At 40.9% G+C, this 72,089-nt stretch overlaps 2 protein-coding genes across 3 annotated transcripts; both read right to left on the bottom strand.

Moving 5' to 3' along the window:
- Positions 1–20,508: 20,508 nt before the first annotated feature.
- Positions 20,509–45,178, bottom strand: LOC123181731 (anaphase-promoting complex subunit 1). The gene is made up of 37 exons (XM_044594055.1): positions 44,783–45,178; positions 44,090–44,153; positions 43,577–43,661; positions 43,212–43,483; positions 42,784–42,889; positions 42,550–42,707; positions 40,758–40,945; positions 40,619–40,688; positions 39,175–39,345; positions 35,454–35,941; positions 34,302–34,761; positions 33,899–34,228; positions 32,793–32,876; positions 32,149–32,241; positions 31,965–32,024; positions 31,039–31,137; positions 30,730–30,870; positions 30,356–30,436; positions 29,617–29,688; positions 29,179–29,250; positions 28,981–29,074; positions 28,814–28,896; positions 27,528–27,584; positions 27,359–27,436; positions 27,125–27,246; positions 26,859–27,019; positions 25,447–25,523; positions 25,261–25,374; positions 25,041–25,142; positions 24,270–24,410; positions 23,999–24,172; positions 22,965–23,028; positions 22,742–22,887; positions 22,520–22,668; positions 22,307–22,385; positions 22,116–22,214; positions 20,509–21,136 (listed from the first exon to the last, which is right to left on the bottom strand). The coding sequence occupies exons 1-37, from the start codon at positions 45,034–45,036 to the stop codon at positions 20,756–20,758; spliced, it is 5,469 nt and encodes a 1,822-aa protein (XP_044449990.1). The 5' UTR covers positions 45,037–45,178; the 3' UTR covers positions 20,509–20,755.
- Positions 45,179–46,862: 1,684 nt separating this feature from the next.
- LOC123181730 (probable AMP deaminase) lies at positions 46,863–55,460 on the bottom strand. Of its 2 annotated transcripts, none has more exons than XM_044594054.1 (19): positions 54,958–55,460; positions 54,280–54,461; positions 53,381–53,570; positions 52,735–52,913; positions 52,599–52,650; positions 52,385–52,506; positions 52,103–52,282; positions 51,933–52,000; positions 51,707–51,849; positions 50,480–50,541; positions 50,265–50,378; positions 49,583–49,723; positions 48,538–48,690; positions 48,412–48,465; positions 48,223–48,333; positions 47,896–48,069; positions 47,630–47,710; positions 47,351–47,449; positions 46,863–47,244 (listed from the first exon to the last, which is right to left on the bottom strand). In XM_044594054.1, exons 1-19 carry the CDS (start codon positions 55,376–55,378, stop codon positions 47,176–47,178), a joined length of 2,595 nt encoding a protein of 864 aa, XP_044449989.1. In that variant the 5' UTR covers positions 55,379–55,460; the 3' UTR covers positions 46,863–47,175. The 2 variants fall into 2 exon arrangements, with proteins under 2 accessions (XP_044449989.1, XP_044449988.1); XM_044594053.1 differs by having other exon boundaries at positions 52,385–52,512; positions 54,958–55,459.
- Positions 55,461–72,089: the final 16,629 nt, after the last annotated feature.

Here is a 72,089-nt window from a genome sequence, read left to right as displayed (position 1 = left end):
CGGCTGATTCTGCATGCCGCCACTCGGCCAATCCGAGAGGGAGAGACAAGAAGGATGGGGCATGTGGAGGTTGTGTGTTACGAGAGAGAGAGGGGGGGATCATGTTGCAGCCATCTCCAGGTAAAGAGGTGATGGACACATCACCCCAAGTGACAAAATCCTTTTGATCTGTACACACATCTTCATTCAAAATCTTATAGTCCTTCAGTTCATCCCTCCTGCTTTCATGTCAAGTAGGCTCATGTATTAGAAATCACATAGTTTAATTTGAAAGTGTTTCTCGGTTTAATTCGAATGCTATTGATTCGATGTGGTAGTTTTGTTTTCTTATGCAAGGGAATTGTTATTGTTGTTGCCTCGTTATTTACTTGGGACATGCCATACATTGGTTTAATTATGGGTTCGTTCTTGCAGATGTGCAAAAATCAAACTGATGATGTTGTTTTAGCCAGTGAGAAGCCCACCTGCAACGTCAAGATTCTTGCTTAGTTGTTTGCTTGGAACATGCCATACATTGGTTTAATTCTAGGTTCGTTCTTGCGGATGTGCAAAAGTCGAACCGATTAGCCGGGAGAACCCCTCCTGTAACGTCACGATTTAGTTTGCATTTTATATATTGATCTTATGCCATATCCATGTACTTACATAATTTCTTCTCTCTGCAGCAAATGCATGCGCCTCATTGGTTCTTGTGAATTGCAAGTTAGGGCCTGCACAAGTAAATTTGTACATATTTATTTAGATTGCAAAGGCAACAAGACTATTGAACTTTTGTACTTCTAATCGGCACCTCACCATAGTAGTGTTTATACTTCTTTCTCAGTCAACATAGGTATTTTTTGGATGATACTGTTGGGGAACGTAGTAATTTCAAAAAAAATCCTACGACCATGCAAGATCTATCTAGGTGATGCATAGCAACGAGCGTGAGAGTGTGTTCACGTACCCTCGTAGACCGAAAGCGGAAGCATTATATCAACGCGGTTGATGTAGTCATACGTCTTCACGATCCGACCGATCCTAGCACCGAACGTACGGCACCTCCGTGTTCAGCACACGTTCAGCTCGATGACGTCCCTCGTACTCTTGATCCAGTTGAGGCTGAGGGAGAGTTCCGTCAGCACGACAGCGTGGCGACGGTGATGATGAAGTCACCGGCGTAGGGCTACGCCTAAGCACTACGACGATATGACCGAGGTGTGTAACTATGGAGGGGGGCACCGCACACGGCTAAGACAAATCTTGAGTGCCTTTGGGGTGCCCCCTGCCCACGTATATAAAGGAGGGAGGAGGAGGAGGCCGGCCTAGGAGGGGCGCGCCTATAGGGGGAGTACAACTAGGATTCCCAATCCTAGATGGAGTCCCCTTCCTTTTCCAAGAGGGGAGAGAGGGAAGGAGTAGGAGAGGGAGAAGGAAAGAGAGGGGGGCGCCGCCCCCTCCCTAGTCCAATTCGGACTTGCCATGGGGGGCGCGTGGCCACCCCTTGAGGCCCTTCTCTCCTTTCCCGTATGGCCCATTAAGGCCCACTACTTCCCCCGGCGAATTCCCGTAACTCTTCGGTACTCCGAAAAATACCCGAATCACTCGAAACCTTTCCGATGTCCGAATATAGCCTTCCAATATATCGATCTTTACCTCTCGACCATTTCGAAACTCCTCGTCATGTCTGTGATCTCATCTGGGACTCCGAACAACCTTTGGTACATCAAATCACATAACTCATAATACAAATCGTCATCGAACGTTAAGCGTGCGGACCCTGCGGGTTCGAGAACTATGTAGACATGACCGAGACACATCTCCGGTCAATAACCAATAGCGGAACATGGATGCTCATATTGGCTCCTACATATTCTACGAAGATCTTTATCGGTCAAACCGCATAACAACATACGTTGTTCCCTTTGTCATCGGTATGTTACTTGCCCGAGATTCGATTGTCAGTATCCTCATACCTAGTTCAATCTCGTTACCGGCAAGTCTCTTTACTCGTTCCATAATGCATCATCCCGCAACTAACTCATTAGTCACAATGCTTGCAAGGCTTATAGTGATGTGCATTACCGAGAGGGCCCAGAGATACCTCTCTGATACACTGAGTGACAAATCCTAATCTCGATCTATGCCAACCCAACAAACACCTTCGGAGACATCTGTAGAGCATCTTTATAATCACCCAGTTACGTTGTGATGTTTGATAGCACACAAGGTGTTCCTCCGGTATTCGGGAGTTGCATAATCTCATAGTTAGAGGAACATGTATAAGTCATGAAGAAAGCAATAGCAATAAAACTAAACGATCATTATGCCAAGCTAACGGATGGGTCTTGTCCATCACATCATTCTCCTAATGATGTGACCCCGTTCATCAAATGACAACACATGTCTATGGTTAGGAAACATGACCATCTTTGATAAACAAGCTAGTCAAGTAGAGGCATACTAGGGACACTCTGTTTTGTCTATGTATTCACACATGTACTAAGTTTCTGGTTAATACAATTCTAGCATGAATAATAAACATTTATCATGAAATAAGGAAATAAATAATAACTTTATTATTGCCTCTAGGGCATATTTCCTTCAGTCTGCCACTTGCACTAGAGTCAATAATCTAGTTCACATCGCTATGTGATTTAACACCAATAGTTCACATCACCATGTGATTAACACCCATAGTTCACATCGCCATGTGACCAACACTCAAAGTGTTTACTAGAGTCAGTAATCTAGTTCATATCGCCATGTGATTAACACCCAAAGAGTACTAAGGTGTGATCATGTTTTGCTTGTGAGAGAAGTTTAGTCAACGGGTCTGCCAAATTCAGATCCGTATGTATTTTCCAAATTTCTATGTCTACAATGCTCTCCACGGAGCTACTTTAACTAATTGCTCCCACTTTCAATATGTATCCGGATTCTGACTTAGAGTCATCCAGATCGGTGTTAAAGCTTCCATTGACGTAACTCTTTACGATGAACTCTTTATCACCTCCATAACCGAGAAATATATCCTTATTCCACTAAGGATAATTTTGACCACTGTCCAGTGATCTACTCCTAGATCACTATTGTACCCTCTTGCCAAACTCATGGTGAGGTACACAATAGGTCTGGTACACAGCATAGCATACTTTATAGAACCTATGACTGAGGCATAGGGAATGACTTTTCATTCTCTTTCTATTTTCTATCGTGGTCGGGTTTTGAGTCTTTACTCAACTTCACACCTTGCAACACAGGTAAGAACTCCTTCTTTGGCTATTCCATTTTGAACTACTTCAAAATCTTGTCAAGGTATGTACTCATTGAAAAAAAATCTTATCAAACGTCTTGATCTATCTCTATAGATCTTGATGCTCAATATGTAAGCAGCTTCACCGAGGTCTTTCTTTGAAAAACTCCTTTCAAACACTCCTTTATGCTTTCCAGAAAATACTACATCATTTCCGATAAACAATATGTCATTCACATATACTTACCAGAAAGGCTATAGTGCTCCCACTCATTTTTTGTAAATACAGGCTTCACCGCAAGTCTGTATAAACTATATGCTTGGATCAACTCATCAAAGCGTATATTCCAACTCCGAGATGCTTGCACCAGTCCATAGATGGATCACTGGAGCTTGCACACTTTGTTAGCACCTTTAGGATCGACAAAACCTCTTGGTTGCATCATATACAACTCTTCTTTAAGAAATCCATTTAAGGAATGCAGTTTTGACATCCATTTGCCAGATTTCATAAATGTGGCAATTGCTAACATGATTCGGACAGACTACAGCATCGCTACGAGTGAGAAAAACTCATCGTATTCAACACCTTGAACTTGTCAAAAACCTTTTTCCGACAAGTCTAGCTTTGTAGATAGTAACACTACTATCAGCGTCCGTCTTCCTCTTGAAGATCCATTTATTCTCTATGGCTTGCCGATCATCGGGCAAGTCCACCAAAGTCCATACTTCGTTCTCATACATGGATCCCATCTCAGATTTCATGGCTTCGAGCCATTTCGCGGAATCTGGGCTCATCATCGCTTCCTCATAGTTTGTAGGTTCATCATGGTCTAGTAACATGACTTCCAGAACCGGATTACCGTACCACTCTGGTGCGGAACATACTCTGATTATCATCATTAACTTCCTCAAATTGGTGTAGGCATCACTGGAACTTGATCTGAAGTTTCATGATCATCATCATTAACTTCCTCACTAATTGGTGTAGGCATCACTGGAACTTGATCTGAAGTTTCGTGATCATCATCATTAACTTCCTCACTAATTGGTGTAGGCATCACTGGAACTGATTTCTGTGATGAACTACTTTCCAATTCGGGAGAAGATACAATTACCTCATCAAGTTCTACTTTCCCCCACTCACTTCTTTCGAGAGAAACTTCTTCTCTAGAAAGGATCCATTCTTAGCAACAAAGATCTTGCCTTCGGATCTGTGATAGAAGGTGTACCCAATACTTTCTTTTGAGTATCCTATGAAGAAGCATTTCTCCGATTTGGGTTCGAGCTTATCAGATTGAAACATTTTCACATAAGCATCGCAACCCCAAACTTTAAGAAATGACAGCTTAGGTTTCTTGCTAAACCACAGTTCATATTGTGTCGTCTCAACGGATTTAGATGGTGCCCTATTTAATGTGAATGCAGCTATCTCCAATGCATAACCCCAAAACGATAGTGGTAAATCGGTAAGAGACATCATAGATCGCACCATATCTAATAAAGTACGGTTACGACGTTCGGACACACCATTATGCTGTGGTGTTCCAGGTGGCATGAGTTTGTGAAACTATTCCACATTGTTTTAACTGAAGGCCAAACTCGTAACTCAAATATTCGCCTCTGCGATCAGATCATAGAAATTTTAATTTCTTGTTACGATGATTCTCCACTTCACTCTAAAATTATTTGAACTTTTCAAATGTTTCAGACTTGTGTTTCATCAAGTAGATATACCCATATCTGCTCAAATCATCTGTGAAGGTCAGAAAATAACGATACCCGCCGCGAGTCTCAACACTCATCAGACCGCATATATCGGTATGTATTATTTCAAATAAATCAGTGGCTTGCTCCATTGTTCCGGAGAACGGAGTATTAGTCATCTTGCCCATGAGGCATGGTTCGCAAGCATCAAATGATTCATAATCAAGTGATTCCAAAAGTCCATCGGCATGGAGTTTCTTCATGTGCCTTACACCAATATGACCTAAACGGCAGTGCCACAAGTATGTTGCACTATCATTATCAACTTTGCATATTTTGGCATCAATATTATGAATATGTGTATCACTACGATCGAGATTCAATAAACCATTTATATTGAGTGTATGACCATAGAAGGTTTTATTCATGTAAATAGAACAACAATTATTCTTTGACTTAAATGAATAACCGTATTGCAATAAACATGATCCAATCATATTCATGCTCAACGCAAACACCAAATAACATTTATTTTAGGTTCAACACTAATCCCGAAGGTAAAGGGAGTGTGTGATGGTGATCTTATCCTTGGAATCACTTCCAACACACATCATCACCTTGCCCTTAACTAGTCTCTGTTTTTGTTTTGCAACTCCCGTTTTGAGTTACTGCTCTTAGCAACTGAACCAGTATCAAATACCGAGGGGTTGCTATAAACACTAGTAAAGTACACATCAATAACATGTATATCAAATATACCTTTGTTCACTTTGCCATCCTTCTTATCCGCCAAGTATCTAGGGCAGTTCCACTCCCAGTGACCATTTCCTTTGCAGTAGAAGCACTTAGTTTCAGGCTTGGGTTTAGCTTTGGGTTTCTTCACGGGAGTGGCAACTTGCTTGTCAGTCTTCTTGAAGTTCCCTTTCTTTTCCTTGCCCTTTTTTACTTGAAACTAGTGGTCTTGTCAACCATCAACACTTGATGCTTTTCTTGATTTCTACCTTCGCCGATTTTAGCATCGCGAAGAGCTCGGGGAATTGTTTCGTCATCCCTTGCATATTATAGTTCATCACGAAGTTCCAGTAACTTGGTGATAGTGACTAGAGAACTCTGTCAATCACTATCTTATCTGAAAGATTAACTCCCACTTGATTCAAGTGATTGTAGTACTCGGACATTCTGAGCACATGCTCACTGGTTGAGCTATTCTCCTCCATCTTGTAGGCAAAAAAATACTTGTCAGAGGTCTCATACCTCTCGACTCGGGCATGAATCTGAAATACCAATTTCAACTCTTGGAACATCTCATATGCTCCATGGCGTTTCAAAACATTTTTGAAGTCCCGGTACTAAGCCGTAAAGCATGGCGCACTAAACTATCAAGTAGCCATCATACCGAGCTTGCCAAACGTTCATAACGTCTGCATCTGCTCCTGCAATAGGTCCGTCACCAAGCGGTGCATCAAGGACATAATTCTTCTGTGCAGCAATGAGGATAATCGACCTAGTCCGCATTATTGCTACTATCATCTTTCAACATAGTTTTTCTCTAGGAACATATCAAAAGTAAAACAGGGAAGCTATATGCGAGCAATTGATCTACAACATAGATATGCAAATACTATCAGGACTAAGTTCATGATAAATTTAAGTTCAATTAATCATATTACTTAAGAACTCCCACTTAGATAGACATCCCTCTAGTCATCTAAATGATTACGTGATCCATATCAACTAAACCATGTCCGATCATCACGTGAGATGGAGTAACTTTCAATGGTGAACATCACTATGTTGATCATATCTACTATATGATTCACGCTCGACCTTTCGGTCTCAGTCTTCCGAGGCCATATCTGCATATGCTAGGCTCGTCAAGTTTAACCCGAGTATTCTGCGTGTGCAAAACTGGCTTGCACCCGTTGTATGTGAACGTAGAGCTTATCACACCCGATCACGTGGTGTCTCAGCACGAAGAACTGTCGCAACGGTGCATACTCAGGGAGAACACTTATACCTTGAAATTTTAGTAAGGGATCATCTCATAATGCTACCGTCGTACTAAGCAAAATAAGATGCATAAAAATAAACATCACATGAAATCAAAATATGTGACATGATATGGCCATCATCATCTTGTGCCTTTGATCCCCATCTCCAAAGTACTGTCATGATCTCCATCGTCACCGGCATGACACCATGATCTCCATCATTGATACGTCTCCAACGTATCTATAATTTTTTATTGTTCCATGCTATATTATATTCTGTTTTGGATGTTTAATGGGCTTTATTATACACTTTTAAATTATTTTTGGGATAACCTATTAACCGGAGGCCCAGCCCGAATGCTGTTTTTTTGCCTATTTCAGTGTTTCGCAGAAAAAGAATATCAAACGGAGTCCAAACGGAATGAAACCTTCAGGAATGTGATTTTCGGAACAAACGTGATCCAGAGGACTTGGAGTCTACGTAAAGAAATCATCGAGGAGAGCATGAGGCAGGGGGGCGCGCCTACCCCCCAGGCGCGCCCTCCACCCTCATGGGGCCCACGTTGCTCCCCCGACGTACTTCTTCCTCCTATATATACCCATGTACCCTAAAAACATCAGATACGGAGCCAAAACCCTATTTCCACCGCCGCAACCTTCTGTACCCGTGAGATCCCATCTTGGGGCCTTTTTCCGGCGCTCCGCCGGAGGGGGCATTGATCACGGAGGGCTTCTACATCAACACCATAACCTCTCCGATGATGTGTGAGTAGTTTACCTCAGACCTTCGGGTCCATAGTTATTAGCTAGATGGCTTCTTCTCTCTCTTTGGATCTCAATACAAAGTTCTCCTCGATTCTCTTGGAGATCTATTTGATGTAATCTTCTTTTGCGGTGTGTTTGTCGAGATCCGATGAATTGTGGGTTTATGATCAAGTTTATCTATGAACAATATTTGAATCTCCTCTGAATTTTTTTATGTATGATTGGTTATCTTTGCAAGTCTCTTCGAATTATCAGTTTGGTTTGGCCTACTAGATTGATCTTTCTTGCAATGGGAGAAGTGCTTAGCTTTGGGTTCAATCTTGTGGTGCTCGATCCCAGTGACAGAAAGGGAAACGACACGTATTGTATTGTTGCCATCGAGGATAAAAAGATGGGGGTTATATCATATTGCATGAGTTTATCCCTCTACATCATGTCATCTTACTTAAAGCATTACTCCGTTCTTATGAACTTAATACTCTAGATGCATGCTGGATAGCGGTTGATGTGTGGAGTAATAGTAGTAGATGCAGGCAGGAGTTGGTCTACTTGTCACGGACGTGATGCCTATATACATGATCATACCTAGATATTCTCATAACTATGCTCAATTCTATCAATTGCTCGACAGTAATTTGTTCACCCACCGTAATACTTATGCTCTTGAGAGAAGCCACTAGTGAAACCTATGGCCCCCGGGTCTATTTTCCATCATATTAATCTTCCAACACTTAGCTATTTCTATTGCCGTTTATTTTACTTTGCATCTTTATTTCTCTTTATCATAAAAATACCAAAAAAATATTATCTTATCATATCTATCAGATCTCACTCTCGTAAGTGACCGTGAAGGGATTGACAACCCCTTTATCGCGTTGGTTGCGAGGTTCTTATTTGTTTGTGTAGGTGCGTGGGACTCGAGCATGATCTCCTACTGGATTGATACCTTGGTTCTCAAAAACTGAGGGAAATACTTACGCTACTTTACTGCATCACCCTTTCCTCTTCAAGGGAAAACCAATGCAGTGCTCAAGAGGTAGCAAGAAGGATTTCTGGCGCCGTTGCCGGGGAGATTCGCGCCAAGTCAAGTCAAGACATACCAAGTACCCATCACAAACTCTTATCCCTCGCATTACATTATTTGCCATTTGCCTCTCGTTTTCCTCTCCCCCACTTCACCCTTGCCATTTTATTCACCCTCTCTTTTCCGTTCGCCTCTTTTTCGCTTGCTTCTTGTTTGCTCGTGTGTTGGATTGCTTGCTTGTCACGATGGCTCAAGATAATACTAAATTGTGTGACTTTACCAATACCAACAACAATGATTTTCTTAGCACTCCGATTGCTCCTCTTACCGATGCTGAATCTTGTGAAATTAATGCTGCTTTGTTGAATCTTGTCATGAAAGATCAATTCGCCGGCCTTCCTAGTGAAGATGCCGCTACCCATCTGAATAGCTTCGTTGATTTGTGTGATATGCAAAAGAGGAAAGATGTGGACAATGATATTGTTAAATTGAAGATATTTCCTTTTTCTCTTAGAGATCGTGCTAAAGTTTGGTTTTCGTCTTTGCCTAAAAATAGTATTGATTCATGGAATAAGTGCAAAGATGCTTTTATCTCTAAGTATTTTCCTCCCGCTAAGATCATCTCTCTTAGAAACGATATCATGAATTTTAAGCAACTTGATCATGAACATGTTGCACAAGCTTGGGAGAGGATGAAGTTAATGATACGTAACTGCCCTACACATGGTTTGAATCTTTGGATGATTATACAAAAAAATTATGCCGGATTGAATTTTGCTTCTAGAAATCATTTAGATTCGGCCGCGGGAGGCACTTTTATGGAAATCACTTTAGGAGAAGCTACCAAACTCCTAGATAATATTATGGTTAATTATTCTCAATGGCACACCGAAAGATCTACTAATAAAAAGGTGCATGTGATAGAAGAGATTAATGTTTTAAGTGGAAAGATGGATGAACTTATGAAATTATTTGCTACTAAAAGTGTTTCTTCTGATCCTAATGATATGCCTTTGTCTACTTTGATTGAGAATAATAATGAATCTATGGATGTGAATTTTGTTGGTAGGAATAATTTTGGTAACAACGCGTATAGAGGAAACTTTAATCCTAGGCCGTTCCCTAGTAATTCCTCTAATAATTATGGTAATTCCTATAACAATTCTTATGGAAATTTTAATAAGATGCCCTCTGAATTTGAGACTAGTGTTAAGGAGTTTATGAATTCACAAAAGAATTTCAATGCTTTGCTTGAAGAAAAATTGCTTAAGGTTGATGAATTGGCTAGGAACGTTGATAGAATTTCTCTTGATGTTGATTCTTTGAAACTTAGATCTATTCCACCTAAGCATGATATCAATGAGTCTCTCAAAGCCATGAGAATTTCCATTGATGAGTGCAAAGAAAGAACCGCTAGGATGCGTGCTAAGAAAGATTGCTTTGTGAAAGCGTGTTCTTCTAGTTTCTATGAAAATAAAGATGAAGATCTAAAAGTTATTGATGTGACCCCTATTAAATCTTTGTTTTGCAATATGAATCTTGATAATGATGGGACTGAATATGAGCCACCTTTACCTAGAAGGCGTTCCAAAAATTCGGAGTTTTTAGATCTTGATGCAAAAATTGTTAAAATGCGATTGAAGAAGTCAAAACTTTAGATATCAATGAACCCACTATCTTGGATTTCAAGGAATTTAATTATGATAATTGCTCTTTGATAGATTGTATTTCCTTGTTGCAATCTGTGCTAAATTCTCCTCATGCTTATAGCCAAAATAAAGCTTTTACTAAACATATCGTTGATGCTTTGATGCAATCTTATGAAGAAAAACTTGAGTTGGAAGTTTCTATCCCTAGAAAACTCTATGATGAGTGGGAACCTACTATTAAAATTAAAATTAAAGATCATGAATGTTATGCTTTGTGTGATTTGGGTGCTAGTGTTTCCACGGTTCCAAAAACTTTGTGTGATTTGCTAGGTTTCCGTGAATTTGATGATTGTTCTTTAAACTTGCACCTCGCGGATTCCACTATCAAAAAACCTATGGGAAGAATTAATGATGTTCTTATTGTTGCAAATAGAAACTATGTGCCCGTAGATTTCATTGTTCTTGATATAGATTGCAATCCTTCATGTCCTATTATTCTTCGTAGACCTTTCCTTAGAACGACTGGTGCAATTATTGATATGAAGGAAGGGAATATTAGATTCCAATTTCTGTTAAGGAAAGGCATGGAACACTTCCCTAGAAAGAATATTAAATTACCTTATGAATCTATTATGAGAGCCACTTATGGATTGCCTACCAAAGATGGCAATACCTAGATCTATCCTTGCTTTTATGCCTAGCTAGGGGCGTTAAACGGTAGCACTTGTTGGGAGGCAACCCAATTTTATTTTAGTTTTTTGCTTTTTGCTTCTGTTTAGGAATAAATATTTGATATAGCCTCTGGTTAGATTTGTTTTTATGTTTTAATTAGTGTTTGTGCCAAGTTAAACCTATAGGATCTTCTTGGATGATAGTTATTTGATCTTGCTGAAAATTCCAGAAACTTTCTGTTCACGAAAACAATTGTTAAAAATCACAAGAATGTGATAAAATACTGATTCCAATTTCAGTAGATCAATAAACAAATTTTCTAGGTCGTCCTATTTTGGCTGAATTTTTTGAGTTCCAGAAGTTTGCGTTAGTTACATATTACTACAGACTGTTCTTTTTTTGACAGAATCTGTTTTTCGTGTGTTGTTTGCTTATTTTGATGAATCTATGGCTAGTAAAAGAGTTTATAAACCATAGAGAAGTTGTAATACAGTAGGTTTAACACCAATATAAATAAAGAATGATTTCATTACAGTACCTTGAAGTGGTGTTTTATTTTCTTTCGCTAACGGAGCTCACGAGATTTTCTGTTAAGTTTTGTGTTGTGAAGTTTTTCAAGTTTTGGGTAAAAGATTTGATTGATGATGGAACAAGGAGTAGCAAGAGCCTAAGCTTGGGGATGCCCATGGCACCCCAAGATAATCTAAGGACACCAAAAAGCCAAAGCTTGGGGATGCCCCAGAAGGCATCCCCTCTTTCGTCTTCGTCCATCGGTAACTTTACTTGGAGCTATATTTTTATTCACCACATGATATGTGTTTTGCTTGGAGCGTCTTGTATAATTTGAGTATTTGCTTTTTAGTTTACCACAATCATCATTGCTGTACACACCTTTTGAGAGAGACACACATGATTCGGAATTTATTACAATACTCTATGCGCTTCACTTATATCTTTTGAGCTATATAGTTTTTGCTCTAGTGCTTCACTTATATCTTTTAGAGCAAGGTGGTGGATTTGTTTTATAGAAACTATTGTTATCTCATGCTTCACTTATATTATTTTGAGAGTCCTACAAAACAGCATGGTAATTTGCTTTAATTATGATAGGCATCCAAGATTAGTAAAAAAATCTTATGAGTGTGTTGAATACTATGAGAAGTTTGATGCTTGATAATTGTTTTGAGATATGAAGATGGTGATATTAGAGTCATGCTAGTTGAGTAGTTGTGAATTTGATAAATACTTGTGTTAAAGTTTGTGATTCCCGTAGCATGCACGTATGGTGAACCGTTATGTGATGAAGTCGGAGCATGATTTATTTATTGATTGTCTTCCTTATGAGTGGCGGTCGGGGACGAGCGATGGTCTTTTCCTACCAATCTATCCCCCTAGGAGCATGCGCGTAATACTTTGCTTTGATAACTTGTAGATTTTTGCAACAAGTATATGAGTTCTTTATGACTAATGTTGAGTCCATGGATTATACGCACTCTCATCCTTCCACCATTGCTAGCCTCTCTAATACCGCGCACTTTTCGCCGGTATCATACACCCACCATATACCTTCCTCAAAACAGCCACCATACCTACCTATCATGGCATTTCCATAGCCATTCCGAGATATATTACCATGCAACTTACCACCGTTTCGTTTACTATGACATGCTTCATCATTGTCATATTGCTTTGCATGATCATGTAGTTGACATCGTATTTGTGGCAAAGCCACCGTTCATAATTTTTTCATACATGTCACTCTTGATTCATTGCATATCCCGGTACACCGCCGGAGGCATCTACATAGAGTCATATTTTGTTCCAAGTTTTGAGTTGTAATTCTTGAGTTGTAAAGAAAATAAAAGTGTGATGATCATCATTATTAGAGCATTGTCCCAAGTGAGGAAAGGATGATGGAGACTATGATTCCCCCACAAGTCGGGATGAGACTCCGGAAAAGAGAAAAAAAAGAGGTCATAAAAAAAAGAGAAAAGGCCCAAATAAAAAAATGAGAGAAAAAGAGAGAAGGGACAATGCTACTATACTTTTACCACACTTGTGCTTCAAAGTAGCACCATGATCTTCTTGATAGAGAGTCTCCTATGATATCACTTTCATATACTAGTGGGAATTTTTCATTATAGAACTTGGCTTGTATATTCCAATGATGGGCTTCCTCAAAATGCCCTAGGTCTTCTTGAGCAAGCGAGTTGGATGCACACCCACTTAGTTTCTTTTGTTGACCTTTCATATACTTATAGCTCTAGTGCATCCGTTGCATGGCAATCCCTACTCACTCACATTGATATCTATTAATGGGCATCTCCATAGCCCGTTGATACGCCTAGTTGATGTGAGACTATCTTCTCCTTTTTGTCTTCTCCACAACCACCATTCTATTCCACATATAGTGCTATGTCCATGGCTCACGCTCATGTATTGCGTGAAGATTGAAAAAGTTTGAGAACACCAAAATTATGAAACAATTGCTTGGCTTGTCATCGGGCTTGTGCATGATTAAATACTTTGTGTGATGAAGATAGAGCATAGCCAGACTATATGATTTTGTAGGGATAACTTTCTTTGGCCATGTTATTTTGAGAAGACATAATTGCTTAGTTAGTATGCTTGAAGTATTATTATTTTTATGTCAATATTAGACTTTTGTCTTGAATCTTTCGGATCTGAAGATTCATACCACAATTAAGAGAATTACATTGAAAATTATGCCAAGTAGCATTCCACATCAAAAATTCTGTTTTTATCATTTACCTACTCGAGGACGAGCAAAATTAAGCTTGGGGATGCTTGATACGTCTCCAACGTATCTATAATTTTTTATTGTTCCATGCTATATTATATTCTATTTTGGATGTTTAATGGGCTTTATTATACACTTTTATATTATTTTTGGGACTAACCTATTAACCGGAGGCCCAGCCCGAATTGCTGTTTTTTTGCCTATTTCAGTGTTTCGCAGAAAAAGAATATCAAACGGAGTCCAAACGGAATGAAACCTTCGGGAACGTGATTTTCGGAACAAACATGATCCAGAGGACTTGGAGTCTACGCAAATAAATCAACGAGGAGAGCACGAGGCGTGGGGGCGCGCCTACCCCCCCCCCCCCAGGCGCGCCCTCTACCCTCGTGGGGCCCACCGTTCCTCCAGCGAGATACTTCTTCCTCCTATATATACCCATGTACCCTGAAAACATCAAATACGGAGCCAAAACCCTATTTCCACCGCCGCAACCTTCTATACCCGTGAGATCCCATCTTGGGGCCTTTTTCCGGCGCTCGCCGGGGGGGCATTGATCACGGAGGGCTTCTACATCAACACCATAGCCTCTCCGATGATGTGTGAGTAGTTTACCTCAGACCTTCGGGTCCATAGTTATTAGCTAGATGGCTTCTTCTCTCTCTTTGGATCTCAATACAAAGTTCTCCTCGATTCTCTTGGAGATCTATTCGATGTAATCTTCTTTTGCGGTGTGTTTGTCGAGATCCGATGAATTGTGGGTTTATGATCAAGTTTATCTATGAACAATATTTGAATCTCCTCTGAATTCTTTTATGTATGATTGGTTATCTTTGCAAGTCTCTTCGAATTATCAGTTTGGTTTGGCCTACTAGATTGATCTTTCTTGCAATGGGAAAAGTGCTTAGCTTTGGCTACAATCTTGCGGTGCTCGATCCCAGTGACAGAAAGGGAAACGACACGTATTGTATTGTTGCCATCGAGGATAAAAAGATGGGGGTTATATCATATTGCATGAGTTTATCCCTCTACATCATGTCATCTTACTTAAAGCATTACTCCGTTCTTATGAACTTAATACTCTAGATGCATGCTGGATAGCGGTCGATGTGTGGAGTAATAGTAGTAGATGCAGGCAGGAGTTGGTCTACTTGTCACGGACGTGATGCCTATATACATGATCATACCTAGATATTCTCATAACTATGCTCAATTCTATCAATTGCTCGACAGTAATTTGTTCACCCACCGTAATACTTATGCTCTTGAGAGAAGCCACTAGTGAAACCTATGGCCCCCGGGTCTATTTTCCATCATATTAATCTTCCAACACTTAGCTATTTCTATTGCCGTTTATTTTACTTTGCATCTTTATTTCTCTTTATCATAAAAATACCAAAAAAATATTATCTTATCATATCTATCAGATCTCACTCTCGTAAGTGACCGTGAAGGGATTGACAACCCCTTTATCGCGTTGGTTGCGAGGTTCTTATTTGTTTGTGTAGGTGCGTGGGACTCGAGCATGATCTCCTACTGGATTGATACTTTGGTTCTCAAAAACTGAGGGAAATACTTACGCTACTTTACTGCATCACCCTTTCCTCTTCAAGGGAAAACCAACGCAGTGCTCAAGAGGTAGCAATCATCTTGATCTTTATCAACGTGTCGTCACATGGTCGTCTCGCCAACTATTGCTTTTGTAACTATTCCTATCACTAGCGATAAAGTAAAGCAATTATATGACGCTTGCATCTTATGCAATAAAGAGACAACCATAAGGCTCCTGCCAGTTGCTGATAACTTTAACAAAACATGATCATCTCATACAACAATTTATATCTCATCACGTCTTGACCATATCACATCACAACATGCCCTGCAAAAACAAGTTAGACGTCCTCTACTTTGTTGTTGCAAGTTTTACATGGCTGCTACGAGCTTCTAGCAAGAACCGTTCTTACCTACGCATCAAAACCACAACGATTTTTCGTCAAGTGTGCTGTTTTAACCTTCAACAAGGACCGGGCATAGTCAAACTCGATTCAACTAAAGCTGGAGAAATAGACGCCCACTAGCCACCTGTGTGCGAAGCACGTCGGTAGAACCAATCTCATGAACGCGGTCATGTAATGTCGGTCTGGGCCGCTTCATCCAACAATACTGCCGAATCAAAGTAAGACATGGCTGGTAAGCAGTATGACTATTATCGCCCACAACTCTTTGTGTTCTACTCGTGCATATAACATCTACGCATAGACCTGGCTCGGATGCCACTGTTGGGGAACGCAGTAATTTCAAAACAATTCCTACGACCATGCAAGATCTATCTAGGTGATGCATAGCAACGAGCGGGAGAGTGTGTCCACGTACCCTCGTAGACCGAAAGCGGAAGCGTTATATCAACGCGGTTGATGTAGTCGTACGTCTTCACGATCTGGCCGATCCTAGCACCGAACGTATGGCACCTCCGTGTTCAGCACACGTTCAGCTCGATGACGTCCCTCGTACTCTTAATCTAGTTGAGGCCGAGGGATAGTTCCGTCAGCACGACGGCGTGGCGACGGTGATGATGAAGTTACCGGCACAGGGCTTCGCCTAAGCACTACGACGATATGACCGAGGTGTGTAACTGTGGAGGGGGGCACCGCACATGGCTAAGAGAAATCTTGAGTGCCTTTGGGGTGCCCCCTGCCCACGTATATAAAGGAGGGAGGAGGAGGAGGCCGGCCTAGGAGGGGCGCGCCTATAGGGGGAGTCCAGCTAGGATTCCCAATCCTAGATGGAGTCCCCTTCCTTTTCCAAGAGGGGAGAGAGGGAAGGAGTAGGAGAGGGAGAAGGAAAGAGAGGGGGGCGCCGCCCCCTCCCTAGTCAAATTTGGACTTGCCATGGGAGGGCGCGCGGACACCCCTTGAGGCCCTTCTCTCCTTTCCCGTATGGCCCATTAAGGCCCACTACTTCCCCCGGCGAATTCCCGTAACTCTCCGGTACTCCAAAAAATACCCGAATCACTCGGAACCTTTCCGATGTCTGAATATAGCCTTTCAATATATCGATCTTTACCTCTCGACCATTTTGAGACTCCTCGTCATGTCTGTGATCTCATCCGGGACTCCGAACAACCTTCGTTACATCAAATCACATAACTCATAAAACAAATCGTCATCGAATGTTAAGCGTGTGGACCCTACGGGTTCAAGAACTATGTAGACATGACCGAGACACATCTCCGGTCAATAACCAATAGCGGAACCTGGATGCTCATATTGGCTCCTACATACGTTGTTCCCTTTGTCATCGGTATGTTATTTGCCCGAGATTCGATCGTCGGTATCCTCATACCTAGTTCAATCTCATTACTGGCAAGTCTCTTTACTCGTTCCGTAATGCATCATCCCGCAACTAACTCATTAGTCACAATGCTTGCAAGGCTTATAGTGATGTGCATTACCGAGAGGGCCCAGAGATACCTCTCCGATACACAGAGTGACAAATCCTAATCTCGATCCATGCCAACCCAACAAACACCTTCGAAGACATCTGTAGAGCATTTTTATAATCACCCAGTTACGTTGTGATGTTTGATAGCACATAAGGTGTTCCTCCGGTATTCGGGAGTTGCATAATCTCATAGTCAGAGGAACATGTATAAGTCATGAAGAAAGCAATAGCAATAAAACTAAACGATCATTATGCCAAGCTAACGGATGGGTCTTGTCCATCACATCATTCTCCTAATGATGTGATCCCGTTCATCAAATGACAACACATGTCTATGGTTAGGAAACATGACCATCTTTGATAAGCAAGCTAGTCAAGTAGAGGCATAGTAGGGACACTCTGTTTTGTCTATGTATTCACACATGTACTAAGTTTCCGGTTAATACAATTCTAGCATGAATAATAAACATTTATCATGAAATAAGGAAATAAATAATAACTTTATTATTTCCTCTACGGCATATTTCCTTCAGATACTAATGAGATGATCTTAGCAATAGCTCTTCGAGAGATAATGAAGTATTCGTTGTTTTCTTAAGTATGTTGTGTGCCACGTATTAGCTGAATGTGGTGGTGAAGATGAAGAGACGCATTGCACCCTTCTACAGCAAAAAGTATCCTTTTTATAATAACATCCAACAAAAGAATGGAAGAATACGGTATAATTACTCTCCCTTCCTCTTCCTTTTACTACTATATAGCTTGAATTGTATAAGCCCTTTAGTACAATATTTGTATTTGTCTTGGTGTGCTTTCTGTTTGCCAAACATGTCCTGGTCAGATCTAGAGAACAAATTGGCAAATTTCCTTTTGCAGTGAAATTCTAATATCATATTTTAACCAATGGCGGTCATGCACACAGCTGCATTCACTAACTATAGGTCAGCAAGAGTTCATATTTCTCTCATCTTGGATAGAATATTGTCAATGCGATATTTTTGTGTCCCTTTACTTTAATATAATTGCGCAATGAAAATTCTAATGAGGAACCAATTTACAATGGTGACCCGGTCTTTATACATCCTGACACTACTGGTACAATTTTTTGAACATCCTAAAATATTTTGTTGCCAGTAGACTTTTTGGAGTCCATAGATGAAGGCCAGCAAGCGCTCATAAGTTTTTTGTTTGTTCTATATTGTAGTTTCGTGATCTGGAATCAATTATTGTTTACCTTATAACTAGCACTTAGTATGCAACTAACCTCTAATCTCTTATTTGGTGTAGGTTAGCATCCTTTCATGTAATGCTACTCATGCCTTTGGTTTCACTGGTTCAATTTTCGGGGCTTGAAGTTAGATCAAAGCAAAGAAGGAATACCAGCTTGAATTGAAACACAATACCGGCGAAAGAGTAGATGCATATTGCATTGACATTTAGATCTTCCCATTTATGTCGCTAGCTAAGTTGGACTAATTATTGCAATTGTCCTTTTTTTTTCTTCCTTTATGTCACATCTCCTCTTGAAGTATAAGATGATGAGCTAACATCATGTTCATCTATGAACTATGTATGACTTCCATGTCTTCCACTAACCAGATATAAAACTGTAGAAGAATGAATGAAGTTGCTTCACTTGGAAAGACTAAATACACAATTTTGGTTATGTTTTCTCACAGTTGATCAACTTATTTTTTGCTCGGCTCCCATCCTGTAGCATTTTGATGAATACACAATACTATTCCTCAGATGATAGTGGAGTCCATATCTTAAAGAGATACTTAGAATTTAACTCATGAAAAGTTCATTGGAATATGTACATTGCGAGCTTTAGTTAATTTTCCATGGCAAAATAAATTTTTACAGAGGTTTGTATGCAGAGGTTCCGGGGAATCGTCTAGTTTATATAATGTGGAATGATTGGAAAGAGGTGAACCGGGGCATCTTCAACGACACGAGATTGACATACATCGAGGTGGCCAATTTGACCTTCGAGGAGATTATGCAGCGTGATCTGGCCTTCCGGTTGAGAATTATCCAAATTCATGAGTGGTTAGGATACGGTTTTCATTGTGATCCTTGGGGTTTCTGGCATGCCCCCTTTTAAAACATGCCACCTAGTAAATATTTCCCCCTTTAATGAAAAGTCAGCGCTCTTGGCGGTTGCTCAATTTTATTTTCTTAGACCCAAATAGAGTAGGGCGTTTTGGAGGCCGGGCTCCATAAAGGCCAAAAACATTGAAAAACTCCAAATTCAAACTTCTCAATTTAGAAAAACTGAAGAAGAAAAATACAAGTATACAACAATGTGATGTTTACGTGTAAAATTTCATGATGAAATACCTTTGAAATGTGAACTGTGCAACAAAATAAAAATCATGGACTTTGAAGATGAAAGTGCATGCGCTAAAAAGCTGTAGATTTTTATTTTCATGTGTGTAGCCCTCATTTGAACATTTTTCGCCCAAAAAATTTACACACATGTACATCATGTCTCTAGGTATGTGTTGTTTTTTATCCAAATAATTGGAAACATAAAATTTTGAATTTTGAATTTTTCAAATTCAGCCTACATTTGCCATTTTCGCTGATAGAGAGCACCAGACAACGCACACACCAAGATGACGGTAGCAGTCCAACGGTCGTGCCAGGTGAGGCGCCACCCACAGACAAAAACAACAGTAGAATCACAACACAAAAACTTGGGGAACCAGAAAGTCAAACAAACAAAAATATGAAATCATTGAAAACAAATTAAAAGCGCAGGAAATGGAAAAGATCAAGAGGAGAGCCCCCGGTGAGAGAACCGCACAATTTGACCTCGCTGGTAGAGGCCAGCGCTCACAAGTTTTCCATCGGAATATAGTGAATCAAAACACGACATGAAGTATCTACTCCCGAGCTCAAATGCTCCCTTATGAAGAGTAAAATAAAAAATAGTAAAAAATTCAAAAAATCTGAATTTTTTTGTGATAAACTTTGACAAATGTTATATATGCTTGCAAACTGTCAACACGAAATGACATTCACGAAAGTAGAAGACAAAATCTATGTTCCAAAAATGCTAGTTTTGAAAACATTTTGGGGTGCTGATTTTGTTTTTTTAACGCCTTCCACAAATGTCAATTTGTACTGAATTTTTGCAAGCAAACAAAATATTTGTCAGAATTTACCACAAGAAAGTTTCAATTTTTTTTGAATTTGTTTACTATTTTTTTATTTTAATGTTTATAAACGAGCATTTGAGCTCAGGAGCAGAATAGGACTTTCGATCAAAACACTGCTTTTCTTTTTCTTGAAGACCAAAGTTTTCTTCGTGTTTGAAATATTACAGCTATCGAATGACAAATGCTGGGTGGGGAGGGGGGTACCAAATTAGAACAATTCCTTATGTTTTTTCCTCTACCGCCAAAGGCTTTCCAAAATTACATGCAGTGCATCGAATAACAACATTAGAGCAACCTTACAATCGACGCAGGCCTTGGTATTCCTTTGCATTTCCAGTGCTACGTTCTAGGACCTCATGGGCATCATCTGAAGCTTCTCAATCTCCATCAACCCCACAAGATGTGTGGTTGGCAGCAGGAGACGAAGCAGTGGGAGCATGGACACACCCGTGGGAGCTCTGCGCTTTATCTTTTCAACTGTGGATGCCACAACAAGGGGAGGTGGGATGCTGTACCACTGGAGATACCAAGAGAGGAGCACCGCGTCGCTCTGAGCATCCGGCCATTTGCCTGTGCCCAAGTAACGGACAAAGTTGGCCTTGAGGTTCGGCAATTCCGCAAAGATGTTATCCACACACTTTACGAGGGATTCCAAGAAGGTGGCCTGTATTATGCCTCCACTTGAAATTCTGCCATCAACTAGTGCCCCACTGTAGGCCAAGGCAACCTGCGTATTCGAAAGGAAAAACATGATATACTGTTACCAGAAAATTCCGAGTAATAGGTACAGGCAATCAGCAGAAACCAGAAATAACGATGATGCGAAACTAATAGCTATAGCATCTGGTAAATTCGCCAGTTACCAGTACAGTGCCACAAGCCAATAGGGACCAAGTTTACAAATCCTAGCCAGCAAGCTCGTGGCAATTCTGGCCTACACAGGGATCTCTATAACATATTGACATGTGCAATTACGATGAAAAGGAGGAATATGTCTTTGTCTCACATGCCACGAAGATGGAAATTAACTGGTCATCCAGGCAGTGCCTGGAAATAAAGCACAGTCGGTCAATACTCCAGGGGGCAATTTGGTCCGCCTCCTGGAAATTGATGCGGAAAACCTGGGCAACCACTCTATGTGAAGTTTTTTCATATGGCTGGCATTGCCAGGACAGATGTTGAAAGGCCAAACATTCTGCAGCATGCCTCCGCATGTGTCCTTTGCAACCAAACCATCGAAACCACAGGACATCTTCTGGTGTACTGTCCCTTCTCACGAGCAACCATGGCGTGAGGTGCTTTCTTGGATCCAATCAACGGCATGACCACTTAACAGTTTGAGACCGGCCGTTGACCCAACCCCGGCGTCACTGAAGGGCGTATCCTCGATGCTCTGAAAGCAGCGAAACACTGCCATCTTCAACAGAGAGAGACACAGCAGGAGCATACGGCCTCCAGGCGTTGCTTAGGGGTATGGCTAGTGTTGTGGTTGCAATTCGTCTGCTTGTAGCAAAGGCAACCTCACACTGATGGCCTACCACCACCCCCACCATTGTAAAAAAAAAATAACATAACAGAACATGTAAAGCCAGTTTCTCTTACGGTGGCTGGACATAATCTTGGAATAGTTTTCAGAACCCCAAAAATAACCAGCCTAACCTGGTAACAAAGAGGAACAAGTCATATACAGAACACTAAGTACAAACCTTCAAGCTGGAAGGGAAAAGAGAGTCGTAGAAAGGAAATTGCCCGATCTTCAGATGCTCCCACATCGACTCAACTATTGTGTAAAAACTGATATAGACCTGAAAATGAAATATAATAATGACTAAATACACAGGAGACGATAAAGCATAAAAAGAGTCAACAAAACTGGAGACATGTTACTGTAAGAAACCTGTAAAAGTGATGGCCTATCTTTGCTCATACATTCATACAGCACTTGAGAGCAAAAATCTTGAAAATTGCCATTAGATCTGCAAAGGGAAGTTACATAACAAAATAGAACAAAGACAAACCGGCCAAGTTGAATGTATACAGAACAAGCTATGTGTTATTCACTGCATGTATAAATAAACAAGAAAAACATCAAACAGAATATAGCACTTGCCTGTCCTTCCATGATTCGCAACAGAGTTTTGCAAAAGCTATCAAGCTTGGATTGGCAGAGAATGTGCTTACTAGCTGATCAACTCTAAATGAACTATGACTTGCACGGTTTAGTTGAGTACTGCAGCTTGTAGATGGAGTATCACAAACCTGAAAATCAATCGAATTACATGGCAATATATACTTGATCTGAAACATGTCAGAAGTGTAACAAAACATTAACCTCATGCATTGCCCGTGAAAGTAAAGATTGGCATCCAATTGGATCATCTGAGTAGGAGCACGATCCAACTTTTCGTTTTATATATAGAACTCCGCCATTGAATGGATCAGGATCAGTCTTGTCTCCAGATCTCCACCATGGCTTGTCTATTTAAGTGGCATGAAATAAAAATATCATACAGATATTTTCTCAAAACTGTGAATTATTCAGAACAAGTTTGTACCTTCCGGTGTAATTTTTATCAGCTGAGGCCAATATCGAGGCCCACAAACTCGGACGTTCTTCAGCTGCAACATAGTTAGCCATTTAGAATGCAATTCATGATCATATCGATTGTGTTCCTAATGAAGAATAAACTAAAAGGGGTTCTGTTAAACAGTAGAACCCACAATTTTAATAAGCTGTGTCTGTATCTCCCAAATAATCCAAAGCTGATTATGGAAGTCTGTGTGACAATAAAATGTCCTTTCTCATGTGTGCAGATCCAAGCAGGTTTACAACATAGCAGGGATGTGCACCCAATATTTGAGGTATTCGCACTATTACTAGCATTTATAGCTCCTTTTTTACTGGACATATTGACAGCAAATGAGTGCAATGAAGAGCAGCGAATTCGGGCATCACTACATATGGAGTGGGAACCACTATTAGATCAATGTGACATGCAAACAAGGGGATCATGAGTTGGGGGAAGATGCTCTTGGCAAAGTATCACAATTTATCAAATGGTCAAGATCAATATTTTGAAGAAAAAGACTAAAAATAAGTTGCTGCCTAACTACTAGTTAAGTTCTCACTACGAGATCTGGTTTAACTTTTTATCCTACGAAACTACTCAGAGAAGGAAGAATAAATCTAACCATGATACACTACTTTAGTTGGAAGATTGGGCAGAATGAAGTGCAGCTTGCGGTGTACATATGGTACCTACGCTCATAGGACCAGAAAGAGGGCAGGAGTGACCATCCAAATATTGAAGCACTTTTACCTATGAACAGTAATAATCGTCTTGAAAGTACTAAGACAGTGTGAAGTAACAAATATCTACTGCCTAGCTATACCAGGAATAGAATGTTATTTACGATTGCCTCGCATGCATTTAGTTGCTTGACAGACCAGTAGGTTGGCTCCAACTTATTAGTTATTACATATTACAGCATGTGGTATGTTAAACATATTTTTGCTTGTGTGAAAGAGATATTTCTTATTCAGCATATCAGTCCAAGAACATTTATTATTGGATTCAAAGATACATACCACTGAGCGTTCTGGCAGAAGACACGGTGTCACGTCGCAGTAATTAGTCTCATCATAATACTCTGTTTCAGCGACTGTCACTTCAAGTGGGCAATACACCGGAAGTCCTGTATCAACATCTACTGTTTGAACCCGTCGAGGCTCTGTAGCTATAACATACAGGTGTCTGAAGGCCTATACAGCGCCATAAAAAGAACTTTAACTTGTTTGCCACAAGAGAAGAAACCATACCGCGACAAGCCCAGAACTCAGAAAGTAAAAGAGAAAATACCTGGAGATGGCAGCGATTGTCATTTGGTCCAGTAGGCAAACGTGGGTAAAGTGTGATCAACAGTGCAGCAATTGCACTGTTTGAAGTTGAAAATGAATGTGTGCCACCCCCAAGGAATAAGAACCCTATAGCCAAGCTTACCTACATCCCAGAAAAACCAAGTAAATCATCTGATGGATTTACCGATGTCCTCAGAAACCAAGCTATTATCATATGAAAATGGACATGAAATTTCTCGGTGATAAGCAGAATTTCTTATTTGTTTGTTAAAAATGATAATATGCTAACCATATGATATATCCATGTAGTTTGCAAACTTGAGCATTATCCAACCAGCTGTGGTAACCTCTACCAAAAACCTTGACCAGAATCAACACAATCGAATGAAATTTTTGTCTTCAGAAAAAATAACAAAATTACGACATTAAATTTGGACATTTGTTTTCCAAATCATTATGCATCATTTTCTTTAGTGTACAGTTTTAACAGGTAGCAGTATTCAGCGCATTTCTCATACGAATGTACCATCAGCAAGTTATCTTTTTGACATGAAACGCAACCAAAATTCACTACTTTAGAGTCAGAGTGAAATTTAGGATCCCAGAACCAGAGTGAATCCTGGCCCATGCCACTTCCTGCGAACTAGGCAAAGGCCAGCAGGTTGCCCCTTTAGACTTGTCAAATACGTAATAAAGTAAAATGTCAGCTCGTGGTCTTCCGGCCAGCATTTCAAAGAAAATATAGTTCATGACAACTAGTAACAATACTCACGGCCATCTGCAGTCCATAATTCACTTGTCCTTCTGCAGAACTTCTTCCCCTAAGATAGCGCAGCAAGCGAAAAGTTTGTAACTGTCCAGACCCTGCCATTACCTTATAAAAGGAGAAATGCAAATCACCAATTGTAATCCTTCATAAAAAGTGCATGAGACAACAACTATGAGGATGTACCATTTCTACACAGAATCACAACACATGAGTTGTCACTTACCACAGATAGAGAGAGAGCAATAAGATGCAAGCAGAGCTCAAGAGTTCCACGATCGACATATTGCAGCAATCCCTTTGGCAATATACTTGGAGTTTGAACAGATACGTGTTTAATCTACGTAAGAAAAGATTAATTATACTACCAGAATACCATATGAGAATTAAGATTGAATAGGCATATATGTACCTCATTGAGAAAATGAACAGTGTATGAGTAGAGTAGTTCTTGGGCATCACCGTTTCTGCTGCCTGCATACTTCAGACCTGGATCCATTGACAACTAAAGTCTGCTAAGGCATATGAATATTTACTGTGGTGTTCGGATGGTTAAACAACATCACGAAACCAGCCATGCACAGGCAACTTCAGTGAATTTAAATTCATTATAAATGAAATCATTGTATTATTTGATATAATGCAGCAAGGGTGAAAGAGCCAATATATAGACCACATGAGGCACATAACCAAGACTCTAAATAAGACAGGAACTCTGAGTCAACAGCCATCAGAGCTTCTGGGCTAGGTTGAGGAGGAGCAAATCCTAGCCACGGCAGCGAGGATGCAGACACATGAGTCATCATGTCAAGCGACGACAGTATGGCAGTGGCCAGAAAAGCAGAAACATCAGGAGCACTGGCCAAAAAACACACTGGAAGAACAGGAGCAGACGATGACTTACTCATGTAGTGCAATCACAAATAGTGGAGACGTTAACTAGGAAGATAGTCATGTAGTGCAATCAGAAATAGTATGGACAGCTTCAGGGTAGTATTTAGGGTTTTGTACAGAATACATTGAACCAAATGAAAAGGGACCCTGATAAGTGCCACACGTGTGGCACGAACACATGGCAACTCTGAACATTTTTTATGGAAAGTTTAGTGACGCGAGGATGGCAACTTTAGTTGTAAAAAACGTCAGGGCCGGAATGCTTCGTGCCACACTTGTGGCACTTATCATTTGGGATGAAAGAAGAGTCATGTAGTGCAATCAGAAATAGTGAAGACATTAACTAGGAAGGTTTATTGAGCCTATAATCAACATATACGTAACAATTCAACTAAGGCTGCATTTGGCATTGCGGTGGATAATACCATTTGCCCAACCACCTTTTGCCAATTTTAGTGTTTATTTCACCCCCTTTTGCCTACTTCTATGGCTAACGTTCTACAGCAAATTATAAAATAATCAGGACACGACACAATTCAGCAACCCCAAACTGAGCCTAAGCAAATGGCATTCTAAACCAATAGGATATGTTGGCCATGGTCAACCAGCAGTCCTGGGCTCATCGCAAGGCATTACTGGACTAGCAAGTCATTGTAACTACCAGTGCAGTAATATTAGCAGGGATATGGTATAAAGGACCTATAATCAACACATAAGGATGTGCTCGAATACAAGCAATCGTTCAGCTAAGCAAATGGCATTCTGAACCAACAGGATGTGCTCGAACACAAGCAGTCATGGCACAATGACCACCAGCTAGCAAGGCTATTACTGCACAAGCAGGTCACTGTAACCAACTAGCCATCAATACAGTAATATTAGCAGGATATGGTAAAAAGAGGGATTCAAAAACAAACACTGGTTACCCACCAATTGCAATGCATGCTCCTGTCACAATATTAACATAAGCTTGAAAAAGGGCTTCAGCATCAAACTCATCACAATCAATAGCCTCTTCACTCATACTGAAAACACCAACTTTAATAGTTTCAGGAATTTGAGATCCAATCCAATCTATAGAAGGTTGTATTCTGCAAAACCACATCATTATTTAGCTTGTGCTACCATTTACTGCAAGTATGTTAACATTTATCATAAAATCATATCAAGCCTTCAGATTGAATTAGTAACATTACCTGCTCCACAATATTAAATTCCGGGCTATAATGCGAAGCATAACAAAATCAGGTCTCACGTATTGCAAATCGAAGTGAGTATCGGGAATACTGAGTCTAGCAGCAATTTCTTCTGACTCGGCCTGTAAAATATGAACATGGCAATACAAACCAAGTAGGTTGTTGGTAGATAATGCAAAAAGTTTCTGTGGGAGTGAAAAGGGATTAAGGGACCCAAATGACTACGAAACAAACCTTCAGAAATATTAGGGCTAGAGCAATTATTGCTCCAGGTGCAGTAACATCAACATTTATCTGTGATCCATCCATCATCTGTACAAACGAGAACATAACAGTACAAATGAATGCACAGTTCAGGTATAACCGATGGAATGTGTATATAACACAATGAATAGAAGATGACCTGTCCAGTGTTTCCGCTTTGATCATCAGCGGCTATTGTTGCATTTAGGAATTTTTCCTGAGAATATTAACAATTATAAGTATATGTAATTCATCAGCCAAATTTAAGTGTTTTACGAAGTGAAAAGGACGCGGATCAAGCAAAAAAACTTGACTAACAAATATGGCACTAGTATCTTTTAGAAGTAGCTTTCAGTTAGGCCAAAGAGACACTAAATTAAATTAATAAATAAATAAGCAGACAACTTCCTTCAGTTTGAAGCTAGTACCATAAAAGGTATAGAAGAACAATTCTGTGCATGTTGGACAAGGTGATAAAGAAGGGTAAAGATAACGGAGAAACAATAGTAATGGGATCTACAGCCACACATGACAGGGTTTGACCAGATTTTAGTGGCTCCATATAGTCAAGACCTACTGGAGCGTCCAATGCCACTTCCATCACCAAACTGGGTAGTTTATATAAAGAACTTGATATCTAAATGTACCAGTATTCTGCCAAATACTCCTAAACAATAATATTTTTGCCTTTCACTTTGTGAGATTAAATTTGGTACATGCGTGGGCGCTTGAGTTTACGGTTTACCCTCTGTGCATCTTCAAAAAACTTAAAAAGTTCATAGATGTGCATCATGTTACAATATGAGCACCTACATATACCTTGCACAGAAAAACGCAAAAAAGGTTCAACTTACTTTTTGAACAGTGTGACTGCAACCAGTCTTCTTTCTACATGAAATTTTGATCATATTTTTGCACGAAGTTTGCAGCTCCACAAGTTTTCACATGATGCATTTTTTTAGAATATTTCAAAATGCAAGTACCTAAACCCTAAACTTAAGCACCCACCCTTGCATGTACATTTGCTTTTCCCTTGCTCAAAACAGCATGAAAACTAGATCTTGCCAACACAAGTTTGAGAAGGAACTTGCTGAGTCAGTACAACTGTACGACGCAATTGAAAACTGGGTCTAGCAAATCAATTCAGCCATGGCTTGGTAGTGAAAAGGTGTTTACTTATACCCACTTCGATTGGTTATCAGAAGGTGCCATTTTGTACCTGCTTTCTCATTTCATCCTATATGTGTGAACATCTGATATCACAAACTTAAAAGTCAAATATTTGCAGCTATTAACATGTGTCAATTATGTGCTGTGAACAAGAGCATGCACATAAACAAATTAATCATCAATCACTGTGGAGTAAGACACATCAAGAAAGAAGCACTTTAACGGGCTCTTGAAACACCAAATATAGAAGAGTACAGAGCTACAACAAAATCTTACATGGTAGACTTCTTTACTGCCAATGTACTCAAAAAGCCGATCCAGAAAAGTGTCCATGAATCCAAATGCATCACTTCCACGGCCTTGGGAGAGAAAAAACTGTTATTTCTGCCAGGATGCCAGTTCAAGGTACACAACATGTATTTTTGTCATAAAATGCAGTTCACCTAAGGCAACAAATCCTAATGCAGAGCCTGCAGCAACAGCATACCCTTCCCTTTCTAGCACGTTATCACCACCACTCCTTCGGCCAATCTCACCCTGCAGGAAACTCATTGGCGCAGGCAATATAAGACCCTGTAACAGTAAAAGAAACTCGACACAAAAAAAGAATCTGTACTTAATAGGACATGCGGACAAATTACCAGAAGTATCTTCATGGTTAATGCATGTGCTGAACCTTCATATAGAAGTCCAATTCCCATTACTGCTGCTGACTGGATCAATAGAAAATGGTGCGAGTATAAAGACAAATGGATATGTAATATCACATGCTAGCAGTCATGTAAAGTTAGCTCAAGTAGCGCATTTTAGAAAATGGCCCAATACAAAAGGATTACCACAACAAAGACTGAGTAAAGTTATTGTCATGAATCTCTATGCAACAAAACCACGACAAGACCAGACTAACAAAAATTGTCTGTCCATACTGTTAAACTCATTATAATGTATAAACAACCAAACTTGTACACAATTTCTGAAGATATGTTATAATCAGCATACATATTCATTACCAAACATTTTAACACATAATTCTTAAACTAGAAGTTGAATAACAAGAAGGCATTACCGATCAGTGTTACCTGCAGAAGTGTTGGTAGTTCCAACTCTGGTGTAGAAGATGGATGGCGAGAGGGCACATGGAAGTAGAGCATCTGAAAAGTTACCATAAACCATATCAATGTAAATCATTTCGAGTTAACGATACAGCAGCATATCAGATTATCCCAGAATTCAAATGACTATACAGTAACAATAGCAGGTCAGATCTGAACTTTTGACAAACGAAGTAAACACGATACAACCGAAATAACTTAGAAAGCAACAGGACCAAGCTATGAGCTCCTTCCCCTATCCTTTGCTGTGGTGGCCATGCCCAGTTCTTTTCAGCTTCTAGGGGGCTTTTGGTGAAAAGGAGCCGAAGCCCACATGAACTCGATTTGGACCAGTTTCTCAGGCCAGCCAAGCACAATCCCTTAACATTGGAATTCACCAACCGAATGAAGGAATTGATGGGCTTATTTTCAACAGGGATAAGGGTGGGTATTTCCAATGTGAAGGAATTGGTGGGCTTGGGTGGCCTGAGAAACTGGTCCAAATAGTGATCTTTTGGGCTTCGGCTCTTTTTCACCCAAAAGCCCCCCTAGAAGCTGAGCAGAACTAGGCCTAAATTGTCCCTAGGTGTGTCCCCGTCAACATCCTTCTAACTACACACCAAACAAGCAAACAAGCACATTCTTGATGGAGAAATGAACATCAAATTCCCCACATCAACCCAGATAAGAAGCACATAATAAGTCCCAATAAAGTGGCATCTAGTACCTTCGAAATTGCAGGGTGCATTGTTCCCCTATGAGATGTTGCCAAACCAAGTAACAAACCAAGTGTAGTTATATCATGCTCCTGCAATGAGATATTAGATAAAATTATGCCATACTCCTAAAAAACGAAGACTTGAAATTTGGCAGAAAATAATATCATAGACCAGTTTTCTCCTAACACGTCAAGAATAGAAGTGCTTCCTCAAAACAACAACTGATCAAGAAAATGAAGGTGCCAAGTGGTATGACATGTTTCAAGGGGGGAATGGATACATTAACACAAAAATAAGTAGATATAATTATCTTCTTGATGAACTGGACAATCAAAGAAGAAGAATGAGTCAAGCTAATTATCTTCTTGATGGGCTGTAAAACCTGGGAGAGATATCGATAAGCATCAGTCATTGTTAAAACTCGTAGATGCTCATGCAGACCGAATGCAAGAAGCAGACCAGCATGAGTAAAATTTGGTTCAGAAGGTCTATTGTATTGTATCCAGGTTCTCAGCATTTTCTCCTGAAAAACACAAGAGAATAAGATTGAATCATAACTATAGAAAACACAACAAAGAAGCAAAAAATATTTGATCGGGTCTGCAAAAGGTGTGCAGTATTTTTTTCAAATAGGAAGAAAATTTGCAGTTTTTGCTACAGCTGGATAATCACTCTGTGGGTGCTAGTTTACCTGAAAAGGAGCAAGCCTCAGGCCAGCAGCTACACCATTATGAAACTCGGCCCAAGAACTGAATTCTGAGACACTTCTGGTGCTTAGGTCAAGATTAACCTACATAAAGTAGTAAAACATAGAACAAACACAAGTGAGAATTAGGAAGCTAGATAAAGCAATGTTGTAGAAGGTTGTGTGACTTGTCCCAACTGTAGTAGGACTTGCTATTCATCATTCCACACATATATATATCCATATTCCAAATTTGATGATGAAACGAGGTGAGGTAGAAGTATTAAATCTCTTCAAACTGTGAAGTGTATTACGTATATATAATAAACTTGGCACGTTTGTACCATCTAGTCCAGGGTTGGCCCAAAAAGTCATTTACTACTGTATATATATTCAGTAGCTAAGAGCAAGTACAATAAGGTGATGTAAGCAGGCTGTAAGGATTAAAGTATTATATTTTTGCTGAGTTGGATGAGAGAGAAGAGGAGAGCAAAGGGAAGCGGGTTGTAGATCAACAGCCAGCTGCAGCACACGCTCCAAGAAACATTGTGAGTGTAAGGTGGACCATGCATTAATAAAGTAGTATTTCTTACTAACTAGCTACTATACATGTTGGCTATTAGGTTGGCTATAGGTGACGTGACAACTCCATATAGCCAGCTGTTGGCTACACTATTAAACATGCTCTAATGGAATCAGAAACAAGTGATCATTTCTTCTCTTTCTCTAACACAATACTTTTCAAGGAACAAAACAAGTTGATTATAGACTATAGCACAGTATTAATAGTAAGTGGCATTAACAGCGGCATTGAATTTATTTATAGGATGGTGCACAGTATGATGCTATGAAGTGAGATTAACACTGCAGTTAGCAAAATCTACAACAAGAAACAAAACAAACTGAAATTGCAAAAGAAACGGAGATATTACTGTTGCGTTCTGCTGTGCAGGCAACCGACCAGCCAAAATAATCTTTGGAAAAACTAGAGCCTGCAGGGAAAGCAAATGGTACCATAACAGGAGGACAACGTGAGTACCAGGAGTGCTAAAATGTTGAATAAAATACAAGTACCAACAATCCTAGATATAATGACACACTGGTATGAACTCGTACCTCTGTCAACAAAGTGTAAGTTGTAGCCAAAGTAAAAGCACCACGTCCAAATGGTAAAGCTGTTGTCCTTTGTGCAAAATTCCATAGTTGTTGCTGAAATACAGGAAAGAACATTGCAACAAGGACATTTATAACCAGTGATATCCAGAAAGGCACGCATATACCCTGATAAAAAAAGGCTGATTTTGTGTTTTTCTCTTGTGATATACAGTACTTAAAAACAATGTGATAAAGGAAAGAAAGGTGTACATAGGGAAGTATCAAGGGAATGGAAGAAAGCTGCAGCAGCAATCGGAGCACAATTCAGAACATTCGAAGTTGAGCTGTGGCGCAGTCGTCGTTAGGTGAACAATAGTTCAATATGATAATACATTATTCATGTAGCTAACATGTATACTGGAAGGTAGATCCAACAATAGTTCAATATGATAATACATTATTCATGTAGCTAACATGTATACTGGAAGGTAGATCCATAGCATCCTGAAGCCATTTAATATTAAGATTATTCAAGAGAGTAACTGTCACAGCCCACATTCTACATCTGATCCTGATTTTATGATAGCCTAATTTAGTCGAATACAATGGGCTAAAAGTGTGCTATCTAATCATGACTCATGAGCAAACAGCAAGAAAGAGAATACCTGTTGTAGGTCCTGATCAGAGGCAGTAGGGTTAGTGGATGTTTGTATGGCCACAGGTCTTGCTGAGCATAAGAGACGTCTAACCTAGTAGAAACAATATGACAGAATAAGAAAAGGATGTATGACTATATAAAAGGCACTACCAAAGATTGAAGCAGGCATCTTAGACAAGCCAGGTAATGTTCTTGTTGTGAAAATATATAAACCATAGAACAAAATGTAAAGCAACAGACATATCATTGACACGAAAATCACCTATGGATCAAAAAGTTATGGTGGATACTGGCTATTTAAAAAATATTATTCGCAATTACCCAACATTTTAACAGTCAGATCTGATACAGTCCATGCCAAGTGTTGAGTAAGTCCGAACAACAGATATAAAAACTCTGACTGCTTTTATGTTGCACACCTTTTTAACAGGTTCAACCAGCCTTTTATTAACTTTAGTTCAGTAACAAGGAAAACCCTAAAGATGAGCAGATCCATGTTCAGTTCAGGTTCAGATGTACCCAATGTAGAACATGTTAAGTGCAAAATAAAATAAAGATCACATTGTACTGACTGTACAAAAAAGACAAGACTGTATTCTCTTTTGTAGTAATATACAAGTCATCTTTTCTCCTTTTTTATACATTGCACATATGATCATGCTTGTGCACAAATTTCTGCATGAACACATATTCTAATCTGTGCAGAACATTTGTGCATTTAACAAAAATGCAAAAGATTCATCGGTGTAGAACATGTATACTGTGCATCTGCAACCAAGTGCGCAAAAATATGATCATACTGCACTGTAGGGAAAAAAGACAAAAAAATCATAAACATTGTTTGACATATAAGTCAACTTCTTATCCTTTTGTACAGTGGACATGTATTTTGCATATGTTGCACATAAGATTACATTTTTGCACGTGCACATCTTCTAATGTGTTCAACGTCACAAACCAAAAATGGACCATGTGAAACTGAGTTCGTAAAATCTGATCTTAATAACTGTAGGTGGGCTAACATGTAAAAACACTTGAATTTTAATACATGATGAAACAAATAATTTGCTCAATAGTAAGAACAAACTCCTGGTACAGAAAAACTGAACAAACCTCATTTAAACGCAGATCACGACCATATCGTAGTTGTGTTGTTGAGGTGAAGATGTGTTCCATGCCATCCTCAACAGATCTATAGACAGCATCAGTATCCTCAGAATTCAAAACCTCTGATGTAGGGACGTCAGATGCAGTTGGTACAGTTACAGGTTGCAAATGCAGCATATATGGGACTGAAATTGATGTCAAATTATCGTTGTTCCCAAACCCAGTTTCTTTCCTTGCTGAACCCATCTTTGCTGTAGCTAGATCTTCCCTGCCCACAAGGACATAAGCAGGTGCAGGCCAGTCATCTGGAGGAGACTCACGGCATTTGTCCAGTGCCTGTAACATGAAACCGGATATTAAAAGAAACCCCATAGCAGCATATAACAAATGGCAAAGATAGCATACACACATGGCGGAGAACAAGAGATACACCAATCGGTAGCAAGTCCAATTGCTGACGCCCAAACTTTTCAGCAACCATAGCCAGAACAGCAAGTTCCTCGGTATTTCTCGCTGAACCATTGGCAACTTCACAGTATACACCAGATGAGAGATTACTCCCTTGCCTTTCTGCTCCCAGTAACAAACTATAAAACGAAACCACTTTCCTACCCCAGCTCACAGCAGAGCCTTTCTGTTTGCACATTAGAGCAGGAATGTCATCCAAATTCGACAAATGACAACCATGATGCAGACAGTTTTCAAACCAACGAAACAGACACGGTGGAGTTTTCAAAGCAGTAGCAGAAGCTAGGGAATGGAAGTCCACCAAATTGTGGGGAAAGTCCCTGCAATAATAATCTACATAGCTGCTTTCGCCCAGGGATGAAGCAACCCTACATAACAAGGAGGCAAGACATCCTAGATCCCTGCAAAGACAAACCACAAACCCAACATAAGTTAAAAGAGTCGTAGAGAGTACTGCAATATACATTATAACAACACAGCACTGACATATATGCAAAGAAGTCTCAAGTCATTCAAGATCACAACGAATCTCAACACAGTAATCTAAGGAAATTAGCATCACCAGTGCCCAGAAACCTTAGAAAATTACTCACTAGAGAGTAGCTAAGTTTTGAGAATATTTGGAAAGAGGTTTATACAATTTTAACTGCGGCTAGAACAGACTCATAGAGATGGTTTGATCTCATTTACATAGTAATTGACATATGAAACTGGGCACTTCAGAAATAACTACCATGGATTACTGTTGTTACAGAATCAACTCGCACAGGTCAACATACTATAAACTACTAATACCATATATCTAGGAGTCTACACATGAAGATTTTTCTTTTTTTCCTCCTAATTGTATCGACTAAATTATTAGCTTCAGGGAGAATAAGGAACATAAAGAACCATAATTGTACTCTATATGAAGTTGATTTGTCAGACTATAAGAATGAAATACATTATGCATGGAACAAAAGATATGGCTAAACATTTACAGTCTCAATAGATATGTATACCAAAACAAGCATCAACATGGTTGAAATTTAGATAGGTAATATTAATTAATAGCCCGTTTAAGAAAAGAAAAAGGATAAACAGGACTTACTGTTTCCGCAATACATTCAGCTTCAGGTTCTCATACAGGGCATGCAATGTGTCTAAAGTTTCTCTCATAAGCCGAATATAGAATGCCGCATCTGAACTATGTTCATCTTGGAGGAAGGAAGGAAAGCCTATGCTGCTAGTACCATATGACATGGGCAAAAATGATGTGCCTGAGATTGGAGATCTTTTGCAGTACTGAGCATGGTATTTGCTGTCGATCAAAAAGTCCCAAGCAGTACTAGACGATGTGGATGATTTAGTTGGCAAAATTCGTTCATATTTTGTGCAAGCTTTTGATATTTCATAGCTAAAAGATTCCCACTCTGAATCCACATGAGAGCTCGAACACAGGCAAGCAGGATCATTATCACCCCAGAGAAGAGAAACAAAATGACTGTAAAAGCACATCTGCAGGCCCTCTGCCATAGCAGTTATGCAGTCACTAACCAAAGAAGATGTAGGATATTTGCGTAATGAACATCTGAGCATCTGCAGAAAGAAAATATGTAAAATAAACCATAAGATCAACTGAATAGTAATAACAAAGCCATACAAAATCAGAAACAACAGTGAGAGGAACATCACAATTAATCGAAACACATGTATTAAGTTTTAGCTATCCCTTTGTATGTTGGAGTAACTTAACTGATATTATTGTAGCAGTTCACATAGCAGCTGATGAACTGCAGAAAAAACAAAAATGCAAACTGGAAATCAAAATATCTGGTAGACAAGAAGAAATTGGCCACGCCAGACACAGCTTATGCTGGAAATATGAGTACCCTGACAGTAGGCTTAAAAGCCTCTAAAGGGTCAGAACTGCAATCCTAATTATTATAATAAACGATTAAGTATGAAGGCAGCATTGACAGGGAGCTACTCCCCCGACCCAGCCGCCAATTAATAAACGATTAAGTATGAAGGCAGCATTGACAGGGAGCTACTCCCCCGACCCAGCCGCCAATCAAGCACCCACAGGCACCCATCATAGCAACCTCCCCCCCCCCCCCCCGGCCTGTAACCTCCTGCCACAACTGGCTCTGTTAAAGGCTTACATGGCAGGCGAACATTGCTTGCCGGCAATTGGGTCCACCACATTCCTACAACCTCTGTCGAATGATGTAGATGATGATGATTTGCAGGTGCCAAAGCACAAGGATTGTAGCTGCCGACCACTGTGCAGAGGAAAGACTGGCCAACATGACGCTCAGGCGGCTGAAAGTGACAGCTCCAGCTCTGAGGACCACCACACGGCTGGGTACAAGAACACAGTTGGGTGCCCAGCGCACCAAACTACCCATTGGGTCCATGTCCATCCGCCCATGACTGGCCGTGACCCTGCCCTCCATCCAGGCACCATGGAACACTCATGTATGGGCCAAAGCCGCAAGAGGCTTCTCCACCATGCAGTTTCTCCCCGCAAGGAACAACAGCTTGGGAAACTCTAAGCATCAGCCAGCTTGTAATGTATATTTGCCATTGACACCATGAAAGGTGTCGCGACTTGCTCGGCCTGTGGGTTAATGAGTTCCAAATGTTAAGCTGCATGCACTAGCCAACGCAACCAAAAGTCCAAACTAATGGAAAGGGCTAGGCAATCCACATGTACACTTTAACACCCCATCTCACGTGTGACGCGGGAAGTCAACACCTAAATAGACTCGGAGGTATGGCTTAAAAGGCCTATACATGGACACAAAGGGGGCAACAACAATTTTTGGATAAATTGCGAAATCCAGGACTTAAACTCAAGACCTTAGGTCCTGATTCCATGTTAAGCTTCATGCACTAGCCAACGCAACCAAAAGTCCTAACTGATGGAAAGGGCTAGGCAATTCACATATACACTTCAACGCCCCTTTCACGTGTGACACGGGAAGTCACACATGAATAGACTCAGAGGTATGACTACATGGACACAGAGGGGGCAACAACAAATTTTGGATAAATTATGAAAGACAGGACTTGAACTCAAGACCTTAGGCTCTGATACCATGTTAAGCTTCATGCACTAGCTAATGCAACCAAAAGTCCAAACTAATGGAAAGGGCAAGGCAATCTACATACTCCCTCCGTCCCAAAATAAGTGTCTTGAGCTTAGTACAAATTTGTACTAGAGCTAGTACAAAGTTGAGACACTTATTTTGGGACGGAGGGAGTATACACTTCAACACCCCTTTCACGTGTGACGCTGGAAGTCACCACGTGAATAGACTCAGAGGTATAGCTCAAGAGGCCTATACGTGGACACGGAGGGGGAAACACAATTTTTAGATAAATTGCAAAAGCCAAGACTTGAACTCAAGACCTTAGGCCCTAATACCATGTTTTTTTTGAAGGGTGAATGACAGTGGGAGAGGCTCCCACTGACTTTGTATTACTCACCATGCAAGCTAGCTACAACCCTAGTGACCCAAATTTACAATGTAACTAGACAGGAAGGGGCGAAGTTGCCCTAATACCATGTTAAGCTTCATGCACCAGCCAACGTAACCAAAAGTTCAAATTAATGGACAGGGCTAAGCAATCCACATATACACTTCAACAGCCAACGTGCTGCAACAGCTCACAACACACGGCATCACGATGAGTGTAATATGTACACAACAAACGGTCCTATTTTGTCACACTTCGAGTGACAATCTCATTCCACCCAAGGGATCTCGAAGCTCCTCGGCAATGCATCTGGCCTCCACACTAACTTCGACAAGAGCCTGGCTAAACCCACCAATTGCGACGTTGACAAGATAGAGGAGATCAGTCGCTTCTTTGAGCGCCAGATTGTTGGTTTCCAACTCAAGTACCTAGGAGCTCCAATGTCGGCATGTTGGATGTCCTCTTCCAGCAAGCGCTTGTTGACTGCATAGCGAACAAGCTGCCCACCTGAGGTATGGTGCCTTGCACTACTGAAATCAGCTATCTCGACCATCCCAGTCCACCAGTTGCTACTTGCTAAGTCTTCACCCTAGAGAAACTTCGAGCAGATTGACAAGGATCAACAGAGGCTAGCTGGGGGCATTGTCATGTCAACTGGAGAAAGATATGCAGCAATCCATCTATCCATCTCAGGGGACTTGGCATCCACGATCTACCATGGATGGGGCTTGCACTACAGTTTGCTGGCTATGTCTGAATCATATCGACGATACAGCATGATGCCTAAGTGTAGGCGCAAGAAATGAAGTGGCAACGGCAATTGAGATCTTGGGCTAAGGACACCCACAGTGCTATAGGCATGGCGAGCATGATGCAATATGTCATGCTTTGGCGAACGGTTTATGTGATTCAGCCTATGGGTCCTGACACCCTTCACTGGCGATGGAGCGTGTATACTACCAAACACATAGCATCAGTATTTCACTATTTCTCCATTGTATAATATACAGCGCAACCATACAGAAATCTAAATATCATGCACATCACACCTAAAGATCTAGTGCAGAAGCTAGCAAGCTTCTACCAGAAGCAAGATTACCAAAATGATTTACTAAGTAAACTGAAAATACATGCTGAAATAACAAATAAAGGAACATAAGAAATCCAAAAGCTCTGCAGAACATATAGCCAACACACACCTAAGGATCGATAAGCTTCTAAATAATATTAATTGCATAGTAAAAGAAAAGGAGAACTAGCATAGTGCTAGACAAATATGTGTGGCGCAAACCAAATGAATAATTTTGACTTCAAATACAGAGGGGAGGGGTACATGGACAACCTACCAGGCCATTACTGCATGTTACATTTACACGACCTTCAACAGCATCTGCTATGCTTGTGATCTTCACACTAGAGTACAATTTTTTAACCTCAGAATTTAGCTCATAATTTGAGAAGACACCCTTTCCAAATTCAGTAGGAAGACTGTAGCTGCAGAGGCACTGCTTTCCAGACTGCACTTCACATATAACAGGGGTAAGAATTACTTCTGATATACGAACTGCTGCTGGATGACAAGATCTGAAAAAGCAATGCAATCTAACAAGAATAAATATGCTTAAAATTACATCTTGAAAAGAGACATGAGGGAGAGTGATGTTGTGGAAGTCCTAGCAATGTCCTTCTTCATTAAACTTTATGACCATGATAGATTTACACTGGAAGTATTTTATTTATCAGACAAGCCAACAAAAGGTATTATGTTCGATAACCAAGCAATGAGGCTTGATCGTTTTCATAATCTCTTGCTTACTGAGTAAAATTTCAACATTCACCTCAGACCGGAAGGTCCAAAAGTCAAGTGTGTGAATGACGGAATGTTAAACAATAACATCAATAGTCCCAGGCAAGGTTTACGAGTCGACGAGTCAACGAGGCATTCTGAGGTTGAGACTCATAGACTAATCGTGACTAGTCTAGACTAGTGCTGGACTAGTCGACATGGTACTGTAGTACTCAACTATTGTTAATAACTAGTAGTAGTATGTACTATATATAAACATTACAGTATGCAATAAAACCAGAAGTGTTAGGCAACGCTCGCCAGGCCCAGCCCAGCACCACACAACACCCCCTAGCTGGCCCATTTGGGCCCAAGTAGCCAGCCTACTTAGCTCCCGTCACTGGAACCCTAGCTCCCGATCGATCCCATTGCCGCCGCCAGCACCATCACACACGGGAGAACGCGTGCGCGACCCGCGCCTCCAGCCGCCTTCCGCCGGCCCCGGCCGCTGCCGCCGACCACCCCATGCCTCCTCCTCTCCTCTCCTCTATCTCTCTTCCTTCTCTCTCGTCTCAGGGCCGCACGCGCCTACATGTCACGGCCATGGCTGCCGCCCGAGCATGAGCTCCGGCCAGGCTGGGTGACTTATCCCCTCAAAATTTTGAGTCGCTCAACTCAAATAGCTCGACTAGTCCAGACTAGTCTGTCGACTGCTCGACTAGACCAAGTAGTCTACACGAGATTTGTAGTCGACACTCAAGTTGCGACTCGTAGACTAGTCTGTCGACTAGTCTCGACTAGTCCCTCGACTCGTAATCAGTGGTCCCAGGCAAGTGGTCCCAGGAGACTAGCATGCAAATCAAGGCCAGCTGGGCATCATTCAGGATAGGAGGATAAAAACAGAAGAAAGTTGACTTTATAATCATATCCATGTGATTAAAAAAAGAAGTGCAATGCTTGCAGTGTGATCACAGAAAATATATACATATAGAAAAAAAACATACATAAAGAAGTAGATCATTCTCAGGAGTCAGAATAAGGATGTCTGTAAAGGGAAGGAGTCCAACCCGTGCCCTGCAAGGTACAAATCAGTAATATTAATACTAGTCGATTGAGTATCCAAAACCATGCACTAAAATCTACCTTGGGCGAGTTACGACAACTGGTGCAGCAGCAAATGCAGGGATGTTCCAACTTATGTGTGATTTAATATCGCCAAATGCTTCTTCATTAGACTCATCTGCTTGAATCCTTACAGCAAGCAATGTTTTTTGTTCATGAAGTAAAAAACAAATTATTGGCATCCCATCAATATCAGTTGCCAAGAACACCTGGTAAGAACAACTGAAGTCAATTTCAAGTAATAACAAAACAAAAGATGTTGCTACTAATGATGAGGAACACTAGATGAGAAGAAAGAAAACACATGCCAGATCTGTTTGGCTACTTCTAGATGCTTCCACTCTAGTGTGGTATTTCTTTCCTTTTCTTTTCTATCCTACCTACTGTTTTCTAGAGTCTTCTAGTTGTGAGTAGCTATGAGTAGAATGGTGAAACTTACATAATGTTTTCTAGAGTATTCCAGCTATAAGTAGAAGTATGTGAAGGCTTCCCAAAGCCCTATGAATAGAGGTCCTCGCCTCTACTTTGGAGGCAGACTATGTACCCCTACCTATAATAGAACTTGTTGTTCTTATCTAAGATCTTGGAGTAGATCTTGTGCCCTAGGAGTTCTGGATTGAACTCTTGCTGCCCTATCAACCTACATTCGCCTCTAGAGCGATATCTAGCGCAGCACGTTGAAGCTGTTCCTTCAACACTTGTGCTGTACACATTGTAGCAGCAAGGTGGAGTTGCTCCTCCACAAACTTTGTGCTGCTTCATGCAAATATCACAAAGTAGAACATAGGAGAAAAAGGAAACTGCGGAGACAGAGATAAACCATCAGCTAAACAGGTTTGAATGTCTCTTATTCTCTTAAATTAAATTTTATAAAGCATGCAACAAGCACTAAGGAAAATGGACGGCCTATTCATATCTAAGTGGTCATAAATAACTACACACTAAGAAAGGAAAGGTTAAAATTACTATACAAGAATTGCAGAAACATAATACAGCAGAACCATTTACATGCTATATTAAAAACACGATGTTGATAAAATATAGCGAAATTCTTAATAGTTATAATGCATATAATGCAATAAAATAAAGTCAAACGGTACATAATAGAAGTGACTACAATAAATAATATTGACATGCCTAATTGCAAAAAAAAAGTAAAGCCTTTTCGGTGTGAGAAAATTTGTACCGTAACTACAGTTGAGTAAATATTTGCTCAACAGAAACAGAACTAAGTCATGTGTCATATGAGCTCGTATAATGGCAGGAAGGGGATAGAGGATATAGTGAACACTAGAGGAAGCAGATAAAGATGAAATAATTAAGTAATATCCTAACTTAATTCACATCTACGATTAGTTAATCCAAAACTAGGATGTATAAACATTCAAAAAAGAAAAGAGAACTGTAGTTTTCAATCATATTATACTTCATGTCCAGATCTTCTTCTCAATTTGGTACGTTGAATCATGTTGCAAGATAGGTACGCTATGTGCACTAATTTGGTATATACCAAAATGATCACTACAGCCTACAGGTACCCCTTTTAGATCAATGCTCTTAACAGCACCAAAAAGGATATATATAACTCAATTGCTTAATCACGCAGAAAATAAATAAAATAACATGCCTGAAAATTACACCAGCATTTAAGAAAAATGGGTAATTTATGAGCTCTGATAAGGCAGATCTTTTCAAAGCAAGGTTAAGCAGCATACAGGAAAGAATAGAAGGAGAACAAAGATGAAAAATGTGCTAGAGATAGAAAGCATGACACAAATGGAATTTTTTAAACATATAATTAGAATGGAGCAACCTTATTAGCAGCAGACTGGGAGCATTTTCCCTGCCATATCTTACGAAATGCAAACTTATGCTGGGAAATATCACGGGGAATTGATAACATCGCATTATCATCCATTGCTTCCTGGTAAGTTGCACCATCAACTTGCCAAACAGAATGCTGAAATTTTCCTGCACAAGAAAAGATAAATGCATATCCGGCCATAAAAAGACGGAAAAGTACAGCTCAAGAAGCCTACAACACTACCTTTATGATATGATGCCATTAGAGGTATTCTATCACTAGTCCATATAGTCTTTTCATCAAAATCTTTCATCATACTTAATCTGCTCCTTTCTTCAAAATATGTTGCCTGAAAGTGGTTGATGATTACGTAACGAAAAAGCATTGGCGGTAAAAAAATGATCATACTCTTATTGATGACAATTATGAAAAGCCATCCAGCCAATAATCTATGGATCAGGTAGCAAATTTCTACGGTCTGCGCATGCCCTGATGTGATAGGCAGCGATTCCCTGCTAAAATGCTATCACATGAGTAACTATGTCCACCCTTGTATTTTTCACATAATGGTAGTTAGCAACCAATCCCTTTTCTCAAGGGAGAGAAATCAATCCCTTGACAATCCACCAAGTGTACATTAAGTATAAGGAAAACTAAGTTCATAAATATACCTGAGGCACTTCAAGTGGATGTTTCAAAATGAGATGAGAAGAAATAATGGTCCCATCAGATTTATTGGCCGACTCCGGCGTTTGGGCTTGGCATGCAACATTGTAGTTCAACCCAAATTCCTTGTTAGGACGAGTTAAATCCCGTGCATTTAGCAGTGAACTAGAGGATGATACCATGCGGCCTCCATCAGAAGATTTCTGAAGTAGAATACCGAATGGAAGAGACCATATTGATGAAACAGCATATGGCAGTGGAATACTAACAACCTCGCCTGCAACACAAAATGTTTATACTATAAGCACGAGAGTATTAAACAGTTCAGTGCTATGCCATTCAGCATTATAGTAAAACAAGATAGTCTCACCAGTTACATCATATATAGATAAAGTATCAACTTGAAGAACGCACAGAAGGGCATCACTGAGTGCCTCCATACGACACCAGCAGGCCTACATTTCAGGTTAGGATGTGAAAATGAGCACCTATTGTAAGCAACATGATTACAATTCAATTTCCATCGTCCATCATTAATTAAAAGTGGTGTGGAATAGAACTTAATTGATGAGTATCTCCTTTAGTAGACAGTTCATTGGAAAAAAAATGAGGTCCAGAAGAAAAGTTGAATATATAAGTATGCTGGTAATAAAAAAAAAACGGGTGAAGTACATTGGAGGGGACATTGCATTGAGAACCACATCCAGCAGAGGTTTTGAGTGTCAGTCATTGCCAGTTCAGCTTTGTTATTTCTAACTCGGGCAAGAAATAAACAACTACTACCTCCGAAAAACGTCTTATAATTTGGGACAGAGGAAGTATATGCGAAAATTCTAGGAAGACTGTAATTTGTTAAACAAGGAAGACAACAAAATCAATGTACCATTATGACTGTATTTGGAGAAGCGTATCTTTTGTGAACTCGAGAACCAGTACTCCATATAATCCTACAAGACAGGAGAGACATAAACAGGTCTTACTGACTGTAAAAGAATCCAACATATACAAAATGTAAGACCAACTAGAGTATAACAAGTTTAAGTAAGTTTGGCATCCATTTAATGCAACTGGAGCTCCATGAAAGCTCTTTTGATGGGTTTTCATCTAGTTAACTGGAAACAAGCAGATGAAATCCCTTTGGTACGGAGGAGATGCAAGCACATATAGCAGTCTTTTGCTAGGATAGGCAAGGTTCATGCCACGCTTTTCGAAGAAATCCATCACTGTGCACGCAAGCCCTTAGTGCTTGATTAACAAGTGTGAAAAAATGATTTGGTGTTGGGAACAGGAAATTAGCCTGCTGGTGTGGAGACTTTTCAACCTCCCACCAACCTGAACTCAAATCCTGAGACAGACCGACACCAGTGCCATGACCTTGTTTGGTGAATGCGGGAGCTCCCGGTCAGTTTAAAAACAAGATGATTTGGTGTTCTCGAAGAAGCCATTATAGAAAATGGAAAACAAAGCCGTGGGACTACGACTACCTAAACAGATTATGTAGCAAAGTAGTGAGTGGAGTTCAACAATGGTTTCCCGACGTTTCTAAACAGATTACGCAGAGTGGAGGGGGGCGTACCGGTTGCCGCGTATGAAGAGCTCGTGGTCGCCGTCGGCGACGGAGGAGGAGGCGGCCTCGTCCTCAGGGGCGGGGGCGGGGGAGGCAGCGACAGAGGGGTCGAAGAGGAAGTAGTCGTAGTCCTGGAGCGGCCGCGCCTCGGGGCCCCCGCCGTCGGCCTCCTCGGCGGCGAGCCCGTGCGGGCGGAACTCCCGCAGCACCGTGAGCTGCCGCGACCCGATCGCCGGCGCCATCTCCCTCTCCGGCGGCGGCATCGAGGAGGAGGGAGGAGAGTGGGGAGGCAAAATGTGGTGTCGTCTCGCCTGGTGAGGGGAACCGAGCTCTGTCGTCGCGCTCGCCGGGGCTTCCAAATTATTTGCCGCGGCGAGCGAGGAAGTGAGGAACCCTAGTGGGGGAAACGAAATGTGGGAGGGAAATTGCGCGCAGGGTATTTGAGTTGGGCCTAGGCCCGTTGTCCTAGTGGGCTGAAACATGGTATAGCGCACTTTTCCTTTCACCGAGAATATGGGTGCTACCGTCTCAAAAAAAAAAGACTACCGTGCAAGATTATCTCAGAAAAAAAAGACTACCGTGCAAAAAAAGTTGGAAAACACTCTGGTTCAGCCGGCGGATTGCACGCGACCATCCACCACCTCGTCCGTGCGACCCATGTCGCTCCTTGCTACTCGCTGTCTGTTACATGAGTTTCTGTAGCAATGTCTCTGTTGTAAAAATAGTTGTAACAAGGCCTCTGTTGCAAAAGAATTAGATTGCAACAAGATCTCTATTGCAAAAAAGAAATTGCAACAGGACCTCCGTTGCAAAAAATTTGTAACAAACACATGTGTTGCAAAAAAAATGTACCAATACCTCTGTTGTAAAAAAAAGGAACTTGACCTATGTTGGAAAAAAAATTGCAACATGACTTGTGTTGCAATGGTAGAAGGTGACACTCGGCCGCTCAATCTGCTAGATCAGACGGCTCACGATGTGGCGGATCTTTTGAAAATATCCACCGATCAACGCATAGCAGCGCCCAAAAAAATTACAATTTAGTAAAAACAATTGCGGGAATAGACAAATTATATGTCTACAATCTAACGAATAGTGTTCAAAAGTTCAACATCAAATTCAATTTGTGCATGAATAATAATACAAATTTGGCGTGAATACAAAAAAGACAAAGCACAAAATTTCGAACAATATTCACAATTTATGAGATTTTGAGCTCCATCGCGCTTGCCGGGGGCCTACAAAATTAGTCCATTTAAATTTATTTGCGAAACTTCGCATGAATTTTTTTTGAACTGGGTCAAAAAGTTGGCAGGTTGCCGTGGGCTCATCCATGCACTTAGGCACTCTTCACTCTAAAAGATGTACAATGATCTGACAAGTGGTGCCTATAAATTCCGTTAATAAATCCCTAAAAACATGTTTAACCAAACAGCTCTCCATTGATTTTTACACTCGAAGAACTGTATGTTCTCCCTTTTATGCAGTATAGGCTTTTATCACCGTCAATTAAAAAAAGCTTGAAATGCGGTAGGCTTTTATCACCTTAATTAAAAGAGCTTGAAATATATATCATCTTTGTTCATGGCCAAGCACATAACTCCGGAGACGAAAAACACTCTGTGTCTTGTGATTTTCAGTTGTGTCGCAACTTTTAAGGGTTGATTTTGTATATTTCCATATTTGGTGTGGAGACAGTAGTTATTTCACTTTGATCTTGTTCCTTTTCATTTGGTTAATGAAAATATTGGTGTTTCCTCTCAAAAGAAGAAAATGCTATCATGTTTTTTTTTGTCATCTTTTACATTTTTTGCCGTGAGCTCATCTAGGCAAGATTTTACACGCACTCATGCTGAAAGGCCAACTGCCCACAAAGCCAGTTCACACAGTGACATAGACCTGCATTTTCTGCTGATTCACAAGGACTCCACTCGTCATGTGTTTACCACCCAAAGGTTGAGTCATTTCGTACACCATAATATCATACCGATGACAAGAAAATGCTACCATGACCTGTTCCACCTGTACAAGTTTTCGATTGTTCAGCAATATGACTTGCAATAAAACTCTTTTCACGGTACATTTTCTCTGAGAGAGAAACAGTGCGGCATCACTTTATTAGCAATATATTGTTATAACAGTTACAGCATCCTTTGTTAATTACAATCCTTTACAGATGAGAAGGGCGACAGTTTTACATCAAGCACTTGCACACTTGCCTCCCTGTAATGCTAGTCTAGCACAATGGTGAGCCGCTCAGTCGCTCCGCACCTGCGATCTGAAATTATTTATTTTGTAGGTCTTCTTCTTCCACTTTGGTGGTGGCTGTTTGGTGAGATGGTATTCAGCTGAAGTATGATTCATCCCCCGCGACGGCTACAGCTTATACACCTAGGTGCCTCTTACTGGTCCACCTCGTCGGGCAAGATGACGTTGTTGAGGTAGACGAGCTGCATTTCGTCTCTCCAGATCTGAAAATCATGTGCCAGAATCTTAGTTAAGGTTTATGGGAAAGGACTGGTAAGGCCATCCGAATCTGCATTACACAAAAGAGGAAAGGGAAAAAGATGTGCATACCAGGTCCCTGAATTCGATCCTGATGGTGGGCACATTTGTTCTGTGGATATCGTTCCCTGAAGGGCCTCTCTTGTAGTAGTTCTTGCCAATCCAATGTGCCTGCAAAGAGATCAAAAGGGTCATTGCTGTTTTCCTGTATTTACATCTATTGAACTTAGCAAGCAAGGATTTGCTCAATTTTATAATGAGAATTCTAGTTGTGATTAAAATGAACGTAACATGGTAATCCTCAGAACCACCAATAGTGCTCCAAAGACAAACAAAAGGAGGTCTGCTTACCTTGAGAGCATGTGAAAACCCTGATTGATACACAGAATTTCTCGCAATTTCACATAGATCACAAGAACTGAGCTTCCATAGCTGAAACAATACCACAATGATTATGAGCTTGTGATGCTTTTTGTGCATGAATGCACTGGTTCTGTACCATATTTCAAGTTATGTAGACAGGCGTATGTGCATACTGAATAACACACATTTATGCACAAGCACATACATACTTTTGCATGATGTGAAAAAAGGAAGGATAGCGAAAGAGGGGGTACCGAGGCAGCGATGCTGTATTCTTCCACCAATGGCTCTTTTGTCAGATGAATTTGCAATGGATCATCCGTGGACAGCGAGACATTCAGTCCTCGTTGGAAAAACATAGGAAAAGGGTTCCGATGGTAATCAAGAAACAAGGAGTTGTTGCTGAGAGGGGACATTGCCAGACCAATCTGATAAGATTCAAAAGCAATTTGTGAGAAAGTAATAACACCATCAGTTAAACATTAAAAATTGTAAGTTCACAGTATTAAAAGAATGCAACCACATAGTAAATTTCTCAAAATTTACACCTATGATGGAAACACCAAAACGGGCAGTATTACCTGACCAAGGTAGTACAGATATTGAAGCACAGGAGACTTCCTTAAATTGATTCCATGTGATATACTGTGACAAAGAAGAAATGTTGCTGCCAAGTGATCAACGTCTCCAGCCTGCATGACCATACCAATTAGAGAAAGCATAAATCCGGAATGTCAGAGTCGAACACTGGAATGTTGAAGATATTTTACCTCACCGGCATGTGGACGGAATTTGATAGTATTCATCCCCTTTGACTCACGCAGCTGAAAATTGAAGTTTTGAATATATGAATTACTTACTAGTAACATGTAAAGATAGAAGACGAATATGCCTACCTTGTTCAGTGTGTACAAGTTAGCATAGCAGTAGTATGCATAATATGAAAATGCTGGGTTGAAGACATTCGTCCATTCTTCAGGTGTAGGCATGTGCTTAGTTGGACGCCTTTCAGGTTTACTCTCATCATCAACCAAATCTAACCCTACGACCTGCAACAGCCAAGAAGACAATTGTCATAACCAACAGATTCATCTAGTTAATGGTGAGAATCAACTTGCCCCCAGTACTTCCTTAGCTCAGCCTCAGACACCCACATACAACTCAGTTGTTCGATCGACCAAGTATATTCTGAAGAATTGGAAGTTCATAGTTCACAGATGAAATGGAAACTAGCTTACCTGCTATGGGAGGTATAGATGGTTGTGTAACTAGTTTAGGCGAAATCTAACCTATGATATTTTATGCAGAAAACTAAGATAATCTAACCAGTTTAGGCGATTCCAGATGTTGCAAATTAAATAGTACTCCCTCCGTTCCGAATTACTTGTCGCACGTATAGATGTATCTAGATGTATTTTAGTTCTAGATACATCCATTTCAGCGACGAGTAATTTGGGACGGAGGGAGTATATGCTTCAGATAAACATGATCTTTCTAGTAATGCCATGTGTATTTCAAACTAATACCAGGACCATCCATAGCACTGACAGCAAGTGAGCACTTGAAACAAGCCTACCGCCTTTGTTCAAGTCTCATGGATGTGAATTTGGGTTACTTCTGATACATACAATGGGGGCTTCCCTACAGTTTGTTACAAAACTTTTGAGAAGAGCTTGCGCCTATGCTTCTATAAAAATCACCTATGTGGAACGGATGCTTCTACTTGGTCATCATAGACCAGCAAATCCATTTGAGAGCTGTCTTTGATACCAAAAATCTATCGCTTGAATGTTTCATTTTATCTTTACACGGAGATTTCACAAAGTTATTTTGCAGACTTGTTCTACATTAGTGATTAGGCAGACACGTGTGGGGACAAGAAACACAGCAGGGATATGATAAGCATCCAAATCAAAAACGATGACAACAGAGTTTCTGTACCTGCTTTAGGAAGACATGAAGCTGCGGGTGCGAAGCTGGATCAATAGTAACCTCAAACAGAGGAAGGAAAATGTTGTCAAGAAGATTTTGAAATGATGTAACAATGCCCATTTGCTGGTACACGTTATATAAGCGTGGAATCTGCAAAACAGTACGAGAAAATAATTATCTACATGGGATACTGCATATCAAAACATAATGAATAAAATACCAACTCTGCATCCATGGACATTTTGAGGACTTTGTTCATGCAGAAAGAATAATTTGTTCAGTGCAGTCACTAGATAAACTGATGGACAACATAATTAGGCACCCACAGTTTGTTTTTCAAGTATATATTTGTTACAAAGAGCAAACGACGGAAAACATCCAAAATATACTATGGAACACCCAAGAAAAGAAGGGTGAACAAATTTTACCAACTACTCCCTCCGTTCAAAAATATAAGATGTTCTAACTTTTTTGTGGATCAGATATATATAGACATGTTTTAGTGTGTTTGTTCATTCATTTCAGTCCATATGTAGTCTATATTGAAATATCCAAAACATCTTATATTTGTGAACGGAGGCAGTACCAGATTGCTGTGGGTCTGCAAAGTACAGTTCCCCAACTGCAAGAAATTATAGGAACTTCTTGTTGTAGGTAATAATAAATACCAGCAAAAGTGGAGAAAGGGTACCTGAATCAACCAAACAACATTTTCACTGTACAATTCATTGTTTACTATCCAACTCGCAAGTTGGTCCCACTCACTTTGCTTCCTCCCATAGATTGAAATCCTATATTCAGCCATCTGGTGAAGCAAATTAGAGTAGACTAAGTTCAAACATTTCAAAAAAGAGTTGCATCTGCATAAGAAACGGGGAAAATAAATAATCCAACTGATAGTTTTACCTGATACTTGCTTGCATTAAGGTCAGAAAAAACTTGCATCGTCAGCTCAGCAAGAAATCGTCCTAGTTTAAATCAAATAGCAATATAAATATCTCAAAATTTACCATGAACATTAATTTTTTTGATAAAGTGATTATAAGAACTAATCACAATAAAAAGCAAAACCAGTAAGACGCAACCAAAGAAAAGCTGAAGCTAAGGGTGGTTGCTTGCAGTTCATAAGCACAGGAGCTCATAAGCTGAGTTTGCAAAAAATATTTAGTGTTTATCTGGGAAGCTAATTGATAAGAATCAGCTCGCACTAGGCCTAGTTTAGGCCAGAGAACCTTGTGAAACATATAACAGAAAAAAAAACAATAGTGTGCCCTGGAGAAAATAAATACATGTTATTTGGTCTGGATGTACACTGACACGTCAGCATTTTGCAACAAAAAGAAGAGCCATATAATGATGTATTAGCCTGACCGTGTATTTTTTTCCTCGAAAGTATCTCATGATGTTTTCTCGTCTACTTATAGAGCAACAAACACTGCTCACACTCAGTAAGCATTAAGTGGTATAACTGCACCACTACGCGGCTCAGCAGCTTAAAAGCTCTGGCTACCATTGTTGGCATTTGGCTATAACAAAGAGGACTAGCAAGTATATCAATTGACACTTTCTGGGCTTACACCATCAATCATTTACTCCCTCCGTTCCAAATTACTCGCCGTGGTTTTAGTTCAAATTTGGACTAAAACCACGACGAGTAATTTGGAACGGAGGGAGTAGCTCACAAGGTCCTAACTGTGTACTAATCATATGCGCCTGAGTAAATACTAAATTTGTGGAATTGTGCCTGAGCCGATATCAAGTACTGGTAACACACATGGCTTTTTAATGCTCAGTGATTGATATAAGTAATTTATCAGAAAATTGATCGGAGTTTATCAGAAGTTGCATACTACACAATAAACATGCATAATTGTCAATAAAAGCACTAGTTTGGATGTGATCATAGTGAGGGGGCAAAGGTGCAGTACATCAAGACAAATTTACCTGACTTTTATATAAACATGCATACATACATTTCATAGGACTTCCACAGGGTGAAAGGTTTAGGAGAAACTATGATGGTAATATAGAACAGGAAACATGGCATTCTGCAACAATATGTGAACTGCACAAAAGTGCCAATAACATAAATAAGCCATCCAGGAAAAAATATGACTTCGAAACAAATAATACCTTGAATAAGATTGTCCTGTTTAAGGAAAATCTCCCGTAGCCTACTTTGGCCACATGGATTGTATTTAAGGTTGAATTTGTCAAAACGATGAAACGTACTTTTGTCCGCATGGACATCTAGCAAATCAACATTCAAGTCATACCTAAGAAAAAAACAAGAAAAAAGATTAACCAACTGGCAGCGGAATCAGCATTACATATACACAGTGTAAAATGCAAAACGCACCCAGTTAAGTCCAAGCTCTCAAAAACCTCCTTCAAAGTCATATATGTACCATCTCTGAAAATAACAACCTAAATGACAGATCATAAATAATTGTGATTATAAGTCAACAGTCATGCTATATTTACTAAAAGGAAGTACGGCAGTGTTCAGAATAACATTCATAAATGTACCTCATCAGGTTCTTTTCTCAGTTTGGACTTGATGAATCTCAGCAAATGTTTCTGATTCATGCATGCTGAGTGGTGAACATGAGTGTCGACCTTCCTAACATTGTAAAAATCACGATGTGGTGCAGTTTTTTGGGCAAGAAACTCCCTGTCCGCGTTTAACATCAGATGAAATTTGAACTTCTGCAAGGGAATAAAAACCTATATCACACAAAAGACTGATAGGAGAGCTTCAAATGATTTCACCGAATCACTCAGGCCACAAAATAGTGACTACATGATTACATGTTCTAGAAGATTCAATCGGTTATGGCAGACAGTTCTTGTGTTCCCCGCGGCAGTCATCCGGAGAACATAATGTAAGTCGGTGAAAAAGGTTGTAGCATCAGCAACAGGATAAATCCTTTCTGTTCCTGAGAAAAAGGGAGAAATAAATGAGTCATAGGATGCTGGAATAGCCTAGTTAAGAACAATAAAGCAAACTGGCAAGAGTCCTTACGGTCTTTATCCGCATAGACTTGGACAACACCATCGACCATTTGGAAAACATGCTGAAAGCACAATCAAGAGTTGAAATCAGGGCAAAACAGACAAAAAATGGTATTGGGACAATGAAACAAGCAGAAGTAAGCTACCTCTGATTTTGATTCAGGCACAAAAGTGAATGGGTTAGGATTAGGTTTTGGTGTACAGGGGTCATTTATGACCTCCTTCTCCCATGGAGCGACCTCTTCTCTAAAAAGGTAACAATCTCTTAACTCGAGACACTTCTGAAGGATTTTGTAGACCTCTATTTCATCAGGAGATGGAATCTCTGGCATCAGACAGAAAATAATATTTAATAACCTTTCACCCATACATGGTACCAAAAAATCAACCCAGTGGGTCAGAAATTCTTGGAGAGAAAGCAACAAATAGATGATTAGTTTAGAAGCATCTACTCATGTGAATAACAAACAAATCTTGAGCGTGTCTAAGTTAGCTTGTGTGCATTCAAAAGAAAAGGATCGCTAGCAAATCAAGAAGGGAAATGACAACTTGGCATTTGCACGATTTAACAATGTTCTTTACTTGCAGAAAGTTGACTGAAATGGAGAAATCTTACATATCCACATTGGGTATAACATGTGAATATTCTGTTAGAAAAATGCACTGTATTTGCGAAACACAAACTGCACTTGTCAAGCTTGTAAATACAACTAATATCTCCTTTCTTTTGCAGGAGAGTTAACTTCATTGCATACAATTTTTAGCAGTGTTGTATATATTCAATTGTCATACCATGAGGTGCAGTTAACAGCTTGATAAATGATTCTTGCTGAGGTTCTTTTCGAAGAATATCTGCAGCAACTGGATCAGGTTGAACCGCATGAAGATCATTGGATATACTATGAGACCGAGTCATGTTTTTTGCATCTAATGGTGTTCCAGCCCCATTCTCCACAACTGAATTTCCTTTGTGTTCTCCCTCCTGTTCAAGGATTAAACGTAAAAATATAACTTTCTTCGGATCAGTTCCAGACTTCCAGTTGGTGTACCAAAAGAAAGTGAAGAATATATGCCTTCAATAGAATTGGTGCATATCAGCAAACAATACTGCTATTGCGTTCCTAAATCCTAATTATGACAAAATCTAGCCAGAAGATTGATTATGCAACGTTACTAACTGTAGAGTAACTACCAGACAAAAGGTTGTTACCATTGAGTAACATTAAACAGGCTGACATTATTCTAGCACATCTTTCAGCAGCTAAAGATTATGTTTGATGCTCGGGCCTTCTATAATGCATCCCAATTGTACACTATAGATTGTTAAATACATTCCAGTGATCCTGATTCATTTTTGTAAGCATAAAGCAAGGCTATGCGGATACATCAGCTCATTAATTATCACATCTATTGAAGTCAAAATGACAGGAAAGGAAATAAAACTCTAGAAACAAGAGCAGATGAAACGATAAGAATAACTTAATGCTTAATAGTATGAAACAATGTTAAGTCATAAATTCACTTATTTCATGTTCATGATCTGCAGACTTCTGATATGAAAATTTATGTCAAGTCTACCCTAACATAAATAAAAATATATAAAAGATGAGCATATAAGTAAGCCAGTAAGCGACTAACAATTATGACAAGAAAAGGTAGAACTGGATGGCAACTGGGTGATTGGAACTTACAAGATTTCTGTTTGTGCTCGCATGGCCATTATCAAGTTTGCCGTTGACTTTCATCGCGGCATCCTCATCAGACCCCTCTACACTCTCTAAAGTACTTGCACTAGCAAAAGGGGACTTGGGTGAATTTGGTCTGATTAATCCAACCCGTCTGCTTGAACCCGAACGAACAATTTGTTTATTGCCTGCATTGATCATTAGTTGTTACTGTATTACCATAGATAGAAAAGAAAAAAAAAAGAGCACGATGCTGCACAACATTTACAAGTCTATCTCCTGATGATTAAGCACCCTGTCATGGCACCAACAGCTATATTTTTCTTGAGCAACCAGGGAGCTTGAATTTATCTTACAGAAACTCCATCTGAATTCTGTCCGTAGAGTACATAATTTTTAGCACTAAATGTTTACTGCAGGAACACTTGATAAGATAAGAGTGCCACGTTTTATTCCTTGTTGCAAAGGGGGTAAGCGCACTAAGTTACCATACCGACAGTCTGTACTACTAGTCTTGTTGCTACCCAGTACGAAAGCTCACACAAACTGCCCCCAACCGGAAGCCATTTCACAACCTAGCGCTCTCAAGCCCAAGGCAAGCCCCAGTCCTATCCACTCCGCCGCACCCAGCCAGCCGCGCTTGCCCACGCGTGCAGTTAACAGTATATATAAAGACAAACGTACCCTCGGGCCCCACTTGCAGCCTCGGCAAGCCCGTGGGGATCTGCATGTAGGCGGCGGCGGCGAGGAGCGCCTCGTCCACGTACGCCCCCACCCCCTCCCCATCGCCGTCGTCGTACTCCTCCACAGGGTACCCCCTGGCGACGCCGCCGGCGGCGTAGATGGAGGAGAGGTCGGGGAGCGAGGAGGAGCCGGCGGCGGCGCGGCGCGGGGGAGGGGGGTTCCTCCCGGCGGCCTCGCGTGGGCGCCGCCGCTCCCGGTCGCCTTTGGCGGCGGCGGCGGAGTTGCGGACGATGTCGCCGCTGAGCTGCGCGACGGCGCGGCAGTGCAGGTAGTAGGCGGAGGCGGCGGCCGCGGAGGCGCCCACGAGTGCGGCGCAGGCGAGCTGCAGTTTGTAGGAGGCGGAGGCGGAGGCGGAGTCCATGTGGGGTCTAGTGACGGGCGGCTTGGGTGGGTTTAACGCAGGTGATTAGGAGGGTGAAGGAAGCGCAATGGGTAATCAACGAGGGCCGAATGGGGAGCGTATTTATAGGGGGGCATGAGGATGGTGACGGGGACGCCAGATTGGGTTTTTGGTCACATGATGATGTGAGTCACCGGTGATTATCAATAGGTTTTGCTGAGCCCCCCTTGGTTTGTACCCTAATTCTCAGAAAGAGAGCTTAGTTCTTCGTGAGAATAATTTAAGAGCATCTGGTGTGGGGGGCAGGGAGAGAATCCAATGGGTGAATGTTTTTCTTATTTGCCTTCCCAAATGCTATTTCATCGGTTGAAAATTTCTTTTGGGTCGGTCGATTCTAACGAGAGAACCAGGCGTAGGCCCGAGGTTGAATACAAGGGGCTCCGAGACAAGCGTCGGCGAGGCGCAGGGGACGTGGGCAAGGCCTCGATCAGGAGCGACGACGCACCAGCGACGTCGCAGGTGGAGGGCGGGTGGGTAGCTAGGGGGTGGACAGGATGGTCTATGACCACCCTCGATTTTCCCCATGGCATGTATAGCATAGAGAAAATTAAGTTTCTATAGTGAAAATATATGTTTATGTGAACATTTGCATTGTTGGACCGCCTAGCCCGTTGGGCTGGTACACCGCCGGTGGTGGGGAGCCGAAGGTTGAAGGATTAGGGGGGCTAGTTCACGTAGAAATTTGGGTGCCCGGGGAGGTTTAGTAGGATGGTTGGGGCGGCGGGAGCATGGCGGGGGCAACAGAGAGGGTGGGGCGGCGAGGAGTGTGCTGCAGCACTGCCGATTGAGCGTGATGAAGGCTGACTGCTAGACCATTTGCCGTATACGGCACATGGACATGCAGTCTGAGGAAGAAGATGAATATTAGGTCGTGGGGAGGAAAACGTTTGGAGGAAGAAGATGGTGATATGGCCGTCCATTTCCAATCCAACGGCTCCGAGCCAATCGACTGAAACCAAATGTTTTTATGGCACCTAATGAACAGGTGCTCCCATTTGCCTTTTTTGGCTAGGTGAAAATTTTGAAATTTAGTTTGCCATGTTGATTTCTTTCAGTTTAGCAGATAGATTGAAGTGTTTTCTCTTAAATCAATATCCTATGAAATTTTGAATCAATCCTCAGTCTATGGAGGTTATATGTGCCCGTCTGGGAGGGAAAGGCTAGTTTTCTCCCTCTTTCTTTCTATCTAGGTCTGTCTCTCATCTTGCTTCACACTCACTAATGTGTGTTCTCACATATGTATCTACCAACTTTGTTGGTCAGAGAAATGGGGAAGAGAAAACCAGGCTCGTCATATATTCACGTTGTCCATGCTTTAGTGGATATGCACTTAATTCCTTTGAATAACAATGTAGAGGTCAGACCTAATTCTGTCTTCGTATTTCTTCCTTGTTGTCCTACTCTAAGCCATGTCGTCTCTGAGGAGGAATAGGGATAACTGATCCTTCTTCGCATTTGATCGACTAATGAAGTAGAGGGGGCTTGGCGGTTTCAGAACTATGGTTTCAATATTTTTATGGCATGTTCATTGTACAACGGTCTTCTTCGTCTTTCACTTTCCATTGGTACAATTAAAAATTATTGAGGTTCTCCCTCTGGAGATACCAAAGCTGAGGTAAAAAAATATGCTTTTTTGGCACCACATACTCCATTCTCCTGCCATTAGAAAGTTCATGGGCCTTGCTACCTTGAGGGCTTTGTTTGGTTGAGGTGGATTTGAAGGGGACTGAGAGGGGTTTAACGAGGTTAAATCCCCGCGAGTCAAAAAACGTCAAAATCCCCTCCAATCCTCTCTATTCCCCTTGGGAGAAAGGTTTACCGAACAAGGCCTCAATGGGTGAGCTCCAACTGATCTTATGACGCTGGTGGAACATCTCCCCCTCTAATCCAAAACGAGTTTTAAATGGAGGAATCACGATAATTCTTCCTTGTTGATCCGTGGGACGGCACTGGACGTACCCAATATCAACGAGAAAGAGCAAATGTGTGGATAGCGGAACAACCATAGATGTCGTCCTTCATATAGTGTGGGGTAGTATATATCTTCATGTCTTCTCACACGAGAATGTGTGAGCTTGGGGAGATTTCAAATTTTATCTTGTTGGAAGGTTGAGCACTTCATGTTAAATGAGAAAGAATGATGAAATGTGCCTTTAATAGTTGGGTGGGGTCAAAAGAGCAACAACGGGTATTACGCATGGTTGTCAGTTTTTTAAGACGGTTTCACTTTTGAGTACACTTAGTGATATCTTGTTTTAACCATGTAAGGGAGTTGTATGTATTCGTATTAAGCTATCGAGTTATACAAGTTCAAGAATAGCGGCAAAATCAAAGATGAAGGAAAGAAAATTAATGGTTGAACAATGAAAATAATTCTGCATGGCATGACGACTACACGACCCAGGGTCGAAGGGTTTTCTAGGTATTTAGCACTAGCAAATTGCCATGACATGCTTCTATTTTTCAAGGAAACCAATATTGTATTAAATCGGGCTTCTACATCATATATAGATGCATATAACCTATATTCGGTATAGTAGTTTATAACAGCCTTATACCCACTGACTTAAAAATTAACCCCCTAATTCTACAAAGGAAGAAACATGATAGACAAGTAAGGTTTCAAGAAACCCGAGTAAAGGCGTCGCGTCTTGTATGATGTGTCGTTAGTTGATGACTGAATAGTTTTCTACCCACAAGATAACACTTTGCGGATGCTCTAAGAATATAGGATATGGACACATTTATGATATGTAAATATAACATACTTAAATGGTTCCCCGGAACAATGACTCACTCATATTTCTTCTCCATTCCTCCCTCTTCACCCTCCCTTGAGAGGTTTCCCTACTTGCTTTCCCTCCTACGACGGTGTTGCCAGCTGGAGTGAGGATCAGAGGGGTCGTTGGGTCGTCGTTGTAGGTAGTAGTTTTAGGCTTAATTAGTTCTAGGTTAGGTGTTTCCATCTGCGACATATGTCTCTATGCCGATATAGAGCTACTTTTTTATGCCAATGAATGGTGTCGGTAGGAGGCATGTTCTTGCATCCTGCCGGTTTCCATGGTGGAGGGTGGTGGATGTGGAGACAACTCCCATAATAAGCTCAATATAGCATTGGATTGGGCAACAACGACATCATCTCCCCCTTTTTCTTCTCCACCGTGGGGCAGAAGGGGAGATGGCGATGGATCTGCGCTTTTCCCTATCGAATTTGGTGCTCTCTGGGCATTGCAAGCTAAGTTGGTGGTTCATCATTCTCCTTCGACCGTTGCATTGACCTCGGCCACCTAAGCTGAAGGTTGTCCTAAGAGGAGCCTCGAATGTGCCTCTTTCAACCTCCAACTTGAGGCCCTTTTCTCATCGCCCATTGTCAGCAAGGATTCGGGCGGAGACGATGGCCAATGCATCCCCGATGAGGGTGCTACTTGCATAATGATTGGATTGTGTTATTGGTTGTATCCTTAGGGTCACGCGTGGAAAAGTTAAAGGACTTGTTTGTAATTTTCATTTCTTTAGAGGTACCTTATTGTAGTGATGTAATAATTTTATGAAGAAAATGCCTACTTTTGGGGCCCTCGGGTCCCTCCCTATTGTTCAAAATATATAGCTACCAGCTAGGTACAATAATGAGATCTTTTCCTATAGCACTCGTCTGTACATGTTGTTTATTTACTTCCACGAATAATATTCTTGTAGGCATATCTATGAGATGACTAGGACATGCATATCCCCCCAGTATAGGCATGTGTGTACATAATAAGCGAATACAACAATGACCATGTCACATGAAAGGAAATTTGTAGATTGCTTTAGTTATCTAGCATGCCCAAGTGGAGTGTTTTAAAAGGGAGGTTAAGGAACACATGTTTGAGATGGGACAAAAACTAAAGGGAAATCTTTAGTGAAAAGATAAGGATAATGTGCACGTTAGCCTAAAAATTAGTTACATTGATGAGTTAGACACACTCTACTAAGAGAGATGTTTGTAGGACGTCTTTCCCAACCTTAAAAGTTAATGCGTCTTTTAGGGCATAATGTGCACGTTAGCAGGTTGATTCCAAAAAACATAAAACCAAAGTATGCTATCATCTCAACTTGATTAGATATGGACAAATAGATAGATGGCTCACATGTATCAAATTGATAAAGATGTTACCTTGTATTTATTGGGAAATGTATCGTATATGGATATCTTATCCATGCTTGTATATATCTGATCGTGCCTTTATTTTTCGTGTGGTCCTACACAAATAAACACAAAATCCAAGCCAAGTAATCGTCTAGTTCTTGTTTAGTTGGCAAAAGAAATTGGATTTTGTGGAGAAAATGGGGGATGTTAATACGTGCGCGCCCATGATCCATTCCCGACAACATAAAATTCCATATATGTATGGGTTTCGTGAGTTGTTTACTTTTTCTTCCTTCCCTTTTTACTTTGCATGCAATCTGTGAACAATGAAGATTGGGCCACCTACTTCGGGGAACATGTTCCTCCATGCGCTTTCCTCGTCTCTCCGACTATTTGCCTCTACTTTTGGCACACAATAGGGGCCCAAAACGCCCGAGATCTTTCAAGTTTGAGAATTTTTTGTTGGGATAATCCCTAGGTTCAAAGAGGTGGTCAAGAAGGGCATGGAAGGAAGAGAAAGCACATGTGGAGCCTTGTCGTATTCTTTATATAAGATGAAGACTGTTGCTTCTCGTCTTCGGTTCTCCAATGCAAAGCTTCAAGTGCATGGCACTAGAATTTTCCTATTCTTTAACATTATAGAGCATCGTGCTCTCTTTGTCGAGGAAACTAGCATTCGACGTAGAATCAAGAGAAGGGTAATCAGTTTGGATATTCTGTAACACACAAGGAAAAAGCAATGCACACACATCTCTAATATTAGAGGGGACACTCATACCTGATACTTTCACTAGCATGTCAATGGACATAGGCATAACATCCTCAACAACGGTTGGGTCACGGGCCATGATGAAAAGGAAACCATTGTTCATGGCTACTTTTCCAACACATTCAGCCATCCCACTCAACGCGACTTCAGTTGGTTTGATCTGGGATCACCACTTGTGAGCTTGAGGAGATCGGTGTGGCATTTTCGGCGGAGGAGGTCAAAGTTGTCGTCATGGGAATGGTTGGTGACAAGGCGCCGGGTCAAGATGGCTTCCCTGCGTGTTCATAAATCCTATTGGGGCATTATTGCTTCCGATATCATGGCAGTTATCCACTTATTCTCTCACCTCTATAGAAAAAAAATCACTGACCCAACTCAGTGAATATTGCTCTACTTCCCAAAAATATCCCACTGGCCCAATTCTCCGGTGCACTCTATATCATGCTACGACTATGAGGCGGCTTCACGAATTGCCTGAAAAGAGGCCCTAGGTTCATAAACCTCCATGCCTGCTGACGATGCGGCTATATTTGTCGCACTCACCAAGGAGGATGTGGTCATTATTTCTCAAATTATCATCATTTTCGACCATGTTACTGGGCTTGTTACAAACTTTCGTAAGAGACTCATAGCGCCTATCTGATGCCATGGCCTCCCTTTGGATAACATTCTGCCAGCCTCTTAGTTATGGTCTCTATGTTCCCCATAAAGTACCTTGGCCAAACACATTCACTTCCAACACCTTGAGGACAAAATCACAAGCAAGCTCAAACCTTCACAAGGAAACATTTTAACATAGTCGACGGGCGTGTTTGGGTCAAACCATGCTATCCCCACAAAACCTCTACCACCTTGACCCTGGGTGTTCCTCATGGGGTCAAACGGTATGCCTACAAGCATGGCAGAGCTTTTCTTTGGGCATGAACAGACAAAGTCACAGTTGGCAAATGCAAGGCCAACCACTATGCTAAAACGATACTCTGAATGTAGTTTATATGTTCCTTAAAGTTCCTATAGACTTTGCTATATGCAGTTGGGCAACTTGTTGTTAGCTTGTTTATTGACTATGATAAAATGTGCTACTAAACTATGATACATCGTAATGCATATGATCGAATATGTAAATTCTTGCTGGTTATATGTATAGTTGTGGTGGGAAGCCCAGGTTGCTGGCCCCAGCCACAACATCTATTTGCGGCGGGCAAGGGAATTTGGACCACCACAACTACAACGTCTAGCTGTGGCGGGCGTGAGGAGATGCTCACCACTGGAGGTGCTCTACCAGTGGCAGGCGTGCGCCCACCACTGATGGGGTACTAGCAGTGGCGGGAGGTTGGTGGCAGGCGCCCCTGGGAGGCTTTCGCACCACTGATGGCCTTTTTGTGCCTGCCACTGCTAGGCATTCCTGAAGTAGTGATGGGGAAAATGAGAGACGATGTTTACCCAGGTTCGGGCCCTCTCGAAGAGGTAAAACCCTACACCATGCTTTGATTATATTGATGTGATGGAGTATCAAGTACAAGATGATCTACCTCGAGGCCGTATGATTGTGTTCTAAACCCTAAGATTGATAATCATGCCTTTAGAGACTAAACCCACGACTTATATACACACTGGGGGTGCCTAGGTTACACATATGGTCGATTGCCAATCATGCTGGCTGGTGAGCTATCCTTGAAGTACACACCAAGTCTTTGGAGGTTTCTATCTTGATTATGCCGAGGAGCACAGCTCCCGGAGTCCTTCCTTGTGAAGATCGGCGGGTCGTAAGTTCGGCTCGTGGACTATGGGCCGTATAGGTTAGTACCCCTAAGTCCATGACACCGTCAAGCACCGACGAGGGCTCTATGATAGTTTGTGTCATGAGATTTGTTGGCTTTCTTCGGATATTGGTGGTTGATATGTCTTTCAAGGAGAATAACTGGCTGGCTATTGGTGCGATGGCGTTGATATCTTCTTCTGTGTTGTCCTGTGGCATGGTTCGGTTTCTTCAACTCTCTAGACTAGTGGTGATGGATTGCAAGCCTGTACTGCGTGGGGTGATGATTCTACTGATGTTTCTTTAGTGACTTATACATCTTGTCTTTAAGCGACGAGTGGCTATTGCGGTCTTTAAAGCCTGATATAGCGAGGGCATTTGTAGGTGTCTCTTTCCTTTACTATAGGTTCAGTGTATTTTTCAATCTTCGACGTATAGTCGGAGGAAGAAGAAGACTAGTTTGATTTTCAATTCCTATCTCTAGTTACCTTTCCATTGTATTGACAATTGTTTTCCTTATAAGATGCCCTTTGGGTGTCATTTTTAATATAAAAACACTCATAAAAGATGCTTCCCCATTAGGAGGCTTATAAGATAGAATAGTGTTTTGGGTATAAACATGTCATTTTTCTTTTATTTTAGGGTGAAACAAAACAAGGCACTTGATCAAAGTCATCGGTATGGGTAGTTGCTAACTCTTGAGCACTGCGTTGGTTTTCCCTTGAAGAGGAAAGGGTGATGCAGTAAAGCAGCGTAGGTATTTCCCTCAGTTTTTGAGAACCAAGGTATCAATCCAGTAGGAGGCCACACACGAGTCCCTCGCACCTACACAAACAAATAAAAACCTCGCAACCAACGCAATAAAGGGGTTGTCAATCCCTTCACGGTCACTTACGAAAGTGAGATCTGATAGATATGATAAGATAATATTTTTGGTATTTTTATGATAAAGATGCAAAGTAAAATAAAAGGGAATAAAACTAGCTAAGTGTTGGAAGATTAATATGATGGAAAATAGACCCGACGGCCATAGGTTTCACTAGTGGCTTCTCTTGAGAGCATAAGTATTACGGTGGGTGAACAAATTAGTGTTGAGCAATTGATAGAATTGAGCATAGTTATGAGAATATCTAGTTATGATCATGTATATAGGCATCACGTCCGAGACAAGTAGACCGACTCCTGCCTGCATCTACTACTATTACTCCACAGGTCGACCGCTATCCAGCATGCATCTAGAGTATTAAGTTCATAAGAACAGAGTAATGCTTTAAGTATGATGACATGATGTAGAGGGATAAACTCATGCAATACGATATAAACCCCATCTTGTTATCCTCGATGGCAACAATACAATATGTGCCTTGCTGCCCCTACTGTCACTGGGAAAGGACACTGCAAGATTGAACCCAAAGCTAAGCACTTCTCCCATTGCAAGAAAGATCAATCTAGTAGGCCAAACCAAACTGATAATTTGAAGAGACTTGCAAAGATAACCAATCATACATAAAAGAATTCAGAGAAGATTCAAATATTGTTCATAGATAAACTCGATCATAAACCCACAATTCATCGGTCTCAACAAACACACCGCAAAAGAAGATTACATCGAATAGATCTCCACGAGGATCGTGGAGAACTTTGTATTGAGATCCAAAGAGAGAGAAGAAGCCATCTAGCTAATAACTATGGACCCGAAGGTCTGAGGTAAACTACTCACACATCATCGGAGAGGCTATGGTGTTGATGTAGAAGCCCTCCGTGATCAATGCCCCCTCTGGCAGGATGCCGGAAAAGGCCCCAAGATGGGATCTCACGGGTACAGAAGGTTGCGGCGGTGGAATTAGGTTTTCGTGGATGCTTCTGTTGGTTTGGGGGTACGTAGGTATATATAGGAGGAAGAAGTACGTCGGTGGAGCAACGTGGGCCCCACGAGGGTGGAGGGCGCGCCCCCCTACCTCGTGCCCTCCTGGTTGCTTTCTTGACGTAGGGTCCAAGTCCTCTGGGTCACGTTTGTTCCGAAAATCACGTTCCCGAAGGTTTCATTCCGTTTGGACTCCGTTTGATATTCCTTTTCTGCGAAACACTGAAATAGGCAAAAAAAACAGCAATTTGGGCTGGGCCTCCGGTTAATAGGTTAGTCCCAAAAATAATATAAAAGTGTAAAATAAAGCCCATTAACATCCAAAATAGAATATAATATAGCATGGAACAATAAAAAATTATAGATACGTTGGAGACGTATGAAGCATCCCCAAGCTTAATTCCTGCTCGTCCTCGAGTAGGTAAATGATAAAAACAGAATTTTTGATGTGGAATGCTACTTGGCATAATTTTCAATGTAATTCTCTTAATTGTGGTATGAATATTCAGATCCGAAAGATTCAAGACAAAAGTTTAATATTGACATAAAAATAATAATACTTCAAGCATACTAACTAAGCAATCATGTCTTCTCAAAATAACATGGCCAAAGAAAGTTATCCCTACAAAATCATATAGTCTGGCTATGCTCTATCTTCACCACACAAAGTATTTAAATCATGCACAACCCCGATGACAAGCCAAGCAATTATTTCATACTTTTGATGTTCTTAAACTTGTTCAATCTTCACACAATATATGAGCGTGAGCCATGGATATAGCACTATATGTGGAATAGAATGGTGGTTGTGGAGAAGACAAAAAAGGAGAAGATAGTCTCACATCAACTAGGCGTATCAATGGGCTATGGAGATGCCCATTAATAGATATCAATGTGAGTGAGTAGGGATTGCCATGCAACGGATGCACTAGAGCTATAAGTATATGAAAGCTCAGCAAAAGAAACTAGGGACTTCTACATTTGTGTCCCTAACTCGAACCCACTACTCAGATTTGCCCCTAATTTCGAAGTGTGCTCAAATTTACCCCTCCGCCGTCATGTTTTCTTATAAAAATGCCCTTCTGTGCCGTTTCCGTCCAGTCAAAGCTGTTTGACCGGTATCTGGCCGTTTATTTGACATTTTTGCCCTTGCGTCCTTACACGTGGGTCCAAATCGAATAGGAAAAAGAAAAATAGGAAAGGCTACCGTAGCGATTGGGCCATGATGCAGTGGCAAGCAGGCCTGGTCCAGCCCAGCCCAACCCAGTCGATGTTATCTTCAACCTCGTGCCAGTAGCACCGAGGGCGACTGGACAGCGCGCACCAGCCGCCGGCGTCCACCTCCTCCTTTCCATTGGACCCCACCCCGCGAGATAAGACCACCGCATCCCCCCGAATCATCTGCCTCTCTCTGTGTGCTCTCCCTTCTCTCAATCGCGTAACTGATTCACCTGAGAGCAAGTGTTCGACACCGAGCGCCATTAGCGCGGCAAACGACCAAAACTCACCGACCCTTTGTGCCTCCGACGTCCTCCACTATGCTCTCTACCACTCCACCGAAGAAATCGAGCTAGGACGGCCCAAGCCAAGCAAATCGACCTCACCTTCATCGCCTCCGATCGAAGACCGCCAGCGTCGATTCGTTGACGTACAAGTTACCCCGCCTCATCTGAGTGCATCTCCAGCCCTGCCGTGATACCCTCCTCCTCTCCCCTCTCCTTTCCCATTCGGTTTCACGCCATAGCTCCATCCCCGCCGAGTCCGTGGCAGCACCGCTACTGGCCTCGTTCCTGCCGGAGAATTTAGCCACCCTGCGCCCTCCTGCTATCAGCCCTGGAAGCGGGAGAGGCAGCGCTAGCCACCCCGCACCTCAGCCGTCGTCCTCAGGGCCTCCCGGTGAGCCTCCGCCATGGATTTTTGTCGCCGACGAATAATCTCCGATGAGGTCCTTAATTAAGCATTAATTACCCCACTAATAGCCCCCTGAGCCATAGCCACGTGGGCCCACTGGCATTATTAACTTGTTATTGAGACTTGTTTAGGTATACTAAGCAGAGTAGCCCCACTCGTCACGGATGAGTCAGATTAAAACAAAATATTTCAGAAAATATTGATTAGCTAATGACATGTGGGCCCAATATCTAGTTTGAATAGTCCTTATCTTTTTTCTCTTTTATTTTAAGTTTGTCCCCACATGTAAGTGTGAGAGAGAGGGGGTGAGAGAAAAAGTTTTTTTTTTCATTTTATTTTTTAGAGTGGGTCCCACTAGTAAGTGACACATGAAGACAGGGGCAAAAATGTCAAATAAACGGCCAGATACCGGTCAAAGAGCTTTGACTGGACGGAAACGGCACGGAAGGGTATTTTTATAAGGGAACATGACGACAGAGGGGCAAATTTGAGCACACTTTAAAATTAGGGGCAAATCTGAGTAGTGGGTTCGAGTTAGGGACACAAATATAAAAGACCCAAGAAACTAAGTGGGTGTGCATCCAACTCGCTTGCTCACGAAGACCTAGGGCATTTTGAGGAAGCCCATCATTGGAATATACAAGCCAAGTTCTATAATGAAAAAATTCCCACTAGTATATGAAAGTGATATCATAAGAGACTCTCTATCATGAAGATCATGGTGCTACTTTGAAGCACAAGTGTGGTAAAAGGATATTAACATTGTCCCTTCTCTCTTTTTCTCTCATTTTTTTATTTGGGCATTTTCTCTTTTTTTATGGACTCTTTTTTTCTTTTTTTTCGTCCGGCGTCTCATCCCGACTTGTGGGGGAATCATAGTCTCCATCATCCTTTCCTCACTTGGGACAATGCTCTAAAAATGATGATCATCACACTTTTATTTACTTACAACTCAACAAGTACAACTCAATACTTAGAACAAAATATGACTCTATGTGAATGCCTCCGGTGGTGTACCGGGATATGCAATGAATCAAGAGCGACATGTATGAAAGAACTATGAACGATGGCTTTGCCACAAATACGATGTCAACTACATGATCATGCGAAGCAATATGACAATGATGGAGCGTGTCATAGTAACGGAACGGTGGTAAGTTGCATGGCAATATATCTCGGAATGGCTATGGAAATGCCATGATAGGTAGGTATGGTGGCTATTTTGAGGAAGGTATATGGTGGGTGTATGATACCGGCGAAAAGTGCACGGTATTAGAGAGGCTAGCAATGGTGGAAGGAAGTGCGTATAATCCATGGACTCAACATTAGTCATAAAGAACTCATATATTTATTGCAAAAATCTACAAGTTATCAAAGCAAAGTATTACGCGCATGCTCCTAGGGGGGTAGATTGGTAGGAAATGACTATCGCTCGTCCCCGACCGCCACTCATAAGGAAGACAATCAATAAATAAATCATGCTCCGACTTCATCACATAACGGTTCACCATACGTGCATGCTACGGGAATCACAAACTTTAACACAAGTATTCCTTAAATACACAACTACTCAACTAGCATGACTCTAATATCACCATCTTTATATCTCAAAACAATTATCAAGCATCAAACCTCTCATAGTATTCAACACACTCATAAGATAATTTTTACTACTCTTGGATGCCTATTACTTTAGGACTAATTTCTCAATTTAAGCAAATTACCATGCTGTTTTGTAGGACTCTCAAAATAATATAAGTGAATCATGAGAGAATAATAGTTTCTATAAAACAAATCCACCACCGTGCTCTAAAAGGTATAAGTGAAGCACTAGAGCAAAAACTATATAGCTCAAAAGATATAAGTGAAGCACATAGAGTATTCCAATAAATTCCGAATCATGTGTGTCTCTCTCAAAAGGTGTGTACAGCAAAGATGATTGTGGCAAACTAACAAATAAAGACTCAAATAATACAAGACGCTCCAAGCAAAACACATATCATGTGGTGAATAAAAATATAGCTCCAAGTAAAGTTACCGATGGAAGTAGACGAAAGAGGGGATGCCTTCCGGGGCATCCCCAAGATTTGGCTTTTAGGTGTCCTTAGATTATATTGGGGTGCCACGGGCATCCCCAAGATTAGCTTTTGCCACTCCTTGTTCCATAATCCATCAAATCTTTTACCCAAAACTTGAAAACTTCACAACACAAAACTTGGCAGAAAATCTCGTGAGCTCCGTTAGCGAAAGAAAACAAAACACCACTTCAAGGTACTGTAATATCTCATTATTTATTTATATTGGTGTTAAACCTACTGTATTCCAACTTCTCTATGGTTTATAAACTATTTTACTAGCCATAGATTCATCAAAATAAGCAAACAACACACGAAAAACAGAATCTGTCAAAAACAGAACAGTCTGTAGTAATTTGTAACTAACGCAAACTTTTGGAACTACAAAAAATCTACCAAAATAGGACGACCTAGACAATTTGTTTATTGATCTGCTGCAATTGGAATCAATATTTTATCACGTTCTGGTGATTTTTAACAATTGTTTTCGTGAACAGAAAGTTTCTAGAATTTTCAGCAAGATCAAATAACTAACATCCAAGAAGTTCCTATAGGTTAAACTTGGCACAAACACTAATTAAAACATAAAAACAAATCTAACCAGAGGCTAGATCAAAGATTTATTCCTAAATAGAAGCAAAAAGCAAAAAATAAAAATAAAATTGGGTTGCCTCCCAACAAGCGCTATCTTTAAAGCCTTTTTAGCTAGGCATTGAGATTTCAATGATGCTCACAAGAAAGACAAGAATTGAAGCACAAAGAGAGCATCATAAAAACACGTGACAAACACATCTAAGTCTAACATACTTCCTATGCATAGGCATCTTATACGCAAACAAATTATCAAGGCAAGCAAAAACTAGCATATGCAAGGAAGCGGAAAGAAACAATAGTAATCTCATCATAACGAGAGGTAATTTAGTAACATGAAAATTTCTACAACCATATTTCCTCTCTCATAATAATTACATGTGGGATCATAAGCAAATTCAACAAAATAGCTATTACAATAAATATTTTCAACACGATCCACATGCATGCAAAGTTGACACTCTTCCAAAATAGTGGGATTAACATTAACTAAAGTCATGACCTCTCCAAACCCACTTTCAATATTATTGCAAACACTATTATCAATCTCATATTCATCATGGGGCTTAAATAAATTTTCAAGATCAAAAGAAGAATCACCCCAATCATGATCATTGCAACAAGTAGTAGACATAACAAAACTAGCATCCCCAAGCTTAGGGTTTTGCATATTATTAGCATAATTTACATCAATAGAATTTATAATAAAATCATTGCAATCATGCTTTTTATTCAAAGATCTATCATGAATCGCTTCATAAAGTACTTCATCACAATCTTCAGATTCACGAATTTCAAGCAAAACCTCATAAAGATAATCTAGTGCACTCAACTCACTAGCAATAGGTTCATCATAATTGGATCTCTTAAAGAGATTAGCAAGTGGATGAGGATCCATAAACTCTTAGCAAGCGAAGATGCAAGCAAAAAGAAGGCACATGGTAACACAAGATTGAACGGAGGAAGGGCGAATAAAACGGCAAGGGTGAAGTGGGGGAGAGGAAAACGAGAGGCAAATGTCAAATAATGTAATGCGAGAGATAAGAGTTTGTGATGGGTACTTGGTATGTTGACTTTTGCGTAGACTCCCCGGCAACGGCGCCAGAAATCCTTCTTGCTACCTCTTGAGCACTGTGTTGGTTTTCCCTTGAAGAGGAAAGGGTGATGCAGTAAAGCAGCGTAAGTATTTACCTCAGTTTTTGAGAACCAAGGTATCAATCCAGTAGGAGGCCACGCACGAGTCCCTCGCACCTACACAAACAAATAAAAACCTCGCAACCAACGCAATAAAGGGGTTGTCAATCCCTTCACGGTCACTTACGAAAGTGAGATCTGATAGATACGATAAGATAATATTTTTGGTATTTTTATGATAAAGATGCAAAGTAAAATAAAAGGCAATAAAAATAGCTAAGTGTTGGAAGATTAATATGATAGAAAATAGACCCGGGGGCCATAGGTTTCACTAGTGGCTTCTCTCGAGAGCATAAGTATTACGGTGGGTGAACAAATTACTGTTGAGCAATTGATAGAATTGAGCATAGTTATGAGAATATCTAGGTATGATCATGTATATAGGCATCACGTCCGAGACAAGTAGACCGATTCCTGCCTGCATCTACTACTATTACTCCACACATCGACCGCTATCCAGCATGCATCTAGAGTATTAAGTTCATAAGAACAGAGTAATGCTTTAAGTATGATGACATGATGTAGAGGGATAAACTCATGCAATATGATATAAACCCCATCTTGTTATCCTCGATGGCAACAATACAATACGTGCCTTGCTGCCCCTACTATCACTGGCAAAGGACACCGCAAGATTGAACCCAAAGCTAAACACTTCTCCCATTGCAAGAAAGATCAATCTAGGAGGCCAAATCAAACTGATAATTCAAAGAGACTTGCAAAGATAACCAATCATACATAAAAGAACTCAGAGAAGATTCAAATATTGTTCATAGATAAACTTGATAATAAACCCACAATTCATCGGTCTCAACAAACACACCACAAAAGAAGATTACATCGAATAGATCTCCACGAGGATCGTGGAGAACTTTGTATTGAGATCCAAAGAGAGAGAAGAAGCCATCTAGCTAATAACTATGGACCCGAAGGTCTGAGGTAAACTACTCACACATCATCGGAGAGGCTATGGTGTTGATGTAGAGGCCCTCCGTGATCAATGCCCCCTCCGGCAGGACACCGGAAAAGGCCCCAAGATGGGATCTCACGGGTACAGAAGGTTACGGCGGTGGAATTAGGTTTTCGTGGATGCTTCTGTTGGTTTGGGGGTACGTAGGTATATATAGGAGGAAGAAGTACGTCGGTGGAGCAACGTGGGCCCCACGAGGGTGGAGGGCGCGCCTAGAGGGGTAGGCGCGCCCCCCTACCTCGTGCCCTCCTGGTTGCTTTCTTGACGTAGGCTCCAAGTCCTCTGGATCACGTTTGTTCCGAAAAATCACGTTCCCGAAGGTTTCATTCCGTTTGGACTCCGTTTGATATTCCTTTTCTGTGGAACACTGAAATAGGCAAAAAAACAACAATTTGGGTTGGGCCTCCGGTTAATAGGTTAGTCCCAAAAATAATATAAAAGTGTAAAATAAAGCCCATTAACATCCAAAACAGAATATAATATAGCATGGAACAATAAAAAATTATAGATACGTTGGAGACGTATCAGTAGTGCTTGCACCTCTCTAGGTACTTGAAGGGGTACCTTTCAATAAGAAATTATTCTTGCTATGGAGGTTAGCAAAGTTTACTATGATGATTAATGTGATGGGATACGTTGAAGTTTATTTGGAACATATCACTTTCTTTTTTTTCCTAAGAGTTACTCCTTAAATTTTGTACTTAGATATTTTTGCGGGGGATACTTGGAGCAAACTTTTTTCCCCATTGGGCATACGTGTTTTTTTATAAAGGGCGACCTTATTATCTCAAAATGTAGCATCAAGCGGATACAAAGCATTATGAGTAACACCCGGCCTCTGCATAACTAAAATGCACACAGCCAAATCCAGAAGTCTGACAAAAATTCATGAAATAAAAATCGACAAATCGGCAACAGTAGATTCCTTTAGACCGACACTATGCCTATGTCGAAGAAGGTGGGGGATCGATCCGTAGGTTATGCTGCCACCCATGTTGGGAAAACACCTCCTTAGCCACCTGCTCCAATCGCGTACACACCATCATGAACAGTGGTTGGTACTCCGGCCGTTGTAGCATAGACCACATACGTAGCGAGTGCGTACACCGGAAAATAACCTGTAGAGGAGAAGCATTTTTGTCATTAAAAACCAAATCATTTCTACATAGACAAAGCGACCAAATTAAGGCATATGCTCCCACCCTTATTAGCATTTTGAACCTATTTGTAATACCGTCCAACCAATGACCAAAAATATTGGCAACACTTGTGGGCGGATACAAATTTGACGCTATTTGGATGACTGGCCACGTAAACGTGCAAACTTGCATTGGAAAAAGAGGTGTTTGATTGTCTCGTCATGAGTACAAAAAGAACACTTCTACTCCCTCGCCAGTTTCGCCGTGCGAG

This window comes from Triticum aestivum, chromosome 1D (genome assembly GCF_018294505.1).
Source record: "Triticum aestivum cultivar Chinese Spring chromosome 1D, IWGSC CS RefSeq v2.1, whole genome shotgun sequence".
NCBI classification, from domain to species: Eukaryota; Viridiplantae; Streptophyta; class Magnoliopsida; order Poales; family Poaceae; genus Triticum; species Triticum aestivum.
This window is presented reverse-complemented; position numbering and strand designations above follow the sequence as displayed.

What these genes read in the sequence shown, in the direction of transcription:
- LOC123181731 (XM_044594055.1), bottom strand. Translation starts at nt 45,036, where the DNA reads ATGCCGCCGCCGGAGAGGGAGATGGCGCCGGCGATCGGGTCGCGGCAG. An exon ending in TATCTCTTGTTCTCCGCCAT is followed by an intron (nt 34,229 to 34,301) that starts GTGTGTATGCTA and finishes TTCATGTTACAG; the next exon opens with GCACTGGACAAATGCCGTGA. An exon ending in ATTATGGACTGCAGATGGCC is followed by an intron (nt 24,411 to 25,040) that starts GTGAGTATTGTT and finishes TCTGGGATGTAG; the next exon opens with GTAAGCTTGGCTATAGGGTT.
- LOC123181730 (XM_044594053.1), bottom strand. Translation starts at nt 55,378, where the DNA reads ATGGACTCCGCCTCCGCCTCCGCCTCCTACAAACTGCAGCTCGCCTGC. An exon ending in GAGAGCTTGGACTTAACTGG is followed by an intron (nt 51,850 to 51,932) that starts GTGCGTTTTGCA and finishes TTTTTTTCTTAG; the next exon opens with GTATGACTTGAATGTTGATT. An exon ending in TTCATGTCTTCCTAAAGCAG is followed by an intron (nt 48,691 to 49,582) that starts GTACAGAAACTC and finishes TGGCTGTTGCAG; the next exon opens with GTCGTAGGGTTAGATTTGGT.